The sequence below is a fragment of the Gadus morhua genome, chromosome 18, assembly GCF_902167405.1.
Source record: "Gadus morhua chromosome 18, gadMor3.0, whole genome shotgun sequence".
In the NCBI taxonomy this organism is placed as follows: Eukaryota; Metazoa; Chordata; class Actinopteri; order Gadiformes; family Gadidae; genus Gadus; species Gadus morhua.
In genome coordinates, this window is record NC_044065.1 from 21,373,837 (window position 1) to 21,431,917 (window position 58,081).

Here is a 58,081-nt window from a genome sequence, read left to right on the forward strand (position 1 = left end):
TGCCGGTTGCGCCAACTGGGCTTAGCGTTCTTTTCACTAAGACCAGGCAGTGGCAGGCATAGAGTTGAAATTCCAGGCTGTTTCTATAGCAATTACATCCAATCCATCCAGCGCAACCATGGCACGTATAATACATAGGCTGTACAACGAGCGGGCATTTAGACGGGAAAGAATAATTAGGGACAGAAGCAATCCATTGGACATTTATGATGACGGGGAGCTGATTATGAGTTTTCGATTCTGTAAGAGAGATCTGTTAGAATAATAGAAGAGCTGTGACCGGATTTACAGTTCGTGTCTGACCGCAATGCAGTACTACCACCATCCTTGCAACTGCTCATTGCGCTTCGCTTCTATGCAAACGGGGCATTTCATAACACAGTTGGCGATATGATCAGTGTTCACAGATCGACCGCCTGTCGGGTTATCCGGAGGGTTTCCCTGGCGTTGAGCCGCCGCATCGCTCGTTATGTCCACCTCCCAAACGAAGAAGAGGCGGCGGCGATGAAACAACGGTTCCGCCAGGTGTCCGGAATTCCTGGAATCGTGGGCTGCATAGACGGAACACATGTGCAGATCCAGGCCCCATCTGAGAATGAGTATTTGTTTGTTAACCGAAAAGATTACCATTCCATCAATGTGCAAATAGCTTGGGACGCAAATTATACCATCATTAATTTGGTGGCGAGATGGCCTGGATCCACCCAAGATTCCCGCATCCTCCGGGAGATTGCGTTGTTACAGGACTTCGAGGAAGGAAGGTAGGCTATAGTGTTTTTCTAATCGGCTACACTGAAACATTGTTTTAATATTTGTATTCATGTGCTGTCCGTTGTTTTGTAGGTTACTTCTGCAGCTAAAGCAATTTGAGCTTCACTTTAAGTAATGAACAGCAACCTAATTAAAGTCTATTTTCATAGGTGCAACGGGCTGCTCCTCGGGGACAGTGGATACCCACTGAAACAGTGGCTGATGACCCCGCTAATGGCTCCAACAACTGACCAAGAACGGAGACATAATAAGTGTCAGGTTTTAGTAAGCGGACCAATCACAGCCCTTGCTGCTGCGTCGCCTTGATGGAAGATTACGATTTTTGGGAGGCGCACGCACCCTTACAACCCCCAAGGATGTAAGGGGTTCGTAACCCCCTTGCGTTGCGGAAACGTGGAACCATAAAAAGCCCTTTAGATGCACGCGCACAGGTAAGAACACACACGCACACACCGCATTGACACACTCGCCCAGGTAAGACGTTTTGTTTTTAAGCATAACGGCTCCGCCGTCGACAAACCCAGGTAAGACGTTCTGTCTATAGACTGTAGAAATTGCGATAAAAGAAGGGAAGAGACTTAGGCCCCGTCCACACGGAGCAGATTCTTTGGTGAAACCGCATAAGTCTTGTGCGTTTCAGCCGACCGTCCAGACAGAGCCGGCGAATCCGGTGCCCGAAACCGCACATTTCTGAAACCACCCTCGGAGGTGGTTTCGAATCTATCCGGACCTATGCGGTTTCGTGTTAGGATTGGTGTAGACGCCTGAAACGCAAATGATGACGTAATTAGCCCCCCACCAGCTGGGGGACGTCAGAGTTGCGTTGAATTTTTTATTCATTATTTTATTTGTATTCTTTTTGTAGCTTTAAATATAGCCCCTTGATAAATGTAATTACTAACTGTACATTAAAAAGTATTTCTGCTTAATTTAGAAGGTTGAATCTCCTCGTGACTGAATGTTTGTATACAGCGTGCAGGCTGTTTGCGTGCAGGGTGATTGATGCGCTCCACTTTTTTCTGTGGAGAACCAGCTTTGAATATTTACTACAGCGTTTCTACAGCTCGATGCGGTTTCGCAATGACTCCGTCTTTACGGAGATATTCCTGAACCGCATAAAACGGAACCGGATTGTTTTCGCCCATTTCGGCTGTGGCGGGTGTGGCAACCCGGCCCCGACACGGCGGCCCTGGAAGCCCAGAGGGTAGGTAATACAAGCAGTCTACAACCCTTTTCCCCCAGAGGGCGCCAAGGGCCGCATTGACACGGTCCCACTCAACGCCAACGGGAGACACCTGTGTACCAGGCCAATCAGACCCAGGTGAGGGCTACATAAGAGAAGCTGAGACTTAGTCTTAAGGCAGGAGGTATGTGACCCATGTAGGAGCCGAGAGCGGACCGAGATTCCCTATCCGGACGGACCTTTGCCCCAGGACCCGGTCTAGAGAAGACCACAGGACAACACGGAAGGACCTCCTCATCTGGATACCGGGACAGCGAGTGAGATACGACCACAGCGTCCCCAGTGGCTCACGGAGCCCAGACTCTTTTTGTTATAGTTTGCATTGACGGGTGATTCCCCTTTTTTCCATTCTTTGGATTTAATAAACGTGCCTTGTTGGCAGTTTGTGAGCATCAGAGACTCTTGTTCATTGATCGGAGGCGGGGCTGATAGAACCAGGTTACCACAAGGGGGCCAAGTTCTCACCTCGACAAGCAACGGCAAGTCGTTAATTTTTTCATTTAAAAAACGTTAAATTCAAACAGCGCACCGACCAGCATTTCAACACACAAGTCACGTGAACTTAAAGAGACAGTGTCCCTATAAAACAGAACAAATACATGTCTATAACACAGTATGGTAAATTATGTCTATAGAGTCCAACACAAGACTAAACTTTGTTGCTCAAATGTAATATTACTCCCCTCCTTTAGCCTCCCGAAATGTCTTGCGAGCTGCGAGCTGCTTTCAGAAACACGTGTAAGGCGTGATATTCTCCTGATGGGCCTTATGTGTGAACAACATTTCCTGACATTTGTACCCTGAAAATCTCCTGAATAATACTACCCCTGAGTAGGGGTGTTACGATACATGTATTCGTATTGAACCGAATCTGTAAGGACGTCACGGTTCGGTGCATGGATTTAGACAGAAAATACACAGTATAAAATTAAATAATACTGGCGTGCGAATTAATTAATGGAATGCGGAACTAATGTTAGATACGCAAGTTCTTCAGGGACAACTAATGGCACATTTTCCACCGGAGGGTGCGGGTCGGTTTAGTTCGCTAAGGTCGCACTTCCGTGAGACAGGGGGATAATAACAAAACACAAAACATTATCTGCAAGGTATTTCTGGACAACGAAAGCTTTTTTTATTGAAGAAAATGTCACACAAAAGTTTGCCCTCCTTCTTGGACGTCCAACACTGTTCTTTGTTCATGGTGGTTATTCTTCTTTTTCCTTGGATTTATAAGCAGGCTACACTGTGTCGGGCTGCTATGTGGTCACAATGCTAACGTAGCTGCCGCGACTATCGCTATCCGGTTTAAACCCCCCCCTACCATAAGGGTACTGTCGGCGATGGAAACGCGAGCCGTAACTGAGCTGCGCCGAACCGCGCCTTCACTACTCAACCAAGCCACACCGAAACCGACTCATACCCTCCGTTGGAAATGCGCCAAAATTCGGTGTACTTTGCACTTTCATAAATAAGACATGCTGCACTTTCAGTTTAATTACTGATTGTCTTATTTTGTTTGCAAGTTACGGATGGAATCTGGAGATGAGCTCAGGGGAGAGACTGGATGACAATAGGTGGTACAACCTGAGACATGCACAATAAAAAATAATTGCCTTCTGCATTTTTGTTTTTCCTTTTCCCTTCCCACACAGTACATTATTTTTTCCCCGTTTCATCCAAATTGTGCGGGTCACACGTCGGATAGCCTACCCGAACCTGTGCAGGACTCTGGCCGAGATAACCCCCACTACAAGTCTTTACTTGTTGTGAAAGTACCAGAGATGTCCAAGAACCCGACGCAGTCTTTAATTCATAATATCATCCAGAGGCGCACACAGCTTTTGGCCGTGATATTATATATTATATTTTATACAACGGGGGGCCTAAATCCAGCGATCTGATTGGTTCCTAACTGTTGTATAATGAGCGTATACATAACTGCTATGGCGCCCGATCATTTTGTGAAAGTTTGCATATCACTCCACGCCTGGAAGTAGAAACAGTTACAAAGTAAAACATATGTTGGATGATGGAGAGGGTGTAAATGTTGTTACTCCGGGAGTGAGCAAGGCGATGGAGAGACTAACGAAAGCTTAGGCACACGGCGAGTGAACTGCTCCATAGGATAAATTGCCGGCGAACCGCTCTAGCCGAGCCTTCTCTCGGAGGGGCGCTAAAGTGTGTTGCATATCGACCGTCGTGCATTTTGAAGGCAGCCAGGAGGGACTACTTTTTTGTATTCTTTAATAAAACGGCTACTTTGACTTTCTTGGTTTACTTTTAAATGTAGTGTGTCTATGACTTTCGTTTTGCCATAATAGTAACCGTATCACTTCAGTCAGTGGTATGTGCTCATTATACCACTGTGAAGGGGGTCGCCGGCCCTCCGCTGCGCGTCGGGGCCGGACAACGCCCCTTAACAGTGGTATAATGAGCACATACCACAGCCTGGCGTGATCTATTGCTTAAATATAGATACTTATATAATATATCATTGTTTAGATTTAGAGCTCCAGGAGTCCGCAAACGAACAAAATTTGAAATTAGGCGAGTGCTGCATGCAGCGCTCAACTATTGTTCTTCTTAAGTTTTATTCTTTCTTTCTTTCTATCGAAGTTTCCTCTTTATTATTCTCTTCAAACTTTGTGACCTATCTCCTTCCGCAATTTATCACCTAAAGTCCAAAAAGTATTAAAATGTTCAGAATAACTTGGAATCACGCGCTTCTTTTCACTTTTTAAATATTTTATAGTTCTTTAGATATTCTACTTTTAAAATACTACTACTAAAATCCTTTTTTTCTTTTTACTTTGGATTCAATGGGACGGCGGAGCAGTCCTTTGGTACTTCAACTGTTTAAGACATAACTAAATCAATTTTCAACTGTTTATCTTTGTTCAAACCATTTAACAAATGTACACACTTGAAACGGAATTTCGATATCATTTAAAATTTCTTCAGAATCACAGATTTAGTTTCATACCGGCTTCGTTTTCAGTTGGTCTCATTGAAGACAACTTCGCAGTGAATGCTAGATATAAATTGGCCACTGTCAAGGGAAACAAAGGACTTTTTGCCTATAATGACGTCTTTGGTATCACTCCTCAAGAGGTAACTTTTCAACCCCAGCATCTTCGGTTGCTAAGCGACGTCAACGTCTTTGGCGGACTATTCCTCTGCTGATCAACGCTACGAATGATGGTATTGGTAACAAATAAATTGTAACAAGCCACACCATGTGAAGTAATTTTTTCGTTTTGGCAAGTAGCCGTGTAATAAGCGGGATAATATATAGAACGTCGCCGGTCGAATTTAAGCCCCTTCAGTGGGAAGCAATTACCCTTGCTGCACGTCGGTGTCCTGTTCGCCCTGTCGGGGTTTATTTTCCCAATAATGACCGGCATTCTATACATTATCCCTTACTTATTACACGGCTCTTCTCAATGCTGTAGACTACATTCGTATTCGGTTGCTAAGCGACGTCAACGACTTTGGCGAATTATTTCTCTGCTGATCAACGCTACAAATGATAACAAATACATTGGAAAAAGACAGACTGTGTGAAGTTATTTTTTCGATTTGGCAAGTAGCCATTACTAATAATACCAATACTCTTTGGCTGGGATGATGAGGCATCAGACAATCAAGTCATTTTAGCCTGAATACATAGGTAAGAAGCACCAGAGCAGGTTGCTAGTACCATGGACAGTATTAGAACGATAACCTGTTGAACTAAATGGATGTGGTAGGCTACACCACGGGATGCATCTGCAGACCACTGCCACATAAATTAAGGTAAGACGCGATATTTATTGCTTAAGATTTGCTGGTGCTGTGGCGAGGTCTTATGTGTTTTTTGCAAAAGTGGTCGGCTGTTTTAACTTGCAATTGAGAGTCGGTGGAGTCAGTCTCTTGTTGACACAAAGTGACTTCTGGTCATTCCTGAATTCTGGAGTAATTGAGGGGGGGAGTTGATGAGTTTTGGTCAGAATGCCTGATATAGGCTAGTTTTGATGGAATGCATGTTGAGAATTGAGAACAGCCAGCTCCTGATGTGATACAGCGTTCAGCTGTGCAACAAATATTTTTTTCTTTTTCAATCTTGACGACTTTTGTAGTGCTGTGTGTAGCCACACCTTTGGCCCTTCTGAACTTAAAAACGCAGTTGAATTCCTTTCCTAGCTCCTCTTGTTTATGTTGTTAGCTTAGCCATAACATGTCACGTTGTTGGATACATGGAGCAACATTGGATACATGGAGCAGAACATAGTGGGTCATATGTCCGATGCTTTTTGAAAACGTTTTCTTCATAAAACATGCCAGACAGATTTTGTATACATTTTGTTCCTCAGTAATTAGCTACATGGTTATGCCGTCTTTCAGAACCTTTCATTACCGGCACTAAAGAGAGAAAAAGAATGCATCCTCATTGTACCCAGCACTTCTAAAAATGCACTTCCGAATGCGTCTCTGTCCCCAGCACATTTCAAACCAAACTGACGCCAATGATCGTAACTCAATCATTTTTCAACCGTTTACCTTCGTTCAATCCATTTAACAAATCTACACACTTGTATCTTCAATAATATCCCAACAGAATTTCGATATCATTTATACTTTCTTCAGAATCAGTTTTAGTTTCATACCGGCTTCGTTTTCAGTTGGTCTCATTTATTCACGTTGACACGGACTTGTGGACGTTCAGCACTGCAGTGTTGTGATTGGGCGGATTTCCCCGCCGGATTGGGCTACTTTTGGAGGACCTAGAGGTAGTGTTGCCAGATTGGGATTTTTTTTGGTACTTCAACTGTTTAAGACGTAACTAGATTGGGCGTTTTTTTTTTGGTACTTCAACTATTTAAGACGTAACTAAATCAATTTTCAACTGTTTATCTTTGTTCAAACCATTTAACAAATCGACACACTTGTATCTTCAATAATATCTAAACGGAATTTTGATATCATTTAAAATTTCTTCAGAATCACAGTTTTAGTTTCATACCGGCTTCGTTTCAGTTGGTCTCATTGAAGACGTCTGCCCATTCTGACACTCCTACTTCTTAAGACATTCGTAACTCAATCATTTTCCAAACGTTTACCTTCGTTCAATCCATTTAACAATTCTACACATTTGTATCTTCAATAATATCCTAACGGAATTTCGATATCATTTATACTTTCTTCAGAATCACAGTTTTAGTTTCATACCGGCTTCGTTTTCATTTGGTCTCATTTATTCACGTTGACGCGGACGCGTGGACGTTCAGCAGTGTTGTAAAATTGGGCGAGTTTCCCGGCCGGATTGGGCTACTTTTGGAGGACCTACAGGTAGTGTTGCCAGATTGGGCGGTTTTTCCCGCACCGGCGCGCTGCACGCACGCACGCACGCACGCACGCACGCACGCACGCACACACACACACACACACACACACACACACACACACACACACACACACACACACACACACACACACACACACACACACACACACACACACACACACACACACACACACACACACACACACACACACACACACACACACACACACACACACACACACACTTTGACCTCTCATTAATTACATTTTTAGCAAGGCTTTGCGCTTTTCATTCAGCTGTCACTTTATTTGTTTCCAACCATTTACATTTTTTTTAATGGTGTGCATCTTTACATTGTTTGCTCTATTTTGACTTTTGAACTTTTGTTCAAACCCCTTCACCGGTGAAATTCTCCTTTAAGAGCAGCCTTCTAAGGAAAAAGTGATTATGCTGTCATTTCATTTTCCATTCTCTGAATAAAACCAGGTCACAAAAAATGTGATTCATACACAATAATCAAGACAAGCAACAGAGAAACAAAATTGTTATAAGTTTATTTATTAATTGAGGGATAAGGGAGCTCATCTTAAAAAGTAAACATCCGTAAAAGCCCATTTATTAATGTATAACCCTAACTCTAAACTTTCTATGTAAACACCCACTGGGGGGTATGTACAGAACATGATAGACCTAAACATGTTTCTGTTTAAAGTGTGAAGACCACAGGCATCAGTAGACCCCCATGGAGATACGAGATCCATCATTAAAGTGTTGAATCACTAAAACTATGAATATGACATTATGAAGACTGTTACAAGACTTCTAGGATCTTTTAACCAATTCTCTCAATATAATCTGTGTAACTGCTATAACCCTGTAATAACCATGGTAACATTTAACTCAAACTAAAATGTTAAAGAGCCAGTGAACCCACTTTTTCAGCTGAAATTCGACGCGAGGTACGACCCATGGTATCTTTGTGATACTTCTCCAATACCAGATATGTAGCAGATATGTAGTTGTGCATTACATAACAAAAACACTCATGAAGAATTCTTGAACTTTATTCCGGCAGAGGGCTTAGATGGAAAGTCTCTGCTCGAGCCAGTAGAACAGATGTCGGCTAAATGTAACGTCGACCAAAACGCATGTGTTGCCCAGTTGCAAGATGACGGTCAACGGTCTGAAGTAACATTTTTGCCAAGAAGTGCCACATGCAATTGACATCCATTACTATGCCCACACACTAATCTTGGTTTTAGTTGACTGTGTGCATAATGTGAAACCAGTCACAGACTGTTTTCAAATAGTAAAGATGCTTTACAACCTTTTTTGCTGGGTCTGTCGTTCTGTTTATCGAGAAGCAGCAAGAACTAGATCCCACCAGACGTGTGGAGGAACTGAAAGGATTATCAGACACGCGGCGCCCCCCCCCCAAAAAAAGTTCTAAATACCTGTGTTTTGAAAGCTATTTTAATTATTTTACAAATTTAAACATTTGAAACATTTGAAAATTGATTTAGTTATGTTACTTCTACAGTTAAAGTACGACTGATGATTTGAATCATCGACTTTCAGGGGTTTTTTCGGGTTTATTTTTTCTCACGTCGCACCCCCCCTGCAGTACTCTGGCGCCCCCCAGGGGGGGCGCGCCCCACAGTTTGAAAACCACTGATCTACAGGCCACAAGTCTTGAGCTGGTATCTGCGAGTGATCTGGTCTTTTCAGTCGTTGATACCATCAACGATAGACGCAACGTTGAAACATGGAATGCGTGCTTCCGTGGGCTTTGCAATGCAGAGGAGCACATGTGAGGAGAAAGGCACAACCTGGTCATCTGCAGGACGGACCAAAGCGCTGGACATCAATTCAGTGATTGCCCACTTCGCTGCGTTTTATTTTCATGAATTGTGCTTGCATCGTTGTCAAACGCAACATTTAGTATCGTGCATTTTAATTATGCAGCATATTGTATCTCGTTTTTCTCTGGTAGTATAATTTGTTATTGTTTGGCGCTGCTACTGATGAGTGATATAGTGAGCAAGGTTGAATATGAACTCAGGGCTCCCTTAAAAAATAGGCTAAAGGTCTTAATGGGACTCATCTAGATACATAAAGGTTAAATAAAAATGTAATGCGCCATGCAATGTAACATTCTAATGAGAAGCTTAACCCTCACTCCGGCAAAATAATAAACCGGTGCTCAGACGGAGCTCCACATTTCCACACACAGCGTATTGTTATACTACAGGTGTCTGAGAAGGCCTCTCTCGTCCACCACAGCCAGGCAGAGATCCACAAACAGCTCGCTGCCATCGCCCCTTCATCGGGACGTCCATGAGTTTACTTTCAGGCTCCTCTGCATCATGAAAAGAACCTGACGCTGGTTCAGACCTGCGCTCGATTCAGAGTGGAGGAGCACTCGATTCAGAGTGGAGGAGCGCTCGAATCAGAGTGGAGGAGCGCTCGATTCAGAGTGGAGGAGCGCTCGAATCAGAATGGAACGCTCAGTGTTTTGGGGAGGCAAAAACATAGGATTATACGTTTTAGTAACCGTGACAGTAACCGATCATATAAGAAATAATACTGTGTTAAATCAACAAAATAAAAAACTGTTCACTGGCTCTTTAATCTACAATGTATAGAAAAAGACGAAAACAAATAACTTTGATGTACCGAGTTCATATTCAAGGAAAGCACTGGCCAAACAAACAACCCTAACTTGTACCATTCACAATCTCAGTAGAATGTAATACCAAAACTGGTTCTGGGATCAGATCTCCACTCTACTGGTCCGTCTCGTAGCCCAGGATGGGCCCCAGCCACCGCTCCACCTCGGCCACGCCCATACTCTTCCTCTCAGCATAATGCTCCACCTGGGGAGAGTATAAAGGGTTCCAGAGGTCACCTGAGGGAAGAGTTCCTGGCTGCAACATTTAGAGGCTTCTACTGCAAGAAAACAATTAAGAACAAACATGACAAAACATGGCTATTCAGGTCCCTCACCTCCAACACATACACATTGGGGATGTATTTATTCATTAATTGCCTTGTAAGACCGTCCTGATCTTGAAACTAGTATATTTACTTTAAACAAAGTGTCAATCAGGGGAGTTGTAATAGTTCACGAGTCGTCATTGGCTGGTCAGCATTTGATTGACCCAAGTGGGTGTGGCCTAAGGGGGTGCCTTGAATGTGCGTTCTTGGTGAAGGAGAGGGCTTGGGAGGAAGTGATATCGTTCTCAGGTACGTGGGTTTAGTGGAGAGAGGACAGTGAGGGACTTCTGTCTGATATCGGCTTTCATTGCATGATTTGGAGACTTTATTATTCATTATTAAGCCATTACTATTCTGACTCCGGGTCTGTTAACTGGTGAAGCTCATAGGAGGTACGAGAATGGGGATTGTGTCAGCCTAGGGGTGGCCTCACGTTAACAAAACTCCAGCCAATCGTATTTATTAATTGTTGGAAATTTGGACATTAACATTCCGACAAAAATTCCTCCACGGAGAAAAGCCTTCAGGGAAGATTTATTAATGTTATTTATTTGGTCGCTTTCGATTGGCACTGACATTGTTTTTGAAATGGTGCAGGCTGCCGGGCTGCGTTATATAACTGAACCCCCCCCCCCCCCCCCCCTTTTCATTTCTGGGCTCTGAGAAGTTAGTTTCAAAAGGCTTGTGGCCAGACAGACCTTCAGTGAGGAACTGAAATGTGAACAAAGCCTACATGCATCTCTTTTGACTCACCTGTTCCCTGGTGACTTTCCCAACGGCAAAGTACTGGGACTGAGGGTTCCAGAAGTAGAGGCCGGAGACGGAGGCCGCTGGCGTCATGGCCAGAGACTCAGTCAGGTCAATTCCTGAATGAACGCATGTTAAAGTACACTGAACATATGGAAACATCCATGAACACAGAGCATTCCATCATATGGATGGGTTTGTATATTCAACGTAAAATCAATTCCATAAGCACAGAATCATTAGTAAGTTTGTATAAATGTTGCCATGTCCCAACAAAATTCAAAAGAAGTGTACTTCCATTCCATTTTACCTACTTAAAATGAACCTTACTTTTATTCACTTTAAGCCCCTGGGTACAGTGGTGCTTCTCCGGTTTCAAGGATGATTTGACCATATTTGTAGCCATAATTATCTGCTTTGATAACCGGACATATTCTTCTTGGAGAATGAAGATAGGATTTGTGTCATTTTGGTTTGCTTAATGTTGTGGTAGATTAAGTTATTTCTTTATTTTACCCGATTTATGTCTGACAGACAGCAGACCAGAGAAAAAATAACCCTAAACATTTAAACACTAGTAGGCCTTCCAAGTGAAGGTGAATTTCCCGTTTTCAATAGATGGGGTTGAATCAGATGAAGAAAAGTAAGAAATCCCTTGTCCAGCCCCATCTTCAACTTGTGGGAATCAATTTTGTTTGTTCATCTTACAAACAAAATGGTTAGATTATAGATTTAATAAAAATACCATGCAAACATTTTCTGGGACAACTTTTGTTATTAGGGTTGATATTGAATGGGCTTAGAATTTTTTACCGAAAATAAATGGGAATCTAGTTTTGATGGCTAAATGATGCATTTGTCTAGAATCATTAATAGTTTGCCTGTGGTTATCAATATGATGTCATACATTTTGCTCTGTTTTGATCTTGGGCATTCCTAGTGGACGCTTATTATTGTAAAATGTGAGGGAACTCCACCTGTCCGGGTGAACGGATCCCTTTTTATTTGAGATTTTACATCCAAGCAGGCTGATAGGATTGTGACAAAATTGGGGCCTCTGTGTAAGAAGATTAGTTTGTTCAATGTTGATGCGGTCTAGGTTCAGAGGTGGCATTATTCCTGTGTAAAGGGGCCCCACGTCTCTGATTGGTGTCTCACCAGTCTGTTCCTGGATGTTTGCCAGGCTCCACATGGTCTTCTTCTCAGAGTGGTCGGGCTGGCTGGGGTAGCCGGCGGCGGGCCTGATTCCCTGGTAGCGGACCCGGTGGAGGTCCGCCGTGCTGAGCAGCTCCTCCTCTGGGCTGTAGCGCCACATGTCTTTGCGGACGCGGGCATGGAGCTCCTCTGCAAACGCCTAAGGGAGCGTGTTGGAGAAGCTCAGATCAGAGCAGGCCTAAATACTAGATCTATCGACGTGGTTCGATAGTGGTTCCTACCGGGTTTCAGTGTGCAAAATACTTTTGAGGGTAAAAATAATTAGCGAAATGTGATTTTCATAAAAAGGTTTGGGTGGAGTCCATTTCTCTCCTGGCTACATAGGCAAGCAGTTGTAATTGGATGGTACGGTCTCGATTGGATGAAGACCAAACCGATCTTAAAATCCCCAAAAAAGGAGCGTCTGACAAAGAACTTCTCAGATCCTTCAGAATCAGGGCCTTGCTAACGAGGAGAAGGAGACTTCTGGGCTAATTATCCTGTAATGTGCCACTTCCATTTTATTCTGTTTTTATATATTCATACACTATATTTTGCGAAGGCAGTATGGCATGGGGGAAGAATAAACTGATATACATCTCAGACTATCAGTCAGGCTGTACGTCTGACTTTACCTCAGCCAGCCGATCAGCCAGTGCTTTGACCATTATGCTGCTGTAGTCGTCTCCTTGTTCCACAAACTGCTTGCTCAGCTCCTCAGCTCCGAACACGCCCACAGCGAAGAGCCCAATGTAGTCGGCCAACCTGCTTTCTCTGGGAGCCACGAAGTCCGAGATGCAGAGGTAAGGCTCTGAGCTAGCGCTGTCTTTCTCTGCCTGCGAGCGACAAGGAGACGTGCCAAGACAAACGGATGAGTGGTTGGAATCCGGTCATGCACCACAGATTGGAAAGAATTAATAAATCCAGTAGAATACACGTTTTAAAGGTGACATAGTATACCACCAGGCGTGAGTGTGATTAGCCATTACAAGCCGTTACTTGTGATGTCACAAATCGAGCTCTTCTGACATCACTATCCTTGGGGATAAAGTGCAGGTGGTAGAGAGCTATAAATACTTGGGTGTGCACATGAACAATAAACTGGACTGGAAGCAACAAACAGGCTGTCTTCAAGAAGGGTCAGAGCAGACTCTACTTCTTGCGGAAGCTTAGGTCTTTTAATATGCGTAGCAAATTGTTATGTATGTTTTATCAGTCTGCTGTGGCAAGTGCCATTTTCTTTGCAGCCATCAGTTGGGGCAGCGGCATCAGGGCTTGTGACTCTAAAAGGCTGATGAGGAGGGCTGGCTATGTGCTGGGGACTGCTGTAGTGTCCCTGGAGGTGGTGATGGAGAGAAGGATGGTACAGAAATTGTAGAGTATTATGGACGATAACACGCATCCCTTGCACAATCTAGTGAGTAAACAAAATAGTATTTTTAGTGGGAGGCTACGACAGCTAAGCTGCAGAAAGGACGGATTTAAGAATACTTTTTTACCTACTGCAATTGCACTTTATAATAACTCCCCTTTTTACAAAAGAATATTCATTTAAACTTCAGCTTGCGCTGCTTATATATAATTATATATGCTTATATATATGTTTTTTTTTTTTTTTGCACCCGTTTATTCCACACCTGTTTATTTGCACACCTGTATATTTGCACACATTTTGTACTGTTATCTCTGAGTAACAGCTATTTCTACTTCTACTTATGCACATGGACCATCCATTCCACTTTTTCTATCCTAAGCTAGGTATTGTGGGTGCATGGTTTTGTTTAGGTGGGATATGTATGTATTCATGTGTTGTGTTGTGTAGTGTATGTATGCTGGCTGCTGGAACACCTATATTTCTCTGCTGAGATGAATAAAGTATATCTTATCTTATCACAAGTGGGCGTGTCCAACTAGATATGTGCTGGATAGATCAGTCTACCAGCCTGGACTGTAGCAAATGTTGCTCATCTATCTGTCATAATTCTAGGTGGACACGCCCAATTGTGATGTCGGAAGAGGCCGATTTTCAAAACGGCTTGTAACTGCTAATCACTCTCAAACCTGATGGTATAATATGTCACCTTAAAATATGTTATTTTAAGCCGTGCAGGCGTACCTGCTGTCGTAATCCGTGGAACTTTGCGATGGGCTCTGTGTTGCATTGTGGCGTGGCATCTTCTGAGTAGACATGGATGTCATCCCCGACGCTTTGAGCTGGCCAGAAGCCCACCAGACCCTTACCACAGAGTCCTCGGCTGTCAATCAGACGGTTGAGGAGCCCCTGGGCTTCGTCAAACACCCGCCTGGCCTCTGCGCCTGCAGGTCAGTGGTCTGTTTTACTGGAGCCCATACGGACATTCTTCATGTAGGAGTCAATCCATGGCACAATGAAGTAAACGCCAATATGTGTGGCATCATAAGGGTTCAATGAGTACTACGTTCCCTCCAGCTAGCTGCTGGACAGGAGCAGCCAGACAGATGCTCTGAGGTAAAGGATTGGTGTGAAGGAAGACAGCATGCTTGACTGATCGTTAAATGTTTATGATTATCAAATAGCCATTTGATTTCAAGTTTATCTTCTTTTTGTGTTGTGTATGTAAATAAATGGACTTTGACCATTTTCCTCAAAACCCTTGTTTTACATTTTTCTAGTCAGCCACACTACAAAGTTTGCTACGAGCAGAGGGTTGCCTACCATCAGGAGAGCCTCATACCTACGGTCTTGTCCTTGAATATTTTGGGGTACCCTCTGTTGGGGTACTTGCCCCTGAGCTGCCAGACGTCGAAGAAGGGTTTCCAGTCGATGAAGTCAATGAGGTTGCGCAGGTTGTAGGAGTCAAACACACGGGTTCCCAAAAACTGAGGCCGCACTGAAAGATGGGAGGTGAACTGTATTTTACTATCTGTGAGAATAGCATGCCAAATTCTACTAATAGACTCAATGCTTCATTGTTCAACAAATCTACTTTAACATGGACGTGATGCACTGTTGGAACGAGACACTGGTTTATTAAAGCCCTCAACCTATTCCTCCTCACCTGCTTGTGGTTGTGCGGACCAGTCGATGTGGAGGCCCTGGTCTCTGGCCTGGGACAGGGAGAGGTAGCGCCGCTCCTGAGAGAGGACCATGATCATTCATCATTTTTCATCCTCACAGCAAATTCATACTAGTTACCTTGGAACACATCGACCACATACACACCCACCCAATCAGACTCCTTCCTTCAACCTGTCCGCCTATTTCTGAAGTGATGGCATGAGTCACTGTTGTTAAACTGATATTACATATCGTTTAATATAGGCAGATTACACACTTACAGACCCCCGCTATAAGCAACCAGATTGGGTGATACAAACATGTAGCAAAAGAAGGAGAACCCAAATCTGAGCGGGTTTGCTGTCGGTGTCATGAGCCGGCCCACCACACCGCTTCCGCCTCCTTCTGTCCATGCAGTTCTAGGCTAACAGTCAGTGGTGGGCCGTGCCATGATGACAATCTAGCAGCCTCACTGGCCGAGTCTGATGGACTCTGGCGACGTACTATCATCGGGGAGAAAGTGGGATTTTTTTCTAACCAATTATATCACAGCAACAGTAGTTATCAGTGTTCTAGACATAGGATCTGTCATTGTCCAATCAGATTAGTCAGATTCAAGTCGTGTTTCAGATGTTCCCGCCTCTCTGGGGCAATTTCAATCGCATGTAAAATCGCCCCAGGGGTTTCTCATTGACTCTCATGTCAAATATATTTTTTTAGAAAAACAGAGCGGACAATGCAATCTCTAAGGTTTCCGGGAGGGCTCGCCCCAGCGTGCTTGCGACATACGTAACTGAGAAAAAAGAGGGAGGGGGCATCTTCGATCAAGTCACGTAGGTACTTTCAAGATTGCGACTGTACCGTGCAATTCCTTTGTGTCTTTGAAAGAAGTTGCATTTAGTCGGCGATCAAATTCAGCCAAATTGGGATTAAATCAAACAATTTCATAAATGAACAGGCTTCTACAAAGGGGGGGGATGTCATACACCAGAGGTTTTACAAAAAGCTTTCTCACAGGCTGTTGCATATTGAGTCAATATTTGACTTAATATGCTGCACCTGTCTTTATGTTGTTGTGGGAGGCACATAATTAAAGCAGAGTTAGACAGCGCACTGTTCAGTCCAGACTTCTGCGATCTAGGCAGCCAATACCAAAAATTACTAAATTGAAACTAGATTTAGTTGTCGCAACTAAATCATACAACATTAGGCAAGGTAAGGCAAGGCAACTTGATACAACAAATTGATACTGTTTTGTCTAATGCACCAATTGAATGGGTCACCTTAATCATTATCATAAAAATGGCCCCACCTGAGATTTTTTCAGGAGCCGCCACTGTTTTGATCAATAAAAGCTGCTGATGGAAGCCGTAGACTCCATTTTTTATTTGTCACAAGGTCTCATAATGACGAATACTGGCACAGTAGGTTTGCATACAATTAAAACGGTATAAGCTTGCTGGCCTTGCGGTTAAAACCAGAAACGCCTAACCTGAGATGTATTACACTTAAATCATAGCTCTTAAAGCTTAGAGTACATTTGAGTCAAGTTTCTCACCTTCAACGAATCATAGTGCTCATGTCTGAGCTCCTCGTACTCCTCTGTAAGCTCCTCAAAGAACTCCTCCCGTGCCGCGTCTTCAAGGAGCTGGGAGCACTGGGGCAGAGGAGTTAGACGTTAAGTCTCACCGGGACGATTCTACAACACAGTACACAGTCCACGCACACTCCTATCAATCAAAGGACACGCACAATGCCCATTTGACACCATTTGAATAATGCAGCCTCAATATTTAATATGTACACACAGAAAACCTCACATGGAACAATGGATTACGGAGAAAGAATGAATGCATTGAATCTTTAAAATACCTGGAGCCGTCTAAGTTCACACATAAAACACTTACCACTACAACACTTCTAGAGGCATCCAAGACGTGGACCACCGGAGACTTGTAGCGCGGTGCGATCTTCACCGCTGTGTGAATTCTTAGGAACACAAAGCATCCACATCACGGTATAAATCGATTACGTTGATTTCATTGTTCTTTTCTACGATGCATTCTGCCATACATAATCCAACACAACCGCTCTACTTAACTCATCAACACAGAGGGCCGGGAAGGGCCTAGCGTAAGGGTGTTGAGAGATTGATCGACAATATATTCTTCATCACATAATTAAATTTTTTACTGCTCTGAAATTGTTTATTGAGCTCTAAAATAGTTTAGAGCTCTGAAACGCTTAATTCAAGTAGCAATGTGTTAGATTAAGCCCTTTCCAGGTAGTAGGCGGGAGGCTTTTGTGTTCTGTCCACTTTAACTGGCGGTGCAACTGTGTGACTCAAACTGCCTCAAAGAGAGGGGGTGTCAATAGTTAGACATAGTTAGACATTTTTTGCTGTAGAATATATATGTTATAAGATGTGCATTGACTACAGATATAATGAGTCAATTTGAAGCAGGAAACGCTGGAACGTTAGACATTGCTACTGTATATAGTTTAATATTATTAAAAGTATTGAGGAGTTATTTAATCACAGGTATTGGCATTTGGGTAACACTCATTCCTTTTCACTGTTTTTTACTAGACTTGTTGTTTATTGCATGTTGTTTACATGCAGGGTCCGATTGTGTTCTCCATTAAATCAAACCGCATCAGTTCATCTGGACCCCCTCTCACAGGTGGTCCAGGACGGCTTGGTTTGGTCAGTACCCCAGTTTGATTTCTGCATTCACAAGCACCAACCGTAAGGGATCCCGTAAGGTTGTGAATGGGCCTTTTACACCTTGTTCACGCCTTGTGCCCACTACCTCCATCCGTTGACTGATCCCCATTGACTTTGAATGGGGACGGACGCGCAATGCATTGTGGATCCGTCATCTGAAGGCTCCGTCAAAAAGTTGAAAAATGTTCAACTTTTTCGGCAGCGACGGATCCGTCATCCAATCAGATCACGTATGCAAATTTAAGCACTGTGACACTACTCAGGCTCTGACGACCCTGGAAACCTCCCCCATCCGTCAGCCACGCCTTCCCAGTCCTTTGAATGACGGTGCAGTGGGCATGACGCCTCGTGCCCACTGCCTCCGTCCGTTGACTGATCCCCATTGACTTTGAATGGGGCCGGACGCGCAATGCATTGTGGATCCGTCCGCTGAAGGCTCCGTCAAAAAGTTGAACATTTTTCAACTTTTTCGGCAGCGACGGATCCGTCATCCAATCAGATCACGTATGCAAATGTAAGCACTGTGACACTACTCGGGCTCTGACGACTCTGGGAAGCTCCCCCATCCGTCAGCCACGCCTTCCCAGTCCTTTGACTGATGGTGCATTGGGCGTGAGGCGTCACACTACCTCCGTCCGTCGACGGATTTCATTGACTTTGCATGGGGCGCTCGCGAAATGCATTGTGGGTCCGTCCGTTCTGTCGGCTCCGTGGCCTGACGCCTTGTTCACCCTACATGCCCACTGCACTGGCAGTCAACGGACGTGGGAAGGCGTGGCTGACGGATGGGGGAGTAGTCTTTGCAGAGGCATCCGTCAGCCAATCAAATCGCTTCGCCGGGTTCTTCCCGCTTCTTCCTGCTTGTTGCGATGCAAGATGACCCGCTTTCCCGCTTTCCAGTATCGTCAGAGCCCGAGTCGCGTCACAGCGCTTAAATTACGCGATCTGATTGGATGACGGATCCGTCGCTGCCGAAAAAGTTGAAAATTTTTCAACTTTTTGACGGCGTCGAAGGCTCCAACGGAACGGACGGATCCACAATGCATTGCGCGTCCATCCCCATTCAAAGTCAATGGGGATCAGTCAACGGACGGAGGTAGTGGGCACGAGGCGTCACACTACATGTGTCCGTCGACGGATCTTATTGACTTTGCATGGGGCGTCTCTCAAAATGCATTGTGGGTCAGTTTGTTCTGTCGGCCTCGTGGCCTGAGTGAAAAAGTTGAGAAAATGTTAAACTTTTCAGGCAGCGACAGAACCATCGGCCAATCAGACTGCGTTATGCAAATATACACAAGGACACTGTCCAATGAAATCGCCTTTGTAATACAACCCGGAAAAACACATGGATACGTCAAAAAGCCCCCATCCGTCAACGGACGCATTGTAGTGTGAACAAGGCATGAGAGCCCTTGGCCATGTACGTTCATATAATTGACACAGGTCCGTTCGTGTAGCAAAATCCATATGCTTAATCGGATCTAGCTGTCCCATTTAAACGCATCTATCTACGAGTCAATTGCGTACCTTGTACTTGACTGTGGGGAGGACCTACTAACCAGTGTAGTATTATTATTAAGTATTATACTATTTGGGATATTTAAATTCAACAATGTGATGTTACCAAACATGCATAGATAGATAGATAAATACTTTAATGGGTGATGCAAGGGTTCTATTGCCTCAACCTGCGAGTGTAAGAAGCTTTTTTGCTTTCAATAATAATTATTCAATGCACTTATAAAGAGAGCTGGCTCCTGGACCCAAAAGCTGGCTCCTAGACCACAGAGCTGGCTCCCAGAAACCAGAGCTGCCTCCCAGACCCCAGCGATGAGCACTGTGTGATCTTTAGTGACCACAGTTTATCGTCTCGTCTGTAAGACCAACGTTAATATGATCAGCTTCAATCCCCAAGTGTCATGTAAACGCACTGAGTTTGTTGTTGCTAGTGACATAAAGAGGTTAACCGGAGGCTCTATTACACTAGTTGAAATGGGCACAGCGCCACCTATCGTACCGGGGTACGAAATGCTTCAAACCAATGAATCAATTTTCTCACCGCCATGTATACTCGGACAATTGCAGTTGTCCGATTGAGGAGCATAGTCGAACTATGGCTTTAATCTGATTAAACTTTGCATTTAAACGTACTGAATGATGACCTAATAAACAGTTCAGCTAAATATAAAGGTGGTCATCAGGTAGATATTAGGGCACCATTGATGTTGTCAGGTCATGTCTCACTTTGAGGTGGTGGCTCCTCCGATGAGCAGCGGTATCTTCAGCCCCAGCCTCTCCATCTCCTTGGCCACATGGATCATCTCGTCCAGAGACGGGGTGATGAGCCCCGAGAGACCAACGAAATCTAAAAAACAAACCAGAACTTATTAAACTAGTGCTTGGAAAAAGAACAGCCTTGGATAACCTACAAAAACATCATGGACGAACACAGCCTCATCATCCGTTTAAAAGGCATTGGTATACATTGTCTACCTAGAGATAGCTCCCTTCAGCTCTCCGGTGTAAAGGGGTATATATAAAAGGCTAATCCGCATCCAAAAGGAACTCAACACTGAAATCAGTGGGTCTTAAGTGTAAGGATAAGTAGGCATCCATCAACCAGATCGAGTTACTCATCCCCTGGTCTGAACCATGTGGATTAGCCGAATTCCCTCCACAGTCCTTCATCCTATGTTTTGTTCCGTTTGTTTGATGTTTCTATGTATGGCGATGTTGGGCAAGGCTGAACGGATACAGCTGAGAAGATGTTAGGTTACAGATGGTTAAGTTTAGGTATTAGGTTAGAGATGTTCAAGTTAGGTATTGGGTTAGGGATGGTTAGTTTAGGTAGTAGGTTAGAGATGGTTAAGTTAGGTATTGGGTTAGGGATGGTTAGTTTAGGTAGTAGGTTAGAGATGGTTAGTTTAGGTATAAGGTTAGAGATGGTTAGTTTAGGTATTGGGTTAGGGATGGTTAGTTTAGGTATTGGGTTAGGGATGGTTAGTTTAGGTATTAAGTTACAGATGGTTAGTTTAGGTATTAGGATAGAGATGGTTAGTTTAGGTATTGGGTTAGGGATGGTTAGTTTAGGTATACGGGTAGAGATGATTAAGTTAGGTATTGGGTTAGGGATGGTTAGTTTAGGTAGTAGGTTAGAGATGGTTAGTTTAGGTATTGGGTTAGGAATGGTTAGTTTAGGTATTAGGTTCGAGATGGTTAGTTTAGGTATTGGGTTATGGATGGTTAGTTTAGGTATTAGGTTAGAGATGGTTAGTTTAGGTATTGGGTTAGAGATGGTTGGTTTAGGTATTGGGTTAGGGATGGTTAGTTTAGGTATTAGGTTACAGATGGTTAGTTTAGGTATTAGGTTAGAGATGGTTAGTTTAGGTATTGGGTTAGGGATGGTTAGTTTAGGTATACGGGTAGAGATGGTTAAGTTAGGTATTGGGTTAGGGATGGTTAGGTTAGGTATTAGGGTAGAGATGGTTAGTTTAGGTATTAGGTTAGAGATGGTTAAGTGTATTATTAGATTAGAATTGACTTGGCTCAGGTGGAGCATATCCAAGTATGTGAGCGCTGTTTAGCCCTCCCCTCCTTGGAAGATGGGGAACACATACCCACCACCAACCCCACAGTGGTCCCTGTTACGGGGAGACGCGTCCTACCTGCTTTACGCTCAAGGGCCTCTCTGAGGATCTTATCGCAGGAAACCATCACGCCCAGATCGATCACTCTGAGGAACGTAAGAAAGAAGAAAAAAAATACATTAGTATTGTGCTAACTTTTCGCTTAAACACACAAACACACACACCTTAATAGTTTGAATTTTAAAAGCTATCACGTTTAACATTGAAATATTATACTTTGAAAACAAAGTATCTGAATCAAATATTTGTTGGATTTCACGTCTATAAATTCCAATACGACATTTCGAGAGCCAAATTTAAAATATTTTGTTTTCAATGTTCACAAATTCAGACGCCCGAATTCAAGTTGCAGATATTCTAAATAAAAGATTCAGTACTCATGTGGTAAAGGTGGATAAGAAATGTCGGGATTCCACTTGAAGTATCCTAAGGCCTAAAAAAATGTTTTGTTTGGTTCCGGTTTCCGACCGACCCTGTACATTTTTTATTTTTTTTATGCAAACTATAATTACGTTTTGGTACAGCACCTCTTCATTCTGTACAAGGATGAGCGAATTTTCTCGTTTTTAAAGGAAAACAACCTACCTATCATTCGCTGCCGCTGGAAAAAAAAAAATTAAAAAAAAAAAAAAATTCCCTACCTACCCTTGACCTCAACTGACAACCAACAGGAACCAAACTTTTTTTTTTTTTTAGGCCTAACTACCCTGAATGGGCTTAACAATGGAGACTTGGGTCAAACAAACAAGAGGCCAGCCTGGAGGAGTGCAGGCGGTCATGTGATCAAATGGTTTTCCAACCTCACCACTAGTTGTTGGATCCACACAAAGATAGCATTGGTCAGAACATGTATTGTGTTTTAGTTGTAGTATTTGCATTTGGTATCGGCCTGCACATCTCTGAAAGCTTTTACGTCAGAGTTGGCTACATCTCAGTGCTAGGCTACTCTATGCTACTGCCAATAAATAGCACCAGATACTTTTGTCTTAGCCCTAGCAATTAAAAGTTATTATCCCCAATTGTATCAAATGTCTAATTTTAAGTTATTACCACAGCCAACACCATTTCATGGCTAAGGTTTGGTGTACGGGATCATTTACCAATAAAGCTACAAACACTGAATATTTGTAAACAAAAATCAAAGCCAAACCAAACTAATTTAATATAAAACACAACATAGGAGGGTCCCTCTTTACATTATGACTACCATTATAACAAATAAGTAGTTGGCGGGAAACCGCCTTAATCTCATGATGGATGGACCACGTTCAGATGGACCAGCCGGCGGTTTGATTCACTTTGACACTCCCATTATCTGATCCAAATTTTGACCACTTTAATTGGAATATGGAAGAGTATGGAATATCGTATTTTGAATATCTGCGAAAGATTAAAAGAAAATTGAAATTGGGTTTTGAAAATGGTACAACTTGAAATAGCCTAATGGAATTTAAAGAGGAATTCAAAACTAGTAAATAACGATACCCTTGTTTAAAAGTTGTATTAAAATATTGAAGTGTTATGAATTCAAAGGTAAAAATTCTAATAATTATCTGAGTGATCTGCTTTCACTAACTAAATACATTACTTACACACACACACACACACACACACACACACACACACACACACACACACACACACACACACACACACACACACACACACACACACACACACACACACACACACACACACACACTACCTGAAGTTGTTGCATCCCAGCACCACCCCTACAATGTTCTTGCCGATGTCGTGGACATCACCCTTCACGGTTGCGATGACGATAGTGCCCTGGTATGGATCCTGAAGATATCGGGACGGACGTCCAACGAAATGAATGGAATGAGACGACAAAACTATGATAACCATAATCCTGAGTATAATTTAGTAGAGCTTATTAAGGCTGACCCCTCATTAGCAGTGTTTCCACCAAAGGAACTCCCCCAGGATCTAGGGGAAAGTCTTACTAACTACTAAATTACTGATACCAAAGTGCGTTTCCACCGCAAGAACCCTAATCATCACCCTGTAAAATTGGCTGATTCATTAATTCCCTCACTCTCAACCTCCAGCCGGTGTCTGGTGAACGTTCTGGCGCAGATTGGCTGCCGTGCATCACCCCATTGGGTGCTACACACTGGTGGGGGTTAATGAGGTCCCCCCCTTCACTGTAAAGCGCTTTGGGGACTTGAAAAGCGCTATATCAAATCAATGATTATTATTATGATTAAGAACCCGGGTCTAAATTAAGATCCGGGGACATTATTATACCATAATATTGGTCTAGTACTCAAAGCATTTTATTACAGCCATTTCAACATCTGCAGCTGCCAACAGTTTTTTTTACACTTGGACAAGTAACATATCCCAAAGTCCTCTAATTGCATGCAGTGGGTCGTGTAAAGTGACTAGCATGCTTCCAAGTGGCATGGACCAAGACCTGGGTCGCGGGCCACAGGATTACAGAGATACACGTGAGCCCCTGGAACTCACCGTCTCCTCCATTGTCCCTGAAGACGCCATCTTCTCTTGGCGTTCCTTCTCCATCAAGGGGATGAGGTAGCTCACAGCCTTCTTCATCACACGAGCTGACTTAATCACCTACAGAAATGAAAAACAACATGGAGGAAAATAACAGATGCTGATAAGATGCCAACCGTAAAATTTGTGATAAACAATCAACTTAATATGAAACAATGTACTGCAGTTCTACAACCAATCAGAAAGATGTATCAGCTATCTATCTGAGGAATGTGCAAAAACCTTTAAACCATCGAGACATCAGCACACACAGCCTAGAAATCACGCTTTGTAAAAACAAGGAACTCTGAAATTGAATGTCAAATAACATTTAAATGGATAGCTTTAACATGACTTAGTGGTTTGATCAAAGATAATAGTTGATATATTATTTTGCAATATATATTGCTAATAGTTATTTTAGTAGGACAGCTCATTTGTGAATCAACCAACATGGTCTCACAGGAATCCGTGAAATGACTACGGTCGGACGCTTAACTCGAAATCCGTGGCCACATCACGGAAACACGCCGTGTGTGAGCCACGGAATAACAGTGTCATTTACTTGCATTGGAGCAAATTCCGTGGCCACATCACTGACAATTGAAGTGATTCCGTCAGACCACCACGGATTTTGAGTTAAGCCCCCGCTGTGGTCAAATGGGGCACACACACAGATTGAAACGGGAGCACACACACAGATTGAAACGGGAATCTGTGTGTGCCACGGAATATCATTGTCATTTACTTGCATTGGAGCAACTTCCGTGGACACAACAAGGACAATTTAAGTGTTTCAGTGAGACCACCCCAGGTTTTCGAGTTAAGCCCCCGTGGTCGACTCGCTCGTTGAAAAGGGGATCCGTGTGTGAGCCACGGAACATCAGCGTCATTAACTTGCATTGGAGCGAATTCCGTGGACACATCACGGAAATCGGCGTGTTTCCGTGATGTGTCCACGGATTTCGAGTTATTCGTCCGTAGTCATTTCACGGATTCCTGTGAGACCAGGTTGGAATCAACACTTAAACTGCTGTCGCCTGAACCTCCAACCCCTCCAGGGTCTTTGGTATTGTTTGAATGAAGATCACTGCTATGACCCAAGCATCATCAGAACAATGTGAACAACCTGGGCTTATCTAGAAGATTCCTCTGCGACTCATCTCATAAAACCTGTAGCTGTATCTATGGAATATAGATTTTAAGTTCTGAAAAGGCTCTGGTAGCAAGGAACTAGATAGGGAAGTTAACGTGCAGAGAACGTGTGAATATTCAGGTACTTCTACACACACTTCATTCGGGTTTTGCTTACAATCATTCCTTTTAAGGCACTACTCCTGAAAATGCTTGCTTAAATCATAGAGTGTTACTGCACCAAACAGGAAAAAAAATGTCACTTTTCACTCGTTATAAAGACAAAAAACAGTATATAATGCCTGCCTGTAATATGGAAATGCTCGGAAGGGTAATAATCCTCACTTTACAGAAGCAAATACAAACTTACCAATACAGGTAAAACACATACACACACAAACCTGTCAAGTCCGCAGTCTTCCCCATGACTGTGAATCCTCCTGAACTAGACTGAGAGACCATTAAAGAGGACTCAGGAAACCTTTGCCGGTATTTTGAGGTAATTAGCTGGTTTGAGTGTGACACCTTGAGTCTACAATATTGCACTTTTCACAATATACACATATTCTGAGATACAGAATTTTTGGGTTTTCATCAAGATTAATACAAATAAAGACTTGAAATATTTCACTTTTGGTGGAAGGAATCTATGCAATATATGAGTATGACTTTTTAAATTTAAGTATTGAAATTCGTTAACTGGGCAATATTTTACCTGTGGGAGGAACATCTTCCCACTGCCGAACAGGTCCCCCACGACCTTCATGCCATCCATCAACGGCCCCTCAATGACGTGAAGCGGACGTGTGTACCGGAGCACTTGGGCCAAGCACTTCTCTGTGTCCTCCACCACATACTTCTCTATGCCCTACATGCATAGAGGAACACACAACAGAGGCATGGTAAAGATACAGAGGAACACACAACAGAGACGTGGTGAAGTGACAGAGGAACACACAACAGAGAGACGTGGTGAAGAGACAGAGGAACACACAACAGAGAGACATGGTGAAGAGACAGAGGAACACACAACAGAGAGATGTGGTGAAGAGACAGAGGAACACACAACAGAGAGACGTGGTGAAGATACAGAGGAACACACAACAGAGGCATGGGGAAGATACAGAGGAACATACAACAGAGGCATGGGGAAGATACAGAGGAACACACAACAGAGAGACGTGGTGAAGAGACAGAGGAACACACAACAGAGAGACGTGGTGAAGAGACAGAGGAACACACAACAGAGAGACGTGGTGAAGAGACAGGAACACACAACAGAGAGACGTGGTGAAGAGACAGAGGAACACACAACAGAGAGACGTGGTGAAGAGACAGAGGAACACACAACAGAGAGACGTGCTGAAGAGACACAGGAACACACAACAGAGAGACGTGGTGAAGATACAGAGGAACACACAACAGAGAGACGTGCTGAAGGATGGGGGAAAACCATTCAGGTGTGTTTCACAATCCTGCTTGGTGTCCTGACGATACATCCTGCTACATGTATCCGCAGGTCAGGACACAAAGTCAAGGTAATCTAAAGCCCAAATAGCACTCCTACGTTGCGTGAGTATGCAAAGCCCCCCGCCACTACTCTGTCAGTTGATGACCTACGCAAGGGGGTCCACAGATGTTCAGCAGAACATCTCAAGGAATTTGAAAGATCTTTATCACATGGATATATTGGAGCAGACTCAGCCTTTCTGGATTACTCGTGTTTGGAAACACAATACTGCCCCCTGGTGTCCATGTGATTGAGACGGGGAAATGGAAACGCAGACGCAAAGATCGGCCTCATTTCCTCACCTCGAGTCCTGAAGCCCAACTTGTTGAACGTGGGGCCAGGAGAAACAGATAATAACTACATAAGCAGATGAATGAGGTTGATAGGATTGAGTTGTGGCTTTCATACCTTAACCAGCGCATACCCCAGCCTCTCCTCCACCGTCCTGTCTCTCCACTCATCAGTCGCAATGACTTTCTTCTCTCCCGCTGTATAGTTCTACAGCAGAATTTCAAAGCAGAAAAACAACTTGTAAGAGTAGCAACATACAGAGATGTGCTTTATTAGTGCCTGCCTGCCTGCGCGCGTGCGTGCGTGCGTGCGTGCGTGTGTGTGTGTGTGTACCTGTGCGTATGCCAGTAGTTTATCGGTGGCGTCTGCGTCTTTGTTCCAGATGAGGCTCTCGCAGAGCAACAGCAGCTCCTTGTCGATGTCGTCGTACACAGGCAGGTTCCCGGCGTTGACGATGCCCATGTCCATCCCGTCCTGACGGGGAGGATAGCATGTCATGGACTGGAGACCCAGGGCTGGGCGGCGGCCTCGTGTATAACCTTAGGAATACGCTCTAAATATGCAGTACTTTCAATGTGAACATTCTTGGGTGTTACTTTCGCAGTTGATATTTGCATTTATTGGGCATTGTTCCTTAATTAATTCAGCGCTCCACCAATCATAATGCTGTTGTATCAATTATATTAATAAAAACTTGGAAAAGTACGGAAGAGGATTAGGGCCACTTGTATTTTTCTTCTGAGTTCTGAAAAAATATAGAAATATAAAGTCAGAATACTGACTTTAACATAATAATTTGGTCTTTAAACTCAAAATAAAAATCACATGTTGCCCTGACCTTTTCAGTAGAAAAGCATATAAAAACGTTACAGAGGTTTGGATGTCCGGGTATCTTTCCGCTAGGGAACTCTGTCAAACCAATCACACACCTTGATGGCGTGGTACAAGAAGACTCCATGCATGGCCTCCCTGATAGCCTCCATACCCCGGAACGAGAAGGAAAGATTAGACAGACCCCCGCTCACCCTGGCTCCTGGCAAGGTCTCCTACACACACACACACACACCAAAAACAATGGGATGGTAAATATCTAATTTTTATATATTAGACACCATTCAGCTTCCTGTTAGCCTGTGCGTACCTTAATGGCTCTGGTGGCCCTTATGAAGTCGATGGCAAAGGTGTTGTGTTCTTCCATTCCTGTGCCGATGGTGAGGATGTTGGGGTCGAAGATGATGTCACTGGGGTCGAACCCAACCTTGTGGACCAGAAGGTTGTATGCTCGAGTGCAGATCTGGATCTTACGCTCCGTGTCTGTGGCCTGGAAGGGAGAGGAACATTTAGAATCGTCCCATTATCACATCCTAATGCACCATCTCCTCCTATTGGAAAATGTACGTGTGTGTGCTGGTACCACTTTATCCAGGACGGCTACTCCGGTCAGAGAGTAAGCGCATACACAGGGAACAGTTTTTGTTGTTCTCTGTCGTTGCGGGTTATGCATCGAGGCGCAACGAACTCTGACGTAGACCTGTGCACCTCGTAAAACTCTAGGACCCTATGGTGCTACCTGGGCTGTCCCAAGTGCCTGAATATAAATAACAATATATACATTATATATCTATATGCGATACGATATAACGCACTAAAAGGGAATTTACAACAACTCTGTATTGTCTTCAGTAGAGTCTAGAGATTTTGAAACCAAACCAAAAAGAACCAGTCCCTCTCAGATCCCTCCCGTTCCTGCCTATCATACGTGATGCACAGGCCAATCAGGGTAGATGGCCTGATGAGTCAGTAACTAAAGGGGAGCAGTCTAACATCTCATATTGAGGCAGGCGGGGTCAACTTATAACCCATTCTCAGGGTGCATCTGCTGCCAGCAACAGCTGACAAAGGCTGCTCTACTACAGAGTTCTACTACAACAACAGCTTTAGGTTGCTTTCACACCTATAGAAGGGATCCCATTTACTAAAATGGTTAGCTGTGTGCACGCAGCCAGGAGGCAATAAACTGCATTTCTGCCATAAACTTAACTACTGCGGTCACATAGCGACTACAGCGGTGTTATCAATATATCAACGGCATTGCACTGCCTGATTTAGTCTGAAGATGTAGTGATGAACTGATATTTCTAGAGGTGAATGAGTTTTGTGTCATTAATCATTTAGATATTAATGTCACGTTACTAATGTTAGTTGTTAGTTTTAATATCACTGACTATGATTTGACTGCATAAATAAAAGACGGAATTGGCCCTCTTGTAATTCTAAGAAACGTCAGGAGGCTTGCTTCAGTTAACTGAGTTACTAAAAACTTTATGATTCATGAACTTGGCTTTCGTGGTTCAGTTCATTATTAAACCTGTATGTCACATTTTAACAAGATCAACGATGATCAAAGCCTATTTTAAACATTCCAATTATTTTTAACAAACTTTTTACTGATTTTTATAATCGTTAAATCTTTAAATTGACGATGATTATAATAATGGGAGGGGATAGCATTTGGCAAGATTTGGCAGGTCACTTCACATCCATTGGAAGCATCCTTCTACAGCAGGGATGGGCAACTTTCATGATAAAGAGGGCCACATTTTTTATCATAACCATCGGAGGGCCACGTCACTGCACACTTCAACTAAACGTGAGCTGAGAGAAGCTACATAATTTTGAATTTGGTAGATGATTTCCAGTATTCTGGTGCATTTTGGCGATGGCCACTACCTAAAAAATCGTCCAGAATCATAACCTATGTACGGTATTTTAATTGAACCAACATACATTCATTTCATGTTTTCCATGCTCAAACAGCCACATGAATGGTCAGTATTTTTATCAGTGCAAAGGGCTCACATACATCATCATTCAATGAAGTCAAAAAACTGAAAAACAGTGGCCAACATTAAGTGCAACAACTCAATGAACTCAAACCCAACAAACAGTTGTAGTAGTTGTAGTGGCGACTTAAGTGGATCTTTGATGACTGATATCGCTTCTAAGCAAACTAGACGCATGGGTTTGCCTTTGAATTCTATGAATTCTTCTCATCTTTCTTGAACGAGTTTTCTGTAACTCGATCAATTATTATTATAATTTTTTTTTTATTTTTATTTTTATTTTTTTTATAATTATGTGCGGGCTAAGTGGGCATGCGGGCCGCGGGCCGCATGCGGCCCGCGGGCCGCCAGTTGCCCATCCCTGTTCTACAGCAATTACAGAAAAATAGGATATGAAAGCCAACACATGTCTGGTAGGAGCCTGGGGTGTCTACTGAAGATTACCTACTTGCATATAAATCATAATGGCGACTCAAATTGCCCTTTTAATGACTAAAAGCCAGGTCTATCCCTGGCTTTTGGGATGAGCGCAATTAACCGGTCAACAAAGCCTTGCCATCTCCGATGTTCAGCTGTCCAGCTAAACTCTCTGCCACTTCGCTGCACGGGCTAATCTGCTGTGGCGTGGTTCAGAAACCTGTCTGTGGTTCAGTGGACTGGGCCCCATTCATAAACCTGTCTGTGGTTCAGTGGACTTGGCCCCATTCAGAAACCTGTCTGTGGTTCAGTGGACTTGGCCCCATTCGGAAACCTGTCTGTGGTTCAGTGGACTGGGCCCCATTCAGAAACCTGGCTGTGCTTCAGTGGACTGGGCCCCATTCAGAAACCTGGCTGTGGTTCAGTGGACTGGGTCCCATTCAGAAACCTGTCTGTGGTTCAGTGGACTGGGTCCCATTCAGAAACCTGTCTGTGGTTCAGTGGACTGGGTCCCATTCAGAAACCTGTCTCTGGTTCAGTGGACTGGGCCCCATTCAGAAACCTGTCTGTGGTTCAGTGGACTGGGTCCCATTCATAAACCTGTCTGTGGTTCAGTGGACTGGGCCCCATTCAGAAAATTGTCTTTGGTGTTCATTGTTCCACATTCCTGCTGTGCGTTCCCTTTGTCTCTCTCTACCGTCTCCTGGGTAAAGAAGGATTTTGTACAGCCCTGTAGGACCGGTAAATCCTAACCAGGCCATCGCTCCTATGCAGTTGCACCCTGTTCCAGCAGTGGGGGACATCTCCGAGTGAGCAATCACAGATAGTGTGGGTCTGCTTCCATGTACCAAGGAAGGTAATAAGTTCCTTCAAACAATCACTTGTTCTGCCAAACAGTTTCGAGACGCCTTTCCACTAGGTAAGATAACAGCAATGATGGTTGTATGAGCTTCGCTCAAGATTCTTTTTCTCAAAATCTTGAGGCTAGAGCTTTTTCTGAGGTGCTGAAGCAGCTTGAGAATATGATTTTCTCGTGCATATCCCCCAGCATCACGAGGAGCTCTGGAGTGCTTCCACCACACATTAAAGTCCACGGTGAGTGCAAACAGTTTGGAGTCATTGGGATGAGGGGGTGTATGTTATGCTTTCTGCTCTACGTGAGCAAGTACAGGAGTCGTTTAGTCCTGTGACATGGTTTTCGTGCACACAGTATGTGTTCCACCGAAGCCACTCAAGGAGAAGTTGCTCAGAAAGTTTGAGTTCCGTTTTAGGCTGCGCGAGAGTTGAGTTGAGAATTCTCAGAAGAGACTGAAGGGCTGGTTTGACAGGCATGCCAAAGTTAAATGTTTTTCAAAGAGGCCACGTGATCTTGGCGGAGGAAGCACATGGTGTTGACAGCTGGTGTCGACTCAGAGCTGCAGGTTGTCTTGGTTGTTCAGGGAAGGAGGTCCGGTTAGTTCGTAGTGGATAGTTCAGGGAATCCGATGAATCCTACGGCCCACTGCAGGTTGGTTCAGGGTCTCTCCCTCTCATGCTTCGTTTCCTGGATCTCCAATGAGTGTAAGAAGGATAGGGAATGGCCACTTATAGTGGCTAATGTGTGGAGGGGGAGGGTCCTAGAGATTAAATATCGAGTGAGCGTAAACGTCTCTGTGAGAAGGAGAAAGATTTCTGAATTGATATGGACGCCCGACCCACACCCAAAGAAAAATTAGACCGATGGAACGCCGGCGTTTGGCCTGGTGCTTTAGGTTGCTGTGCAAAAAAAGCACATCATCCACTGTTTTAGTTGATTCCTCCACTCCTGAATAACATATTCAGCACCGGATAAGTCTCGGTAGCAAACACAAAACCTGTGTCCGACCCGCGCTGTTCAGGCGTCCGACCCGCAACCGTGTCCAACACAGTACATTATTTTGCAACGTTATATCCAAATTGTGCGGGTCACCCGTCGGGTACTCGCAGTTACCCGAACCCGGTCAGGACTTCATGTGCCATAAAGGGCTTTTCACACCGGAGCCGTTGGTCGCACCTGCAGCTTTCTCAATGGAGAGGGGAGCGGGCAGAGAGGAGGCGCAGCGTCCTGTCAAGCGGCACGACAAGCGGGCGCACTCCCGTGAAACTGTCGCTTCCATGCTCGTCGAACGCATGCGCGCACACGTTGGTATGGGTGAGAATCACAATAAAATGTGACACTGAATTTGAAATGGCACATTGTAATTTCTGCATCTATTATCAAAATATGTATCAGTAATACAGTGCAAAAGATGAGAAAATCAAATTGGCATGTTGATTTACCGCGTGTGCCCCTAACATTTTCAGTTAGGGGCCACATTGCTCCTAGTGAAAAAAGTTATTCTGGAGCCCTGAAGCGGTAACTTATATTGTGATTGTTAAAAACTCCTATTGAGAATGAATACAAATTAGATATAGCAGCTTGTTAGAGAGCAGCTTTAAACCTTAACTACAGCATCTGTAAGAACTTGTCCGTTCGAGTTGCAAAATGTCCTGTAATATTGCACAAGCTATTATGTTGCTTGTTGCATTGTTGCTCTTCGGTGACTGCATGCTATCGGATTCAATGCGTTCCTCGCTACAGAAAATACAACCACACAGGGATCATCAGCATTTCCCAGTGGTTCAGGAAGACCCCTTTAAATTCCCCTGCCTCCCCCAGCTCACCTGGCCCTCTTCGTCGAATGCCATGACCACGACGGCCGCCCCGTAGCGCTTCACCGTGGCCGCCCTGCTCAGGAATTCCTCCTCGCCCTCCTTCAGACTGATGCTGTTCACGATGCACTTCCCCTGGCAGCACTTCAGCCCCGCCTCGATCACGGAGAAGTTGGACGAGTCGATGCAGAGTGGAACCTACACACAAACACCAGAGGTGGATAAAGAGAAACTTGTTTATTTTACTAGGTTCGCTGGTAAGGAATACAATGCCTGAAATTAAGTTTGTTAAATGCCAAAGATACTGGAAATCCCATAGGCTCATTTTCCAGTGCTTGCATTAGTTCTTTTAAAACTCATGTAAAAAAACTATTTTTTAATAATATTGGCTTCCTGTAACTTCCTGCCCAGAGATCTCTGGACCAAGTTTATAAAGAATCTTGGCAAAACGCAGCAAGCAAAACACATTTTCAAACTGGTGTATACAACAACATGTCATGCGTGATCTCATGTCTCCAGGATAAAAACCTACATAAATAAGTCTAGTACAGAAACCAGGTCTAGCACAGAAGCCAGGTCTAGTACATAAACTAGGTCTAGTACAGAAACTAAGTCTAGCACAGAAACCAGGTCTAGTACAGGAACTACTACTACTACAACATTAAAGAGTTTTTGTGTTTCAGTTTGTGGAGTGAGGCTGCGGAACAGACTAGGTGTGGAGCTCAAGCAATGTCCAAGCATGATCCAGTTTAAAAAGCGGTACAAACACATGGTTTTCACGAGGTACAGGGAGGAAGAAGGGATTTAATAATCACGTGTTTTCATGAATGATAAATGGTTTATATATTTGTTTTCTATTTTTTGTAAATTTGTATTATGCAAATAAATATGTTTAGGGAGAAAGATAAGTTAGTTAGTTAATTGAGTAGTGGTGAAGGGGTAGGATTAAATAAGCATATGCTTCATCCTACTCCTTTTCGGACATGTTCGGTTCACATTATTACTTTTGTTTTGACTATTCTCATTGGTTTTGCTGGTTTGTCCGTTTATTTTGTTGTATTTCTCGAACATGTTCGAAGTAAAAAAAAGCTAAATTAAACTAGGTCTGACAACAGGTCTAACAGTCTTCTGTGTGAGCGAACGTTGTTAACCATACATTGCTGAAAAGCCTTTACTTGTCCCACACTATTTGGTACTTTTGCGTTACTTTTAGCAAAAAAGGAAAGCATAGTTGAGCATTCGCTATTGGATGTTTGAAGTATACAGTTCATAGTTTGAAGTGGCAATCTTGAAGATTTCAATTCCATTCTCTTTGGCGAAACTTTTGTCCATAAGAGGTCTTTTAGCGCATATATGATATCACCAGACACCGAGCTTGTAAAATCATAATACTGCAAATAAGATTCGATCTGATTCCAAGCAAAGATTGCTAATTTAAACTTGGTATGGAATCTCCAGGTGAAGAATTGTTAAAGGAGTGCCTGCAGCACTCACCTAATAAACCCCAAAAATATTATTCGTTTTTTTTCTTTTCCTCAAATTCTGTAAAAGTCATACTGCAGCCTATACCCTAAGTCGAAAAAAAAATCTACTAAAAATGTGTGGTACTGCACCCAAAGGTGGCGCTATTGTAAAAAATCATGAGAAATATTAGCCAATAAAGTTGGAGCAGTTAGCCTATTTTTCTTATATGATTTTGTTATTGTATAAAAAAAACTACGACTATTATTAGGTGGATACCAATACCCCCCACTACCCATAAACCCAAATTGTGGTACTGCACCCAAAGTTGGCACTATAAAAATTAAGAACTGGCTTTATTTCTCCTTATTAGATTGACCTGAACTCAAAATTCTTTCACCATATCAATCTCTAAAATCAGATGCATCCTTTTCACCCTGGACTTCTACTCAAATTTTTTATACTTTTCCCACAATTTCATAAAAAAGCCAAACGTCCACAGTCTCAACCCATTATGCCTAAATGAACACTTTATTGTATATCTACCATACGGCTATCATTAGGTGGATACCATTAACAGTGCAAATTTTCAGATCTGTACTATTTTAAGAAAGCCCTTAATTCTCTTGTGAAATGTGTACTTGGAGTTTTCTTGATGTTGTGTGCTTATTAATCGACATTTTCACCATTCGAATGAGGGTTAGGGTTAGTGATCCTTAGGTTGAGAGTTTGAATCCTGATTAGAGCATTATGAACAAGCTGAACATGACATTATGTCATTGCCACTCATTTAAGAAACACAACATTTAATAGCACCTGAAATTCATCAGGCAATAAACATTCCGGCTCATTTGTTTCCAAGAATCTGACTGCCAAGACACAATATGCCATTAAGGGGAACTTCTTCCTTAACCATTTTTCCTTCATAATTAACTCTGTCATATTTATATTTCTTCCGATAGTGTTCTTGACTACAAAGGTTTAATTTCCCCAGAATTTGAAAGATTTTTTTTCCCTTAATTCACTTGAGAAATGTGGACTTGGAGTTTTCTGGATGTTGTATGCTTATCTGAATAGACATTTTGACCATGTGAATGAGGCTGCAGTTAAGGTTTATGAGTGGCTCAATGGGATAATGCCTTGTACAGGTGATTCTTAGGTTGAGAATCCCGATTATAGCATTATGAACAAGCTGAACATGACATTCGGCCATTGCTTTGCAGCTCACCTGAAAGCCGAGGCACAGTATTGCATTAAGTGGAACATCTTCATCAACATCTTTCCTTCATAATTATATGACATATTTATATATCTTCCATTAGTGTGTTCTTGACTTTTAAGTTTTGCTCGGACCCCATTAATATCCGCATGCGGTTATATTTATTATTAAGAACATTATGAGAACTCTTACTCGTGCTATGTCCGGTTCAGAGGCGATCAGATTGCAGAAGCGAGCCATGGCTTTGGGACCATCTAGCATTCCTTCATCCATGTTGATGTCAAGAATCTGTGCTCCCATTTCCACCTGGGCCTTGGCAATGTTCACCGCTTCCTGGAGGGGATTCAGAAGACAACGAGAACAACATAGATGGTACTTCCTCCTAAAACAAAGTTTTGAAAGGAAACAAGACAGTGCTGTTTTCCTCACCTCGTAGTTTCCTGCCATGATGAGCTTGGAGAACTTCCGTGAGCCGGCCACATTGCAGCGCTCACCAATGTTGACGAAGTTGGTATAGGGGCCGATCTTGAAAGGCTCCAGTCCTAGAAAAGGGCCAAGAGGCACACCAGGTAAAAAGAGGTACAATTTGTGAAACTGTTCCCATGGAACAACGACCAGGGCACCCAGATCAATGTCAAACTATCGAGACCGGTTGGATTCTAAAAACCGAGACACTCATATACACAGACATTGGCTTCGGTATGAATATCATATTTTGGCCAATAACAAATGATGAAAGCGAAAAACATTTAATATCTCTCCAATCTCTCCGTTCTGAAACAAACCGAGGACTGAGTCAGACACGTTTCCCCCTGCAGAGAGTGGTGTGGTCACCTAACTACAAGCTATAGCTTACTGGTAGTACTAACAACAGAGGTTGCTAGCATGGGTTGTTGTGTGTACATAATGACATAAACGTAAATACAATCAATTTTAATTTCAAGATATAACAAGATTTTGCAAGAAGGGAAGGGGTCTAACACACACACACACACACACACACACACACACACACACACACACACACACACACACACACACACACACACACACACACACACACACACACTACCTGCGAGCAGCAGGTAGTCTTCAGGTACGTTATGAGGTGGCTGTCTGGGCTTGCAGTGCTCCACAGCCTTAGCTATGGCCCTACAGGGAAGAGGATCACAAAGACAATTAGAATTGGCAAAAGACAGGTATTGTGTAATCGCTGTAGAGCGAGAGTGTCTGCAGAAACAAACACATTCAAGGTTGTTTCTGCTTCTGGGAAAAGATCGCTGTCGCTAACCAGCCCAAACACAGGACTACAGTCAGAGGGGTCACGGTGCCCGTCGGAGACGTCCCAACATGTCATGTTGATGTTTATGACTGGGACGACAACAGGGGAGAGCACAAAGATCAACCAGCCAACTGGCTAGAGGGACCTTATGTTTCTGAACACATCCCTGAAAAGACATTAGGGACAATCAGGGGTAACATCGGGCTATTAACCTTTTAGGGTCAGAATATTGGTACATAGGCATTATAATAGAAAGAGGAGTGACCTGATGTGTTCTGGGGTTGTTCCACAACAGCCTCCAACGATGTTCACCAGGCCAGAGACGGCAAAGTCCTACAGCAGAGTGGGGAGACAGAGGATATACGGTCAAACATTTGACAAGCCCTCCAGTTTAAAACACACACACACACACACACACACACACACACCTTTAAATGTGAGGCGGTGACTTCAGGGGTCTCATCATAGCCCCCGAAGGTATTGGGAAGGCCTACACAAGAAGACAGATCATTATCCAGAGAACATCCTGATGCTGTAGTTTCTGACCTAGTCCCTTACTGGTCACCCTCCCCTGGGGGCCAATATCATGTGTTAGAATGATGGATCTTCTGACCCTCTGGTTCCCAGTCCTTTAGTTGGGAACGTTGGATACAACTGGATTTTGTATTTCTTCAACCCAGCAGTTGCAATGGGCTGCCTCGTGGGGAAGTGTCAAGTAAACACAGAATGGAAAATTGTGGATTTGTGAGTTTGTTGGCTCTATTGGAGAAAGCTACAGAGCCATGACTGTTGGTATGACTTACCTGGGTTGGACAAAACGAAGATAGAGCTATGGTAGATGATAACCCTTGTTTGGAATATAAGGGAAGTCTAGTGATGGCCAACTGCCATCGCGCTGTAGACTTTGCGTCTATACAGAGAGGGTTGGTGAGATGAACCAAAACCACAGCTGATCTATACCTCAACAAACATCTCAGTATCAACAATGAACCTGGGTTCCTAACAAACCTGTCCTTTGAGTGAATAAGGTGACAATAAATGTTGAATCAAACACTTTATTTGCCTTATATTTGATATAGTTTAGTATCTGAGATGTCTGAGAAGATTCTTTATTATCTGGTGACATCTGAAAAAGGAGAATAGGTGTTGTGAAATAGTTAATCCAGCTACTAATAAATGAACAAAAGGCTGCATGGAGTTATCTGGCCCCATCAGATGAAGACGTAAGAGAAAATGCCCTCCCAAAATAATAAAAATCGCAATGAAAATTAAAATGTCAGAAGTATCCATTGTCACGACCCCTTGGAGCTTGTGCGCTCTTCAAGCTCTTGGTCCTCCCTGAGCTTTCCCTTCTGGAGAAATTCGGTAAGTTTGACCCTACACTCTTTGAAACCTGAGAAGAGATTTCGCCCAGAAGGATAGACGTCTCTCCCAGGTAGTGTCACAAAATCTGCCGTACATTAGTCGTGCCCAAAGGCGCACACATCTACGTAAAGACAGACTTAAGGGATGACTTTGACTGAAAGTTCTAATCATTGACAGAGTTCTGTCAAATATTTTGACAGAAAGTTAGCAAGTTTAGAAAGTTAGTTAAGTTAGTAGAGGCTAAAGTTGAGGGACAGTAGTTTCTCTTAGATAATTTTTTTAGATAGTGTAGAGATATGACTTTGAGATGGCTTTCCTTTTTGGGTGGTGAACACTCACTGACCAAACCTATCCAATCCCTGGACCACTGATCCATAATTTCAACAACCCGCCAGTCCACAGTCACCTCAGTGCATTAACTGCTTACCTCAGGGAGAGTCTCCAAGTAAACACTATCCCTAGTCCTTATAAACCAGGTTACCAGCTTATTTAAAATGTCACGGTTTATATTAAGGTTTATTAACTACAAACTGTACCAATCCCTGAATCCACCTCTACCACCACCCTCAGCCCCCTCAGACCCTTAGACCCTTAGACCCTCAGACCCCTCCGACCTCTGATCCCTCCGACCCCTGAACCCTCACACCTCTGACCCCTCAGACCTCAGAAACATGATGACACAGGTGAATCTGTCTACCTGCGTTTGGGTAGGTGATTATGAAGGCAGTGGTGCTTTTCCCAATGGCCTCGATGAAAGGCCGCATCTCTGTTGCCCCCAACGCACAATTAAGACCAATACTGGACAAAAGGGAAAGAACAGCACAATCATCACTGACATACTTCTTTCTCATATTGCAATTTAATATGCATACAAAAGGCAACAGAAAATATTTTTTTGAGTTTATGTATTCAACACTAATATACACTTCTGTAAATGGTAAATCATCTGTAAATCATTAAAACCCAGGTCATATATTTTATTATGTAAATAAAACCCTGCAGTGACCATTTTATACTAAAGAACACCCAACCTTTTGAATCAGAAGAGGGTTGGTGTGTTGACTTGTTTGCTCCAACGTTACAATCAGACAGATGGCAGTCTTCCAATAAGCCCTTAACCCTGCCTTACTTGACCTCTAAACAGTGTACCGTATAGTGTTCACTATATCGGGATAAGGGTACGGGTGAAAGTTAAAGACTTTTGACACATGTATTTCTAAAGGAAAACCAGGCGGCCGATCATCTCTGATCAGACAATGCGTCGTCATTGCGGCTAATTTCTTTCCGCGTTCCCTACATCATAAGTGTCTGATCGCCCCTATACTAATGGTGCATCACTCACATAAGATGCGTTCTGACTGAGGGACTTCTTGGGAAGAGGCTCAGTGTTTCGGCTACGCCCGCTCACTGATTTCCCCTCGGGCGTGCGTTCCCATACAGGAAACTTTGTAGCGGCTACCCAATGCTCAAAACAGAATGACGCAACAAGGCGGTAACAGAGAAGGTGATGCTTTGTTACGGAATTTTATTTTGTTAAGGCCTGTTTTTCGGTAATGTCAAGTTGTGTTTTCAATGGAAAATTTAAAAACGTATACCACTTTTATAGTGAACCAGATTTGTATAGTCTTATTTCAGATAACACTTCTAAGTGGTTACACCCTGCATGCCTCTAAGGAAACCTTTCTCCATCTCCTAATAGGTTTTGAAGCAAGGTTTTCCCCTTTCTGTCATTGGTACAAGCTGCTTGCCGTTTGAGTGAATTAAACTAGCAACATTGGTAATATTAACATTATTACTACCCACAATGCAGTAGAAAATCTGGTTAAGTTAGACTCAAATGAGCGCTGCTTCCTTCCATTTTACATATGCTGACAAGCGTTGTCTTTGAAATCTGAGATTTTGAACTCCACAATATTCGGTCTTCAATACAATTATTTATAATTTATTAATCCTATTAACTTTTCATTATCGCCCAACGACAATATTGAAAAGGCAAACATATAAGAGCCTGAAAGGGGCTGTAGGTTAAATACTAAATATCCCCAAAAAAAGCTACAGTTGCCTTGCCTGTGGTTTACAGGCAAGATGGATTCCTCTGGCCAATCAGGGAGAAGAGGCCTTGATAGGTCAGACAGGAGCTGGGGGTGTACTAAGTAAGACCACTCCCATTTCACTCACCCTACAGATAGCTTGCTGATTGTAAAATAATTGCACTCAAATAATAGCTTTTCAATTACAGCACCTTAGCCTGAGACCTTGTAAAAAAAAAAAAAAAATTGGTGTAAATTACGATCATATTGTTATAGCTTTGCTCAGTCAACCTCCCCTGCAGAAGTCATTGAGAAAGCGAATAAATATCAAAAAGGAGTATATTTTCACTAGCAGACAAATTGACTCCAGTCAGAAAGTCAAGCTAACAAAGCTTGTCTGGAAATTAAGAAGTTAACATGTCACACGTTAACAACACCCAGTCCAAAGGAACTCACCAGAGTGGTTTGGTGTGTGACACGCTGACCACAAAGGCCTCACCCGTCTGACCCGACAATGTCCGCCCACTCCTGTCCACAACCGTCCCTGAAATCTAGAGTTGATAATATATAGATACATTAGGACTGGACGATATACATATATCACAAGATACTATTCCATGTTATTCTAAACGATAATTCAGTTATTGTTTTAAGAGGGTCTTTTGGGGTCCACAGTCAGACAAAACAATTCATTTAAATTATTTCTAAATAATCAATCTTTCCATTTTTTTTCCACAGAGTAAAATACAAATTTCATTGTCAAAATATTTTATCATGACCCACCCCCCCCCCCCCCCCCCCCCCCCCAGAGACCCCTCCTTTCAAAATACACATGACAACACCGCCAAACCACATGAACATCACAGCTCTATCGATATCAATATCTTCTAAAACTGATCTTTAGTAAACATGGTCGAACAATGCTTCAGGATTAATTCAATGAACAGGGGTCCAAGTTGCTTCAGAATACAGAAAAGGAGAGAGGGACATGTTTGAGAATGATGACTAATATAGTGAACATCACAGCTCTGTCAATATCAATATCTTAAACTCTTTGAGTTTGGGGAGAACTGGGCGTGTATGGTTTGTTGTTTTGTCTTGTCTTCTCTATCTCTACGTCCCGATGGCCCATGCTCTGCGGCACGGTACTGGCCCGCAGCCCGGCGGTTGAGAACCCTGGTCAAGATGACTGAATTTATAATAAAACATTTGATTCGAACTTACAAAAAGTGGTGTTGGTGCGTAGCTCTTTCCACAGAGTAGGTCGATGGCAAACAAAGCCGCCTGGGAAGAGAAGGAAAACATGAATATCTTAATGTCAACGCACAAGATCGTTTTTTCTCAAGACAGGCTAGTATTTCAAACTGAATGGCTTACTGAAGGCTGTGAAGGCTGCCGAACTTGTCTTAGTTTTTGCCTGTGCTCCATTTGTTAACACAGCTAAACATAAGCTCCATATGGTACAAGCATTTAAACCTCATCAATCAGTATCCAGTCCCATTGTTTTGCCAAATCTCGCCCAGGTGGAAGGGAGAATGGGTTCCACCAACATCAAGTAATTCTATAGGTTGATGTTGGAAGGTCCAGACGTTGAATATGAAGCGAGGTTGGGTATTCCAGCATGACAATGAACAGAAGCATACATTTAAATCATGAATGAAGTACCTCAAGAAAAGGTTTAAGGTGCAGTATGAAGGATTTAGTGTATCTAGCGTTGATGTTGCAGATTGCAAAAAACTGAATACCCCTCCTCACCACTCCCTTCCAATTTATGTTTTGATTTATAAATGTGTTTAGTTAAATAGTCTGTAAAACTAAAGCTCATAGCTCACAAGAAGAGCTGTTTGTCTGTTCTGGGCTAATGTAGAAACATGGCAGGGCAGCAGGGTAGGTGGAAGGGCACACGCTCCCTTGGTAGATATAAAGGCTCAGTCTAAGGCAGGGATATTCAAGACTATTTTAAGAGTTTGAGAGTATTTCCTCAAGAAAAGTTCGGAACATTTCCATGTTGAACTTCCGCTATGATTCAGTGCTATATATTGAAGCAGTAGTATTAGTTGTATCAATGTCTGTATGTAGTCAACACATGACTCAAATCAAACTGTGTAATCTGAGAATATTGATTTGTTCTGACTGAGAACGGAGATTTCAAAGGAGGACATACTGTCGATAGCATTATTTACGGTGAAGCCAGTATTTTGACTTGCCATGTTTGCTTACTCCGGGTAGGAAATGAGTCCTTAGCCCAAGTGAAGGAGTTCAAGTACCTCGGGGTCTTGTTCGCGAGTGAGGGTACTATGGAGCGTGAGATTGGCCGGAGAATCGGAGCAGCGGGGGCGGTATTGCGTTCGCTTTACCGCACCGTTGTAACGAAAAGAGAGCTGAGCCGCAAGGCAAAGCTCTCGATCTACCGGTCGATCTTCGTTCCTATCCTCACCTATGGTCATGAGGGCTGGGTGATGACCGAAAGGACGAGATCGCGGGTACAAGCGGCCGAGATGAGTTTTCTCAGAAGGGTGGCTGGCGTCTCCCTTAGGGATAGGGTGAGAAGCTCAGCCATCCGTGAGGAACTCGGATTAGAGCCGCTGCTCCTTTACTTAGAAAGGAGTCAGTTGAGGTGGTTCGGGCATCTGGTAAGGATGCCCACTGGGCGCCTTCCTTGGGAGGTGTTTCAGGCACGTCCAGTGGGGAGGAGACCTCGGGGAAGACCCAGGACTAGGTGGAGAGATTATATCTCAACACTGGCCTGGGAACGCCTCGGGATCCCCCCGTCAGAGCTGGTCAATGTGGCCCGGGAAAGGGAAGTCTGGGGCCCCCTGCTTGAGCTGCTCCCCCCGCGACCCGACCCCGGATAAGCGGATGAGGATGAGGATGAGGATGTTTGCTTATTCTCTGATGACATATCCTGGGTATTTTAAGATTTATTTCAGTCAACATATTCTACCTTTAAACAAAGATCTGTCTATCAAAGCACATAACAATCCATAGCATTATATTTGGTTATGTCCTCAGTGTTAAATCTGGAAACAGAGCAACATATCAAAGAGAAGAGAAGGCCGTAGACAGGGGAGCACACCTTGGCATTAGCTGTGTCGAAGATGGTTTCCACCAGCAGGATGTCAACCCCTCCATCCAACAGACCCCTGACCTGCTCCGAGTAGGATTCTGCCAGTTCATCGAAAGCTGGGGAGATAAGCACTGGATCTTACACACTTTACTAGGATAGAAGACTGCATGCATTATTTATTTATTTTGAATGGCTCACTAGTATTTCTGAGGTCAGGTCTTTCTACCGACGGCGACACAGAGAGGGTTTTATTGGTTGGACCGACGGCTCCGGCCACATAACGCTTTCTTCCTGAGGACATAACGAAAGCAAGTACAACCAATCAAAACATGTCACAAGGAACCGCCAATCTCTTCCTCCGGTGTCAGATATAGGCATTTTATGTTATTCTGTATCTCTTTATCTTGGTCAAACATCTTGGCATCGCTTCAACCCGCCACACTAGGCCTGCACGACAAATCGTTATAAAATCGCGATCTCGATTCGCCCCTGAGTGGATTTACCGTAAGTATTAAATTACTTAGATTTTTTTTGTAAGCCTTAATTTACAGGTGTGTGGAATTGGTTCAGTAGTTTTAAAAGGCCAGCAATTAAAGACGATGTGCTGCTGTATGTACAAAACATTATCAGTTTTTGATACAGCACTTTAATCAGTTATAAAGGGCCATATGAAACGCAACGTGCTAGAGATGCCAAAAAACTATGTTTGGTACTGCCATTTTCTTTTTGTCATGGTTCATGTTTGCAATTAAAATTACATTTAAGCTAAAGGTCATATCATATTTAAGCCTACGCCACACCATGCACTTTGTCATTATCATGTTATATACCAGGGAGGACTTGGCTGAGGAGAACCAGTACCTGCCTCTAGGCGGTCTGATGTTCGCTGACTTAACAGTGGGACTATGGACAGTAGCTGCAGGATTCAGACGAAAGGTTTCCACCATTACTACGTTTCCACACTTAACTCATTAAGTGTGCAATGAAAAGGAAATGTTGCATTTGTCTGATAGGATCAATTCAAATAACTTTATTTATATTCCACATAATTCACTAAATTATGTGGAATATCAATTTGAAAGTCAGCTAGTAAACGTTGTCTTGACAGACTTGATGAGGTGGAACTGGATTCCCCCGGCTCCTCCATTTTGGGTGTAGTTTGCGCTTTCTTAAGCCATCAATAGATTCCCCTGCCGTAAGGGAGGTAAATGATCAACCGCTTGGCTCCGTAGCCATGAGGGAAAATAGACTCAGCCTATTACATCAGCGGGAAGGAATAGAAGAAGGAATTTTAATTGAAAGACACCAACCTACCATACAGCCACAAGATTTGATACAGAAGGATTGGATCAAAACGATTTACCTACTGTATGTCAAACCTGTGTGTAAACACTCTGTGGCACAAAGCCTATTAGATAACCCGTTTATGATAGTTTTATGGGACCAAACACAACTTTGATGACAAAAACAACTAAACATTGTAACTAGAAAAAGGGAAGTTTGCCCTTGTGTCATATTTTCAAAGTAAACATCAGCAAATGTTATAGCGCTGCTATTTTCATTAAAGAAAAACCTGCTAAGTTAAGTGGTTCATTATGGGTGGAGGTTGAGTGGAGCGGATCCAGACTGGCTTCACAAGGCTAGCTCTTTTATAATCCTGAACCAGTCCTAGGAGCTACCTGTTTGCTTGGTGACATCACTGGCTGCTCGTTTTGCAAGTTCTGCAGATGACTTGTTGAGGCGGTATGCCTGAAAAACAGAACGATTAAATTAACATTTGAACATAACAATATTCATTTGACCAGCTGCAAAAAGTTAACACCATGTCGTCTGTGATGCACAGAGATTATAGTTAAAAGAGACGATGGTGGGGCTGGCCAAGTGATCTGTGGTGGCTGTGAATCCATTTACAAATAAGACACAATATAGAAACAATCAACACAGCCTCAGGATGTGTGTGAATATGGAATACTGACCAAATGACTGAGTTGGTAGTCTGCCTGGGCGATGCTGGTGCTGCTGAATGTGTTGGTCTCTATGATGTCTGCACCGGCTAGAAGATACTCCTGCAGAGAAATGCAAAGGTGAGAAGAAAAAGTTTTGCCTGCGTATGCAATTTCATCTTGACTATTATATCCCCTTTTTCATTAACATAACGTATCCTAAACAATGTATTCATGTATAAAAGAAAGACTGAACCATTCTTCAACGCTACGGAAATGTTGACCCTATAACGAATAGGCCAAACACTTAAGGGCTGATTATGGTCCCACGTTCACCCAACGCAATGAACACGCAGACGCTTCGACGCAGTCGTGAACCTTTATGGTTCTGCGTCGGGTTCTAGTAAGCCGACCAATCACAGCCCTTGCTGCTGCATCGCCTCGACAGAAGGTTAACATTTTTGGGAGGCGCACGTCAGGCCCTTGCGGTGGACGCAAGGAGGGTCCGCAAGGACATAAGGGGTCCGTAACCCCCTTGCGTTGCGTGAACGTGGGACCATAATCAGCCCTTTACTGTTACTAAAACCCAAAACACGTTTTTTATAGACATTTCTGACTAGATTATAAAAATTCCTAAAACAGAGAAATTGTATGAAACACACCAGGAGTTCCCTACTTCCGGCTAAAAAACCGAAACATTTATTGAAAACGCTTTGTAGTCCTTTTTTAACATCTTATTAATACATTTTATCTAATAGCGATATGTTTTTTTGACAACGTTTGAAGCAGGATATACTGCACATACTTCAAATAAAGCTCTTGCAGTCGCAAAAGGTGGAGTAGGTGGATCTCCCCCACATTCTGCAGGTTTTACTATACTGAACGCCCGCCAGGAGCATCTCGACATGAACGAATTAAAGTGAAATGTAAAGCAGTGGAGAGCTAATGTGCTGGTGTCGTAGAACACCCACACATCGCAATAGCACTTAATGTCATTTGAAAGTCCTTTTTTTAGATTTGGATATTCAATGGATATTCACGCTGCTCATCCCAGCGATCTGGCACATGTCACTAAAGACGGGAGCAGCAGGGGTTTTGGTCTGCGCCCGCTGATGCCCATGAAAAAATTGTAGTGAACAGATGTTCCTGACTCAACCCTAACAGCCTATATTATCTAGAGTACTGCTAAGCTTCATTATATGTTGGACATTCACAAGACATCAGAAAGTATTTCTACATAACTTTTTGCAAGTATTCATGTTGTTTTGTGGTATTTGATTGGACTACCAGGTTAGGTTATTCCTTAAACGGTGTGCACAGCCTAACTATTGTATATACTATTTAAAAATATAGGATATTATAGCCTACTGTATATGATGGAAAAGGCTAGTGTCTATATTGAAGAGGAAAAACATGTAACTTTTGCCTTCATAGCCGTAAACTTTTCTTTTACTCACTAGTAATCTGTAAAAGTGGGGACGTTTCGTATTCGGTCATCATAGACTTTGAATGTAATGACCAGAAAGGACAACAATGACCAACTAGAAGCCAATCTTCTGTTTTTGTTGCACATTGTTTGATGTCGTATTCAGCTTTCAAGTTGCTAGAATCAATACCATAATCAAAATTCTAACAGTAGACCAATTGTAAAGTAAGTAATAGCCTTCACAGACAAAGACCAACTATTTGTTCTCTCTTTACCACGCAGAACCATAAAAGTTCACGACTACATTGAGGCGACTGAGTGGTCATTGCGTTTCGTGAACGTGGAACCATAATCAGCCCTAAGTCTTAATAGGAGGCTGATTGGTCCAAATCTCTGGTGGTTCAGACACAAATGCATACCTTGGCAAGTTGTGACAGGATTGAGCTTGTAGGATGGTTATTTCACAAGGTTAACGAAAAATTTGACTTACAAGATGGTCTTTCGGGATTTGATTTGCAAATATAGGAGAACGTCCCACAACCTAATTTATATGAATGCATATACATGCAACAGTTCAGTACTTCTCAATGTAACCCAAGTGTGAAACTTTTGATCTGACCAAAGGTAAGCAGACACTCGTGTTTGCAGTACCATCCAAATTGCTTCATTTGGAGGTTCTTATTTGAAAATCTACACCCAGAGAACACTATTTCAGATAAACTCCAAACCTCAATGCAGGCTTTAATTAAGGTATTACTGGAAGCTGAGTTTGCTTCTATTTTGCTTATCATGACTGATAAAGAATGAGGGCACTTCTATTTTACTACTACCGTACTAATACTCATACGACTACTAATTACATCTGAATACATCTCTTCAAGCTGCTGCTGCCTTACTCAATATTCCCCTTTTCCGGTATTCCACACGGTTCAACGATAGAAATGACACTCCTGTTTTCAAGAGATATCCCAATTATTAGATAGGTTTATCTTATAGCTCTATTATGAGGTAAATTGTATGTGCATTTGACGGTGTGTGTACCTTGTGTATTTGGTAGATAGCTCAGGCTGTGTGTGTACCTTGTGTATTTGGTAGATAGCTCAGGCTGTGTACCCGGTGTATTTGGTAGATAACTCAGGCTGTGTACCTTGTGTATTTGGCAGATAACTCAGGCTATGTGTGTACCTTGTGTATTTGGTAGATAGCATCTGGCTTTGTGATGCTTAGCATATCGTTGTTTCCTTTCAGAGAGCAAGGATGGTCTTTGAATTCCATCCCCCGGAAATCTTCTTCCTTCAGGTTCAGCTGTTGAATCATTGTTCCCATGCCGCCATCCAGGATCATTATCCTTTCCTGCAGCACCATTTGGAGTTCCATTTCCAGTGGGCATCTACATTCTGTTAAGAAAGATATTTGTATGAGAAGATTCCTTTTTTAGCATTTCTCTCGACCCACATTTTAAACAAGAAGTGGATAAACGTTGACATTGACTGCCAAATTATCGCAGTATTCACAGTATATTTTTTGTTAAAATTGCTTTTGAGCATACGTATAGTGGCAAAATCATAAAACACTGCAATGTTTATGAAACATAAAAATATTTTTTTTTATTAAAGGCACCCAGTGCAACTTTATGTAAACATTCAATGAAAAATAAACATTCAATTTCTAGTCTTTTTTACACGTAGTAAGTTTCAATAACTCCATACCATTACATATCGACATTCAAGGAGCAAAGATGAGACGTCGCTGTGTGGTGAGAACTGATAGAAAATCGTAAACAACAACAATCGACGGTGGGGAGAAGCCGTTTTTCCATTGACTGGAAGCCTGCTTTATTTATTGTAGGTTACAAAAAATAAAGAAAATGGCTGCATTGTTGTTGTTATCGATTTTCTATCAGTTCTCACCACACAACGACGTCTCATCTTTGCTGCTTGAATGTCGGTATGTAATGGTATGGAGTTATTGAAACTTACTACGTGTAAAAAAGACTAGAAATCGAATGTTTATTTTTAAGCCTCGAAAGTTGCACTGGGTGCCTTTAAGTCATGAACAAGTGGTTTGATTTGAATACTTGTATGGAGTAATTAAACACATTTAATTCACCTTACTCCATCTACTAGGGTTAATAGGACTACTTGCATTATATTGTTGTTTGGCAATTTAAACATTTCGTTTGAAGCATCTTTAAAGCTAGGTAAGTCAGGGAGGATAGGGAGGCTGAAGGGAGGTGGACTAGTTTCAGATTCTATCTTGCTCTGACTGGTTTCTCCAAATCGTCTTCCCTAGCTTTAAAAGGGTCAGGCATTAATACAAAAGTTCATTCTACTCCTGCAACATGTGTGCTTATTAAATCCTCCCATGTTGAACTGCCCATAAGAACCTTTCATTCATAGGTCTTGTGTCCATCACATCAACATTGAAGGATTTTACTGAATAAACTTGAGGTAAAAGCAAATGAATCATCCCTTTAAACAACAGGGGGACAAAGGTGTTCTCAGGTAAAATAGTAGTCGTACAGGCAAACAATAAACGATTACCTAAATAATGTACTCAGACATCTTGATTGATGTTATATGATGTTGATATGTAGTCTGACAAAGCTGTTGCTGTTGCGGAGACTAAAACAGGTTTGTTCACCGACTGACCTACTCATTAAGATGTGTCATCATGTGGAAGTCACAACACAGTCCCTTCATCCAAATATATACATTTTAAAATGTATACCGACAATCAAGGGTCCTCGAAAACATGTGTTGTGACCGTCTTGCATGTCTGACGTCACGTGCCCAGATGTTCAGATCCAGGCTCATGACACTTATGAATAGTGATATTTATGATCATATTCCGGTCATTAACATGAACACATGAACACATAAACTAGGACGCTCGGCCACTCTCAAGGCTTTCCCCCTCATCTGTAAGTAGAGTATAAGTAGATATATACTGTAAAAAGTATGAGTACATAATGTTGCACATGGCAGTGGAGCCCAAACTTTCTGAGCCAACAGCCTAGGGACTGTGGTTTGATAGTTCAGTCCTCTTACAGTAGTCATGCATCGTTCATGGTTCTTTACCGGTTTCTGCTGAGAGATCGGGAATCGTTGGAGTCATGGTAGCACAATGTCACTGATCCTTTACCACAAAGTAAAAATATTTGCGATTGATTTCGTCAGTACATGCACATTGCAGCGGAGGAATAAGTGAGGGGAGGGCGCATGCGCGGTGTTTTTTAATTGACGCGTTCAAGTCCAACTCGGAATGTTAACGAGCACCTTTTATGCTTTTTCGACTTTTATGGCCTATAAACGTTGTTATAATGATTTATAGTCATATTTAACCATACTAAAGTGTCAAATAATGACGTACATGGATTTAGACGTGTTCCCTGCTGACCGTCTGGGGTGGCTGTGCAGAGCGCTACCGGTCGCGATTCACTTGTTCAAATTCCGGGATTTATCTACGTAGAACAATCCGGATTTTCCATGTATGGTAATGCTGCCACATGCTCTTCCGGAGGGTAACCAATCATAACGGAGTGTTAAAAGACATTTGTCACGATACGCACACGTTGCGTCACTTGTCGTGGTATTTATTAGAAGGTTAACAGATCTTAATACAGAGCTCATTCGAGCGTCTCTTCATAACTGGTTCAACTCATCCACCCGTGACCGGAAACACGTCACTCCGTAATATACTGATACGTCCATACATAATCACATTACATCTCCCCCTTTTAAGACAATAAACTAAAAGTAACCTTTACCTGTATTGAGTCCATCCAGAGAATCCTAAACATACATTCGGATAAACAATACCTACTCTAATTGCAGATTCAGGCAAGCAAACTTTTTCTTATTCAAAATTAAATCTATTTTTACCAAAAGCATTTCCTCTTCTTTTTCCCCATAAACCTCACAACCTCCATACTACTGTACTGTAGTATGTGTAACACATTCACATAACATAACACAGTAAGTGCATTACCAACATTCACGCAGGAACAGTTTTTCCCTTATCCTTCTCCTTTCCCCTCTTTTTCTTTTTCACTCTCGTCAGGATATTTTTTTTTCTTTCAACTAAATCAGCCCACTGTTAAGACAGTAACGAAACCTAGAAAAAAAATGGTTAGGCATTAGCAATAAAAACAGTCAAAAATCACTCATTGAGTCTGAACCGGAGAGGTGGTCGGATTTCCCGGCCCCTGGAGGCAGTGGTGTATAAAGTACTCAAAAGCCATACTTAAGTAAAAGTACAGATACCTTACTGGAAAATTACTTAAGTAAAAGTAAAAGTCACCTTTTAGAATAGTACTTAAGTAAAAGAATTAAAGTATCTGATCTTTACTGTACTTAAGTATCAAAAGTACTTTTCTGATATTAAATGTACTTAAGTACTGAAAGTAAAAGTACAAGTAACTGCTGTTAACAAAAAAGCAAAGGGTCAGAATTTTGAGAATAATGGAGTTTATTTCAACTAACACAAACACAATAGGCAAAACTCCACAAGGCCATAAACACTTCCGGTCCAACCTACCTCCAGGACCTCCTCACCGCTTATTTTAAATCAAGGACACTCAAACCTCCTTGCAGTGTTAAAGTGTGCTATACAAATTAAATTAATTATTTATCATTATTAAAACAGCACCGAAAGTGTTTGTGTGTGTGTCTGTGTGTCTGTGCGTGTGTGTGCGTGCGTGCGTGTGCGTGCGTGCGTGTGCGTGTGTGTGTGTGTGCGCTGGTACACGTTACTTAATATTGATTTTGGTGTCATCCAGGATCGCGGATTTTCGGAAAACTTAAGTCCCTGCCCAAAAAGGGTATTTAAATTAGCTTTGTAGCAAAAATGGCACATATACAGCGTATTGAAGTGTATAAGATAGTGTTGTAATACTGCGTGTACAAACCAGCCTGATACAAATAGTAGAATTTTGATAGCCCTTGCCCTCGTCCTAGCCATGCATTTGTGTGTTGACAGTCGTAGGAGTTTTGATCGACGTAGCAACAGTAACTAAGCAAGGGGGCTTTGCGAACGTGCGCTGGGACAGCTGATTCGCCAAACAGGCTCGCAGTCTGTGTTCTACCACAGTCCCCAACGTTATTCTCATATCTCTCATGATTTTTTTTTTTTTTCTAAAGATGAGTTGATTTTGTAACGAGTAACAAAGGTTTCAAGGGAAATGTAGCGGAGTAAAAGTATCAGTTTTCTTCGCAAAATGTAGCGAAGTAAAAGTAAAAGTACAGAGAAATATAAGTAGTAAAGTAAAGTACAAATATCCAAAAAAACTACTTAAGTACAGTAACAAAGTATTTCTACTTCGCTACTATACAACACTGCCTGGAGGTCAGTCTGGCTGTGTCACCAGACAGAGTAGGCCGTGCCGGTGTCTGTGTAGCCTCTGGTGCAGAGGGCCCTGGTGATGCTCTTTGGCCCCTGGTGACCATACCAGGAAGTGGACTGCTGACGGGACGTGCTGGGCCGGTCCCGGGCTGTAGCTGTGGTTCTGTAGGCCCGGTGGTCTCAGGAACAGCCTGGAGGTGTCTCCTGTTGCGCCGCAACACTGTGCCGTTGTCCATCTTGACCATGTAGGATCTGGGTTGTTCCGCTGTCGCCACCACCTGCGCAGGGGTCTTCCACCCCTTGTCTGTATCCAGCTTGACACGGACTGCCTGACCTGTCGGCAGCTCTGGGAGACGGAGGGTGGAGTGTCGGCGGTTGTAGAAGTACTCGTAGGATTTTTTTGCATTAGAGTCATTTACTCTTACTTGTTCAGGGCTTATTGGAGTCTTTTGCAAGTTTTGCTTCAATGTGGGGACTGTGGTGCGAATTGTTCGTCCCAGCATGAGTTGAGCTGGACTAGCTCCCGTTGCAGCAATGGGCGTGGCCAGGTAGCTCATCAGAGCAAGGTACGGGTCTGGCTGTTTCAGCAGTCTTTTAGCAGTCTGGACTGCTCTCTCTGCTGCCCCGTTTGCCTGGGGGTAGTGGGGGCTTGAGGTTGCGTGTGTGAACCCGTACTCTTTGCAAAAGTCAGTGAATTCTGCTGAAGTGAACTGCAGACCGTTGTCGCTGACTAGTTCGAGAGGTACGCCCCATCTGCTGAAGATGGCTTTGAGACGCGTGATGACCTGCAAGCTTGATGTAGAAGGTAAGTGTGCCATTTCGACATACCTGGAATAGTAGTCCACAACCACTAGATACTGCTTCCCTTCCAGCTCGCATAGGTCAGCAGCGATCCTCTGCCAAGGCCCCCCCGGTAGGGCTGTTGTGATGAGAGGCTCATGCCTCTGCTTGGGCTTGTGTTCTATGCAGAACTTGCACTGCGACACTGTTGCCTTGATGTCGCCACCAATGCCGGGCCACCAGACGGAGAGCTTGGCTCTCTCGCGACACTTTGTCAGTCCTTGGTGACCAGCATGAATTTTCTTCAGAATGTCTGCTCTCAGTATTTTAGGAATCACAATTCTGTCGTCATACAGAACTAGTCCCCTCGCTTCAGAGAGGTGATGCCTGGCAGAGTAGAATGCAGAGGAAGAGGGAAAGTTGTGAGTCTTACGCCAGCCGTTCTGCACGCTGGAGATGACCGCCTGAAGGTCTGGATCAGTCTGCGTTACTCCTCTTATCTCCTCCAACTTCTCTGATGACATGGGCTTGTTTGTCACCACCGCATCGGCATACGCCTCGATGTGGCGCTCCGTCTCTGACCCGGCCTGAGTCAGAGGGCTCCTGGACAGCGCATCTGCCACGATCAGCTGATTTCCTGGAACATGCACAGCTGTAACATTGAACCGCATCATGCGCATTAACAGTCTCTGGCACCGCACCGGCGCTTTGTCCAGGTCGCATGCATTAATCAATGGGACAAGCGGCTTGTGGTCTGTCTGGAGGCAAAAACTGTCTAGCCCCTGTACATAGCGTACAAATCGTTCACACGACCACACCGCTGCCAAGCACTCCTTCTCCATTTGGGAGTAACGTTTCTCTGATTCTGTGAGTGTGCGTGAGCAGAATGCCACAGGTCTCAACTCACCGCTGTACTCCTGAAGTAGTGTGGCGCCCAGGCCGTAGCTGCTGGCGTCAGCGCTGACGAAGGTGCGGCGGTTGGAGTCGTAGTAGGCCAGTGTTGGGGCTGATGAGAGCATGTCTTTGGCTTTCTGCATCACTCTCTCCTGGAGGTCACCCCATGCCCACGCACTGTCCTTCTTGAGCAGGTCAGTGACTGGGTGTAGCACAGTTGAGAGGCCTGGCAAGAACCTCCCCAGGTAATTGATCATGCCTAGGACCCGGCGCAGCTCTCCCACGTTGTTTGGGCTGGGCATGTCAGTGATTGCGCTCACCTTGCTTTTGTCTGGTTTCATGCCCTCTGCGCTGATTATGTGTCCGAAGTAGCCGATCTCCGACTTGTTGAACTGGCACTTGGCTTTGTTCAGTTTCAGTCCAGACCGCCTTATGGTCTGGAGGACTGCATTCAGCCGCCTGTTGTGTTCCTCCTCGTCCGCATGGTAGACGAGTATGTCGTCCATCACGACCACGACTCCCTCGTGGCCACTGAGCAGCTCGGTCATGAGTCTTTGGAAAATTTCAGGGGCTGACGAGATCCCGAATGGGAGCCTCCTGAAGCAAAACCTGCCCATGGGTGTGATGAAGGTGGTCAGTTTTTGGCTATCCGGGTCCAGGGGAATTTGCCAGAAGCCACTAGAAGCATCTAGTGCGGAGAACACCTTTGCCCCGGCTAGCTTGGGAGCAATGTCCTCCAGTGTGGGCAACACGTACAGTTCTCGCTTGACAGCCTTGTTCAGCCTTTTGAGATCCACACACACTCTGACCTGGTCTTTATTCTTTTTCTCCGCAGGCACCATGGGCGCGCACCAGTCAGTTGGGCCCGTGACATGCTCGATTATGCCCAACTCTAACATGCGCCCCAGCTCCTTCTCGACTTTGGGCAGGAGGGGAAATGGCACCCGGCGCGGCGTTGTGGCAGCATAGGGCTCCGCGCCTGGTTTCAGCACGATTTTGACAGGGTCGCACTGTAGGAGACCTATTTCCCCGAATAGGTCGTCCTTCTCTGTGCTGACTGTATTCAGCCGTTTCACGAGGCCCATGGATTTGGCTACACCTCCCCCCAGTAGATTCTGTGCGAATCGTCCTTTAATCACTGTAATCCAGAAGGCATACTTTTGGCCCTTGTGCAGGCATGTGGCCAGGAATTTGCCTATGCATTCCACTTCCCCTCCTGGGCTTGTGGCACTGACTGTGGTTCTAGCTAACTGGGGCTTGTCTGGCAGTTTGCTGTATGTTTTCTCAGTCATTACAGTAATGTCTGCCCCCGTGTCAATTTTAAAGTCCACTAGACTATTGTTGATGGGCAGTGTGACGCACCAATCGTCACTGAAATCTGGCTGTCAAACTACTCTATGGGCCTGATTTGTCACACCTCCGATAAAGAAAGCTTGATCATCATCATCATCATCATATTCGTGTGTCACAGCCATTAATTGTTTAGTAATTTTGCTTTTGCACAACAGTTCAAAGTGTCCCAGCTTACCGCATCGCCGACAGTTCTTGTCGCGTGCAGGGCAACGTTCCTCACGTGTGTGTGTTCTGCCACACCGTGGGCATCCATTTTGTTTGCTGGACTCCTCACGTTCCGGAAAGTTTCGCCCATATTGCTGCCGCATGTCTTTGCCGCGCTTCCAACCTGCCTGTCCCCTTTGTCCCACAGCATTCACTGAGCACTCTGCCCGCTCCACGCTCTGCTTCTTGATCTGCTCGCTCTGTCGGGCTAGGAGGATAGCCCTCTCTAGCGTAAGATCAGCCTCAAGTTGCAACTTTTGTGAGACCTCGCTATCTAGAATGCCAATAACGAGTCGGTCCCTAATTTGTTCATCCTTTGTTATGCCGAACTCACAGTATTGAGCAAGCTCATACAGGCTTCTCACAAAAGATTCTACAGTTTCTCCCTCCTTCTGCACACGCTTGTGGAAGCATGCTCGGTCATGGATCACGTTGCGTCTAGGCACGAAGTGATCATCAAACCTAGCTATAACTATCTCGTAGTTAAGTTCAGGGTTATCATTGTCGTCGTCCTCCGTATACACAAACGATTCATAAATTGGCTCTGCGTCTTTCCCCATCGAGTACAGAAAAGAGTTGACTTGTACCTCACCGCTCTCTTTGTTGAGCTTGGAAGCTGCACGAAACCTGTCGAATCGGCGCCTCCATGTCGGCCATTCCCCTGGCCGGGTAAAGTCAAACTGTTCTGGCGTTCCAAACTTTGCCATCTCCGTTCTTTCGGCGTTCAGTTCGTCACTTCTGACACCATGTCACGATACACACACGTTGTGTCACTTGTCGTGGTATTTATTAGAAGGTTAACAGATCTTAATACAGAGCTCATTCGAGCGTCTCTTCATAACTGGTTCAACTCATCCACCCGTGACCGGAAACACGTCACTCCGTAATATACTGATACGTCCATACATGATCGCATTACAACATGGATCAACAGAATATTGTAGGAGCAGAACTATTAGACTTTAGTGCTGCCTTTGATGTCATTGATCATAGCTTACTATTGAAGAAACTTAGGTGTTATGGCTTTACTCCATCTGCCATAGCATGGATCGAAAGTTACCTAACCAATAGCACACAGAAGGTTTTCTTTAACGGAAGCACCTCAAATGCAAGACGTATAGGCTACAGTGTGGGATTCCACCGGGCTCTACACTAGGACCACTGCTCTTCTCAATTTTTACAAATGAACTCCCACTTGTTTGTAAGAAGAAAAAAAAAGCCTGTGTATGCAGATGATTACACACTCTATGTGTCTGCACAAAAAGTTGTGGAAAACCCTTCAGCCCTCAACAAAGAGTTGCAGATGGTAATCAAATGGATCCCTGATAACAAACTTGTCCTGAACATATATAAAACCAGGAGCATTGTATTTGGAACAAAACACTCATTAGGCTCTAAACCCCAGCTGAATCTGGTACTGAACAATGTTGCTGTTGAGCAAGTACAGGAAACAAAGCTTCTGGGGATAACCTTGGACTGTAAATGATCTTGATCAAGACATATAGATTTACTGGTGCAAAATTTGGTGAGGAACATATCTGTAGTCAAGAGATGCTCTTCTTTTTTTAACACCTCATCTGACCAAACAGGTCCTACAGACCTTGGTACTGTCACACCTAGATTATTGTATTACTGAAGAAAGAAGGATCTGTAATTATGTTTTGTTTTTTTCGGCGCAGATAAGAGAAGAAGGAAGATTCTACGCATACGCTCAGACACTGTGGTGTTGTGCGATGGAGTATCACAGCACCACCTAGCCGCCTGACATGCATACCCAATCGAGTCCACACACTTTTGCGTCACCAGCTAGGTGGTGCTGTGATACACTCACACAACACGCCATGTCTGAGAGCATGCGTAGAATCTTTCTTCTCTTATCTGCGCCGTGAAAACCAAAACAAAATTACAGATCCTTCTCTGTTCAGTCATACTATCTGTACATATCCTGTACATTTCGTGGAAAGACTCCTGTATGTTTATTAGAACTGCCAGAGCAGCTTGACGGTCCGACGCATGGAAATAATACAACATGTTTCTTTATATCCCTGTACTGGCGCTGAATGTGACTTAAACGCGTACGCGACGTGAGCAGATCTGAGCAGAGTTTTGCATCTTGGCAGTGTAGACGGAAACACTACGGCGGAGCGTATTCAAGATTTCCACTCTGGAGGGTGGTTTCAGATTTTTGCGTTTTCAAGCCCCAAAAACGCTGTCACCGTCTACTGTAAACGAAAGGCAGAGCTGGCCGAAGATGTTCGCTCATTTCAGAAGCAGGGAGATTACAAGACAAAAATAAGTGTAGAATTTGCCGTGTGCTGCCTGGCACTAATGTTCCCGTTGAACTGATCTTTATTCCATCATGAACAATACTTGAACCGACAAGATGAACCGCACTGTTCCCACCTTAAAGGCGTTGCTTATCACACGGGCCAATTTTGATGACACCTGTCCGCAATTCAACAGCAGCAGGCTGTCAGCAAACAAATGCAAATGAGGAGGAGAGAGGCGGCTCAAGGGAGAGGGTGGGGGTGTGGCCCTAAGCAGCTTTTTGCCACGGAACCATGCGCTCTGTTTACAGTGGATGTATCGCAATGGCGTGCGCACACAGCCTTTTGGCCGTGACTCCTGCTCCGGCA

The 58,081-nt window shown here is 43.5% G+C and overlaps 1 protein-coding gene across 1 annotated transcript; it reads right to left on the minus strand.

Moving 5' to 3' along the window:
• Positions 1-7,867: 7,867 nt before the first annotated feature.
• mtr (5-methyltetrahydrofolate-homocysteine methyltransferase) lies at positions 7,868-50,093 on the minus strand. Its single transcript, XM_030340406.1, has 33 exons — positions 49,952-50,093; positions 48,057-48,268; positions 45,479-45,568; positions 45,182-45,251; positions 43,701-43,793; positions 43,512-43,618; positions 41,660-41,719; positions 40,892-40,986; positions 39,103-39,203; positions 37,469-37,530; positions 37,306-37,373; positions 36,831-36,910; positions 36,188-36,300; positions 35,951-36,091; positions 33,091-33,276; positions 28,290-28,469; positions 28,078-28,194; positions 27,482-27,622; positions 27,266-27,355; positions 26,063-26,215; positions 24,187-24,294; positions 23,396-23,496; positions 21,709-21,776; positions 20,288-20,408; positions 17,223-17,304; positions 16,874-16,972; positions 15,317-15,392; positions 14,993-15,148; positions 14,395-14,594; positions 12,914-13,114; positions 12,243-12,438; positions 11,091-11,203; positions 7,868-10,216 (listed from the first exon to the last, which is right to left on the minus strand). The coding sequence occupies exons 1-33, from the start codon at positions 49,986-49,988 to the stop codon at positions 10,127-10,129; spliced, it is 3,807 nt and encodes a 1,268-aa protein (XP_030196266.1). The 5' UTR covers positions 49,989-50,093; the 3' UTR covers positions 7,868-10,126.
• Between the last annotated feature and the right edge of the window lie 7,988 nt (positions 50,094-58,081).

Excerpts from the sequence above, each read along its gene's own strand:
- mtr (XM_030340406.1), bottom strand. The coding sequence starts at position 49,988 with ATGACTCCAACGATTCCCGATCTCTCAGCAGAAACCG. Across the intron at positions 28,195-28,289 it reads GGGCCACCAGAGCCATTAAG|GAGACCTTGCCAGGAGCCAG; the intron begins GTACGCACAGGC and ends GTGTGTGTGTAG. Across the intron at positions 16,973-17,222 it reads CCTCTAGAAGTGTTGTAGTG|TGCTCCCAGCTCCTTGAAGA; the intron begins GTAAGTGTTTTA and ends CCTCTGCCCCAG.